Here is a 58,608-nt window from a genome sequence, read left to right on the forward strand (position 1 = left end):
CGCCTCCTCCCTCACTGCTCACCCCCCGTGCTCCTAACACCAAAACGAGACGAGAAATTGGGCTCAAGGAACAGCAAGGGGGCAAGGAAAGGCAGATGACTTCGGTGCCAAACAGGGGGCAGAGGCATTTTGAAAGAAATAGCAAAAGGAGGGTGTGTGCTGCAGAGGAGGAGGCAGCTGGCTTTGGGGAAAAAAAAAAAAAAAAAAAAAAAAGCCTGAACTTTTAAAATTCAGTTTTAAAGTTGCTTTTCTTTATTTTTTCCTATATTATTCTTCTGCGATGGACAAATGTAAGAGGGGAGCAGTGGAACCGCAGCCCTCGCTGGATACTTTGGGAGCCCACTGGTGGTCCTCATGATCCTCTGAGCTTCTGAAGCCGCAGCAGAAGTGCCCAGGTGCCCACCAGCATGGCCCACAGCCAAATGCTGCCTGCTGCACATGATCACGAAAAGCAGCCACTCCATCACCCTCCTCCCTTCTGTACTTTCCAAATAAGCATGCCATCCAAGGACCTGCTTCATTCACAACAGCAGAAACTAGGACTTTTAATGCAGTGGCTGTGTTAATAGCCCAAATCTCCATAAATAACCCTCGTGAACGACCATTTTGCAGCGCTGCCAGGATGTCCTTTGCAACACCCTTAGCCACAGAACATCTCTGCTGCCAAGTGGCTTTTCGGTCCTCAGCCTGTTGCTGGGTAGAAAAGTGGGGACACGCGGGGTGCAGGATGGGGACGTGGGGACAGGGGGTCTGCACCTCGCAGGGTGTCACCTGCATGGGACACATCCTTGTGGCCCCGCCAAGATGGGCAGCAGCAGGAGGCCTTGTCCAAAATTTCTGGTTTTATGGCTTGCCCGAACCCCTATTCTTGAGGCGGGGATGGGGGCGCAGCCCCTTCATCCTGCACAAAGAACCAAAATAATGAGTGTGGTCTCCACAAGGGCAGTGGTCCTTGAAGGGGCATTTCTGGATGGGGCCAGAGGTGTGTGGGTGATGGCACAAGGCGGGGATGAGCTTGGTGGCATGTGTGGCATGTCCCCCACGTGTCCTCCCTGCACATGTCATGGGGAGAAAGCAAAGGCAAAGATGGGGCAGGGAGCAGCCTTGGGGGGCATGTTATGGGGTGCCACGGTAGGGCACGGTGTGGGGTGCCATGGGGATGCCTTTCGCCACCCGGCTCTGGCCCTGCTTGTCAGAGGAGGGAATGGGCCCAGGCGCCGAAAGGTCTGTGACTCCGCTTAGGTCACGCTCATGGTGTTTTTCTGCAAAGGGATCTGCGTAAATAGAAAGAAACCATTCATCTGGGCTGGGAGGACTGGCAGCCTTCGGAGTCGCCCCGTCCGCTGATATCCAGCCACCTTCGTTTTTGATTTCTGCCCTCCTCCCCCCAGCAGCACAGCTCCCAGGGCATCGTCCCCATGAAACGGCCTTTTGTTCCCGGGTGCCCAACGTGCCTCCCCGACTCGCTGCTTCGTTTCAGGGCTGACGCCCTCGCCGCTGGTTTCACCTTCCTGGTAGTGCTTGTCTCAGACCCAGTTTCGGTATCGCTGTTGCTCATCTGCGGCTCGCCGGCCCCGTATTCACCAACCAGAAGCCCAAACCTTTGCACTTGCCCAACCTCTGCTCGCAGAGGGGTGATCAGAGCCAGGGCCACAGCGCTGAGCCACAGGAGACCTGGACGCTGCTCTGGCATTGGGATGCACTGCTGTGATCTCACTCGCTGTGCAGCACGGTTTTGATTGCAGCCAGCCCATCCTCGCCTCTGCAGGGCTGTCTGGTTTTCCAGTTTTTCCTCCTTCATCTAAGGGAAGAGTCTCAGCACTCCAGACTCCAGGATCTCCATGGGCAAAAGGCATTAACAGAAATGCAAAGAAAAATTAAAGATAACCATTTGGGGATTTTTCACCTCCCAGACATATTTATACAAGTGCACACAAGTCTCTCGGTGCTGCTCAGGATGCTGCTAGGTGCACGTTGCCTTTGGTTTTCATTGTGCCAAGAAGATTTCTCCTCTTCTGGTAGCAGCAACAGCTTTCAAGGATGGATGCAACCACTGAGGGAGAGGGAAAATCCAACACAGCTTTTCCCCTGCACTAATGAGAGTGGCAGCTAATTAGATGGCCAATGTCCCACCAGGCCTTTTACCTCTCCTGGGACATCCTGCCTTGGCTAATTACTCCAGCTCGAACCACAGGGAAGTGTTGATAGCAGAAGAAAAGGAGATCACACTAGAACCATTGCACTGCCTTTTGCGGTGAGAAGAATAACATGTTTTTCCGTCAGTCACTCAGATGACTTCGGATGTGCTGTCTGAGCCCTTCCCCGTGATGCCATTATCAGGAGCTCAGCAGTCACATCAGCTTTGTCCTCGATTTGAGCATTTTCCGGTTTTACTTTCTCTGCAGCTTATCGAGCGGTAGTCGCTGTTCTTGATAACTCCCGAGATAACTCCACTTTCTGACTTTTATTTTCACTCCTCGGCACCTTTCGTGAATGGATCTCACGTACTTCGGGAAGCACAAGTCTAAAAAGCCCTGAAAGGGGGGAGCAGGAGGCAGACGGGGTTTAATTCTTCAGTGTATCCTTGCCCATTGAAACCACATAGAGCTCGAAGACCTCCAAAACAAGTCCAGAGGTGGGACGGGAGGACCCAGAACCACAAATTGGGGCTGCAGCCCTGCTTTGGGGCAGATAGCTGTGGCCCTACCAGCCCCAAGACGTGACTGTTCCCCTTCTCTCCCACCCGCAGCCCAGCAGGTTGGTGATGCTTTGCCAGCAGCTGCCCCTGGTGGCTCTGAACACAGCCGAGGAAACGACCTGGCCGGCTCGCCAGCCACGCACCGCACGGCCAAACAGCTCCCGTCACTTTCTTCTGCCTCCCCTCGCTTAGTCATATTGCAGGCGCCGCTCACAAACCACATCCTCCTGTTGCAGGATGACTTGCCCCCGCCGCCCGTGACACGTTTGCCGATCAGATGGCTGCAGGGGAGACGTCGCTGCCCCTCACCCAAGGTGCCAGAGCAACCTCTGCCTTTACACAGCGCTGCCCTTGCACCGCGGCAGGCTGCGGGTCCTTCTCCTGCACCATCTGACCCATCGCTTGCATGGTAGCACATCTTGGCTGCTTAACTTGAAGGGAATCTAAATCCCCTGCTTGGGAACTACAGGGGGGAAATTTGCTTTTCGTAAACTGGCTGGGAAGAGGCAAATTCCCTGCCCAGCAGCAGGAGCGTGCCTGTGAATAGCCCCTGTGTAAACAGGGCTGCGTATGGCTGAACGGCATCGAGCGTGCTCCCCGCCAGCCATCTCCTCCAGAAATTCAATAGGCATTGATATTTATATCCAGCCTGTATGGCTCAGCATGCTTCGGCACACGTATACATTTATTAATACCGCCATACGCTGGGTCTTACTGACCCCCACTGAGCCTTATTTCACCTAAAGGTACGCTCTTTTTCCTGAAACCAGCTAAGCCAAGGGTGAGAGATCTTTCGGCAGAACAAGTAACGTGCTTAAGGCTCCATTCAGCAATGTTTTCCTCATTTCACCTGATCAGAGTGATATTTAAACAGAGGGCTACGTTCTGCCCGGCGCTATGGCGGTGTTAATGATAGGAGACTGCAGCGATTGCAGCGGCGTGGCTCTCCGTGTCGTCCGACACAACAGAGAGCAGGGCTTCAGCACAGCCTTCCCCCAGTAAGAGTCCTGGGGATGGAGCCATGCCAGGGAAGAATCTGACCCATACTGTTTCTGAATTGGTGGAGCCAAATAACACACAAATGTAAGTGGATCTGTAAGCCGTTTATAAGGAAATCCATGATTTCCAGCGATTTATGGAGCCCCACGAGAGGAAAGTTAAGTTTCAAGAGCAATGCAACATAACTAAAAGAAGTTATTTCCCCCTGTAAAAGGACATTTTAATAGAAATGAGGACGAATAAAATTCCTAAAACATGACCTTGCTGTGGAAATACAATCCTTTAATGTTTTCCATCTCAGATCACTCTCCTGTGCGGCACGAAGGGCATCACCTGCTTACAAACCAGCTGCTGCTGTGATCCTGCTGTCCAGCATCTTCCTGAAGCTGCATCAATCAAAATGCTTCTGGAGCAAGGGGAGTTATCCAGGTCTGCGTGCCTGAGGTTCGGCGAGATCAGGCGTAGCCAGCAGTGAGCAGAGCAAAATGCAAAGTTATTCTGCGTGTATTTGCCCAAACAGGAGCCAGGTTCCTCCGTTTCCTGATGCACGGCTGCTGAAGCTGCGGCTGCCAGGGCTCTGCCAGCAGAACGAGGCGAGCTGCTTGCACCCTCCCTTCCCCTTCCCACGGCATCACAAAGGGAGCTCGTGCCCCCTGCAAAGCCGGGCTGGAATAGGGCAGAGCCTCTTCAAAGGCAAACCTGGAAGCAGGAGTTTCCACCGGGCAGCGCACAAGGCTGGAGGAGACAGGGGAGGAGAGGAGCTGGCTGGTGCTGGTGCAGGGCAGCAGCAGAAGCTGTGGCTCCTTTCCTCTCGCTCTGCAGCACCAGATGGCCGAGTCCAGGCTGGTTTCTGCCTTTTTGTACACGACCAGAGGCACTGCCCGGCCTCGCAGGAGGCGGAGGTGCCAAGGTGCGCGGGTTTGGGGCTCGGCGCAGCCGCATCCCCCGGAGCGGTGTTTGTTTGCAGCTGGATTGCAGGATTTGGGACTTCTCCCGTCCAAGAATGCTCTTGGCATCCCGGCGGTGGTGTTCGATGAAAGGAGAAACATGCCATGCAAACGAGCCTTCAACGCGGAGCCGGCGCTGCTGGGGAAGATCCCACGTGCTAAGTGCCTTCGCTCGCAGGCCTAATTGCTTTTAAGTGTGGTACCTTCGGAGCAAACCCCACTTCCACTGACACCCTGCTTCGTCAGGGCGGAACCCTCAGAAAAAATAATGCAACCGGGTAAAGACATTTCAAAATCAAAGCAAGCCAACTTTGTACCAGATGCGAGTCTTTCAGCACTTCGGCTCTTCTTTGTCCAGAAACAAAGAATAAAACTGTGGCATAACTCAGCCTGACCGTCCAACATGCTTATGTGCATATCTCGGGGGCTTCGATGGGAAATGGGCCTAAATTATGTGCCATATCCCCAAAGCTGCTGAGTTTTGTATTTGTTGTGAAAATAATGAAAGTCATAACATTGTCAGTGAATTCAGGAAGCTAATGGCACTGATCAGCTCTATCCTTAACGTGGCATCATGCCGTACCATGTGTTTCATTTGCAAAAGAGGAGCAGACAAGTTCCGTTCCTTGAGAAATTTTATTTTTTTCTCAGCAAGACAAAGACAGTTGTGCAGTTTGCACTGGCCAGGCACTGAATTGAGCCAAAGCAGTGGAAGGAAACAGGCAGCAAGACCTCAATTTCCAGCTCACCACACAACCAGCAGGCATCCATCCGGGTCAGCTCCCTCTTGCGTGCCTTCTTTTTGGCTCCTTGCCTTTCGAACACTTGGCTTCATGGTAGCCTGGCTGCAAAAGGAGAGCTCGAGGTGGTTGCCACCAGCCTAAATTCTTCTCAGGGCTAGGCTGCATGCTCCAGTACCGGGCGATGTAGTTGGGGACCAACAGAGCCCAGACCCACAGCACCTCCGGCTCTGAGATGTCCCAGCTTCAGGCCACATTCAGGGGTACAAAACAAGGCACTCAAGATTAGAGATGTTTGAATCCAAAGCTAATAGTCAGCTGGCATCTTCAGGGAAGTAAAATCTTGGTGGATCTAACAGCTAGTGACACCAAATACTGGGTTTTCCAGTGTTTGCTTGAGGGATTCAGTGCCTGCTCTGACAGCCTGCGCGGCATCACCACAGCTGGAGAGGGGAAAGGCGCTTCTGTCACCAAAGCCAGTCCTGCTGCGGTCATTAAATCTGCTCAGCAGGACCATCCCAATGCTAACGTGAATATTTTACACAGAATTATTTATAGTTCCCCTGAATCAGGGTGTAAGACCACTAACGAGGCTACCTTCACCCCGCTTTTTGGATCTTTTTTCAATTAATACATTTCCGCGCTGCATCGCTCCCAAAAATTGTATGGGCCAAAATACCTCTAAGGTTAACTTGAATACTTCCAAGACTGACTTGATGCAAAACCTATTTTTTCCAGATGATCCCTGTTTACAGTCACACAACGTTGGCCAGTGTGGCCTCAGAAGGCTGAAGTGAAGTAAACAACGTGCTGAAATATATTTAGCGGATTATCATGCAAACCGCAGAAGAACACAAAGAGGGAGAGGAGAAGGGACTTCTCGCTTGGGTGGTGATTTAATGTTTTTTAGAGTTACGTAAGCATCAAAGACATTAGATATGAAAATGGCCTGTTAAGTCAGGGAGCTCAGCTCTCCTGGGCCAGGCCGTAATTGCTTCTTATGATAAACATGATTTGGAGTGCTTTATCTATACGGGCTTTAAAGGCTGCGAGTCAGAAGGTGTGCGCCATCGCCCTCGAGGAAGAATTCCACAGACTATCGCATCTGACTGTCTCGGGTAATTACCCGAGCACTCATTTGGCAAATTAGCATGCGTAATTTTAAGGATGGGAAGTCATTTCATAGTGCCGGGGCACAAACTTCATCTGCTTCCTCTAACAACGTAACACAAATCAAGCGCAAGCGATGCCAAACGGGTGCAGTAAGCCTGATGGTAATGAACGCAGGGCTGTCACTTGCTCGACGTGCTGGGAACGTGCTGCCTTTCCTGGCCTTTGAGAAACCACATCCATTTTCCTATCTGCCCGCGTTTCATATGGCTTTCTTGAATGATTCATGGGCCCATCAAACTGAAGGCTTGTGACATGTGCCAATCACCCGTCTGACGCTCGCACTGCGCTTTATAGCTGCAGTCAGATGGGGAGAGCGGGTAAGGCAGTTAGGTGCTCGTGTGCCCTCTTTTTCTGCTCCTTTTTTTTTTTTTCTGAACAAAATTTGAGGATCTTTTAATTTCATACGGGATTTCCAGTCCTGTAGCAATCCAGTCAGAGCTACTGCATGGCAGCTGCCCCCTCATCTCCTCTCCATCCAAGCTGCTGGAGGTCTGTGAGTTGCAAACACAGTCATTGCGAAAATAGTTCAGTTTCACAGCACGGATCTTGTCAATCCAACCAAGAAGCATCAAGATTTTGCGTTAAGGTGTGGACACAATGGAAGCACTGCACACTTTTACGGCAGGGCGTGATGCTTGCTGGGTGTGATGCTTGCTGGAAGGCAGTGGAGATGCACCGTACAGCTCTCCGCTTTCTCCTTAGGAAGGTCCGGGCAGAAATACGGCAACCGCAGCCGCAGCTGGTATCACAACACAGTGTAGGTGCTCATTCAAAAACCCCCAAAATTCACCCAATTCCTTCAGAAGGTGGAGAAATCCCTGCTTCCTCTGGAAGCGTGTTCCTCCCTTGTGTTGTATCACTGCTTGTTTCCTAAACTTTGCAAAAGTTACAGTCGTGGGTGATAAAAGTCTGTTTAAACCTGCAAGCACCTGTGCAGGTCTCCCTCGGCAGGTCAGCAATCCGTCTGGAGGGCTGTGGTGGTCTCAAGCCAGGGTGCTCCATGCCATCAGGAAATAAAAACACGTCTTTGCAGGCAGCAGGACTTTACAGATGGTGTAAGCTGGGCACATCCATGGCGTTTTACAAATTTTACACATGGACCCAACAATTCATTTCAAAACACTGCACCTGGCCAAAGACTTCGGGTCTCTGGAAAGTTTTGAAATTTTCTCTACGCACCAATTTTCTGGTACTGATCCTGGGTGAGCACTGCACCTGGCCCTGCTAAGTGTGTTTCTCGTTTCCATTAGGGGGTAAAGCAGAAAAACAGGGGAAAACAGAGAGGAAAAAGAAAAGAAAAGAAAAGAAAAGAAAAGAAAAGAAAAGAAAAGAAAAGAAAAGAAAAGAAAAGAAAAGAAAAGAAAAGAAAAGAAAAGAAAAGAAAAGAAAAGAAAAGAAAAGAAAAGAAAAGAAAAGAAAAACAAAAAAAAAAACCAACAACTTCAGAAAAGACATCCAAGAGATTTCTTGGGGGTGCAGGAAAAGATTTCAGTCAGGATCCATTGGCTGTATTGTTCCCAAAAACAATGAAGCGCTTTCAAGGCTTATGTTTCTCCTGACAGCTCTCAGACACTACAGCACTGCGAGGCAAGACCGAGAGGCACAGCGGTACTGAAGTGCTTATGGTCTGAGCAAGAGGTAGTCCACTGAATACTTCATCTGGGCACACACAGCCCCTTCTCTTCCTTGTGCTCCAAACCCGCCTGCTGCTATCCTCCCCAACGTGTTCGTGAGTTTTGAAGCCGGCACGTGGACAGCAAGCGGCTTGAGGTGATCCTGCATGTGGCAAGGAGTCAGCTCTGCTGCTCGTGGCCGTGACTCCGCTCCTCTACCACTTGCTCTAAGACTCCTCATGCAGATACCATTGTGGTGGAGTTCAGCACTGAACAAAACGCCATCTACATCCCGCGTGCTGTTTAATTCCATTTTAGCCTTGCATTCAGACTAGACAGCAGAAACACAACCCGGGTGCAGATTCCTTCGGAAGCTGGGCAGAGGATGCTGCTGTGGGGTTGGTTTTGCTTCTGGTGGAGGAGTTTGCTCTGAGAAACTTTTCGGGAGCTCTCGAAGACAGCCCGAGCTGGGCTCAGTCGATCTCCTTAAGCTGAGGGGATGTGAATCGCTAATTTCATCGCGCCCTTTTTAGCCCTCCAGTTCTGCACAACCAGGAGGTATTCCCGTGGATGCAAGCAGACACCGCAGATCGCAGCTCCCCAGCAGCTATTTTGCCAGGAGAAACCGTGAAAACAACACGCAAAATGCCATAAATCCTCTCAGAAATTCCAGCGGGCTGTAGTGTTGGGTTCCCACAACACGGTGAAATCCCCCTTCCCATAATCTTTCGAGATAGGCACTGTGCAGCGCCCTGTATTTAATGCATCGCCTTTCACTGAGCGGGACTGCCGGCACGAACGCCCCGGTGCGCGTCCTGCAAACCCAAAGGGCCCATGAGAAGGGGAACTGCAGCAATGCCACGATGTACGGGAGGGGTTAGCACCCCAAAAGGGGGTTGTGCCCTAAAAGGGGAGTTGTGCCTCCAAAGGGGTCTGTGCCACAAAAGGGATTTGTGCCCTAAAAGGGGTTTGTGTCCCAAAAGGGGATTTGTGCCCCCAAATGGTTTTGTGTCCCAAAAGGGGGTTGTGCCCCATAAGGGGCTTGGCACCCCAGAAAGGGGGTTTGTGTCTCAAAAGGGGGTCTGTGCCACAAAAGGGGGTCTGTGTAAAGGTTTTTTTTGCCCTAAAAGGGTTGTGTCCCAAAAAGGGGTCATGCCCCAAAAGGGGTTTGGCACCTCAAAAAGGGGGTTGTGCCCCAAAAGGGGGGTTGTGCCTCAAAAGGGATTTGTGCCTCAGAAGGGGGTTTATGCCTCAAAAGGGGTCTGTGCCATGGTAGGGATTTGTGCCCTAAAAGGGGTTTGTGTCCCAAAAGGGGGTTGGTGCCTCAAAAAAGGGTTGGCACCCCAGAAAGGGGGTCTGTGCCACAAAAGGGGGTTGTGCCCATGAAGGAATTTGTGTTCGAAAAGGGGGGTGTGTACCTCAAAAGGGATCTGTGCCATAAAAGGGGAGTCTGTGTAAAGGGATTTGTGCCCTAAGAGGTGTTTGTGCCCCAACAGGGGTTTGGCACCACAAAAAGGGGTTTGTGCCCCAAAAGGGGGGGTTGTGCCCTAAAAGGGGGTTTGTGTCCCAAAAAGGGGTTTGTGTCTCAAAGGGGGTCTGTGCCTCAAAAGGAATTTGTGCCCTAAAAGGAGTTTGTGTCCCAAAAGGGGATTTGTGCCCCAAAACGGTTTTGTGTCCCAGAAGGGGTCTGTGCCACAAAAGGGGTCTGTGTAAAGGGCTTTTTGCCCTAAAAGGGGTGTGTCCCAAAAAGGGGTCATGCCCCAAAAGGGGTTTGGCACCTCAGAAAGGGGTTTGGCACCCCATAAAGGGGTTTGCGCCCCAAAAGGGGGTTGTGCCTCAACAGGGGTCTGCACCCCAGCTACCCCAGCAGACGACGGCTTCTCCTGTCCCCTACTGACACCCTACAGCTCCGTGCAGCAGTGTGGAGCCGGGTAAACCCGTCTGCCCCCACAGACGGACATAGGGACAGGGACACACGGACAGGGTTCCCCCTTCACCCTTCCCCCCCCCCCCAGCCGCCCCCTCACAGCCCCGGGGAGGGGGCGGAGCCTCCCCCTCCTCATTTGCATCCCTCCCTCCCCTCCCTTTTCCGATTGGCTCCCCCCGTCCCCGCCCCCACCCCGTGCCCCTCCCCTTTTCCCCAACGCTGCCCGGAGACGCGGCCTCGCCCCTCCCCTCTCCCCTTCAGGCTGCCCGGAGATGGCAACGGGCCGAATCCTCCTCCTATTGGCCGCCTCCCGGGCTGCTCTTCCCATTGGCCGGCCGGCCGGGAGGAGGGCGGAGCGGCCGGCGCCGATTGGCGGAGAGCGCGGGGGGTGTGCGCGGGGGGCAGCGGCCCCGGCGGCGGGGCGCTGGGGGGCCGCGGCCGGGCGATGGGGGCGGCCGGCGGCTGCGGCTCCTGCTGCTGCTGCTGCTGCTCCTCCTGCTGCTGCTGCTGCTGCTGCTGCTGCTGCTCGCCCTGCGCGCACTGCTCGCGCTGCTCCCGCTGCTGAGCGCCGCGCGTCCGCCCCCGCCCCGCCGCCCCCCGGCAGCATGAAGCGGGGCAGCGCCGCGGCCATGGCGGGTGGCGGAGCCGGGGGGGGAGCCGCCGCCGCCGCCGGGCAGTACCGGGTGTGCGGGAACTGCCGCAAGGTGCCCAGACAGGTAGGGGGGTGTGAGGGGTGGGGGGGGGTTGGGGGAGCTCGTTAGGGTTTGGGGGAGCCTATTAGGGTTTGGGGGACCCCATAAGGATTTGGGGAGCCCATAAGGATTTGGAGGACCCTATTAGGGTTTGGGGGAGCCCCCATAAGGATTTGGGCACTCCACTAGGGTTTGGGGGTGAGACCCCATTAGGATTTGGGGGTGGGACCCCACTGATCTTGGGGGGTGGACCCCACTAAGATATAGGGGGGAGCCCGTTAGGGTTTGGGGGTGATCCCTCTAGGATCTGGGGTTGTGCCCCACTAGGATGTAGGGGGAGAGCCCCTTAGGTGTTGGGGAGGACCCCGCTAGGTCCTGGGGGGGAGACCCCGATAGTCTTTGTGGGGGGACCCCAATAGGATTTGAGGGGAAGACCCCATTAGGGTTTAAGGGGAGACTCCACAAAGCATGGGGGGGACCCTGATAGAGCGCGGGGGAGGACCCCAATAGGCTTTAAGGGAGTGACCCCACTAATCTGTATGGAATGACCCCATTATTCCTTAGGGGGGGACCCCGCTGTTCTTTATGGAATGACCCCACTAGGCTTTGAGAAGGACCCCACTAAGCTTTGGGGCAGAACCCCACCAGTCTCTAGAGTCAGACCCCACTAGGCGTTGGGGGGGGCACCCCACTAGGCATTTGGGGGCACCCCCCTAGGTGAAGGGCCTGGGGAACCCCCCCCAGGCAAGGTCTAGGGGCTCCCCGTGAATGAAGGGGCCCCCAGCTGCCTGTAGGGCTGTCAGGGCCCTTGGGGTGTAGCCGCAGGTGGGCCCTGCCCCACTCTTTACCCCACACCCCATCCTATGGGGTCCCGGTGGCTGTAGGGGCTTGGGGGAGCTGGTTGGGGTCACCCCGCACCCAGCCCTGCTGGGAAAGTTGCTCCTCAGCAGAGCCCTGAGCAGCAGATACTGAAATCCCAGCTGAATAAAAAAATAAAAATACAAAAAAAATAAAATAAAATAGGGGATAAAAAAAGCCCCATGGGTGGTTCTGAAGAGCCCCGCGGAGGGGACCCGCCGCATCGCCACCTCGGCTGCCCATCTGCGGGGCCGGCAGCTCGCTGCGCTGCTTTTTGTTTGTCCAGCGCAAATGAATTAAAATTGCTGAGCTGTGCAAACGCCAGTCCCGGAGCCCGGGATGCGGGCGACGAGGCCGTCCTTTAATCCAGTCCCTGCCGATCCCCTCCTGCGCCGGGTTCCTTCTGCTCACCGCTGAGGGAGCCTCGAAGTCACCGAGCTCAAATATTTGCGCTCTTTGTCCAAAAACTGTTTTTCTTCCTCTGTGGGTCAGGCCAAGTGCCAATCAAAGTTGTTTTTCAAGCCTCTCTTCCCTGCAGTAGGACTGCTTTTTTTTTTTTTTTTAAGGGCTTGGTTTTTGGAAAGGAGGTGTGTGTCTAGAGGCAGGGGGGAGGAGAAACCTTCCATCTCGGGCGGAGGGAGAAGAAGGAGATCTGAAAAAAAAAAAAAAAAAATCGTGTTTCTCGGATATTTTAATGGAAACAAAATCTTATTAAATGTGCATGCTTGGTATGCGCAGTTATTTTTTCCATAAACTCTTGGATCATGTTACAGCTGATACTTGGTGCTGGGCGCTGAGCTCAGCCTGCGAGGATCAGAGCAGCGCAGCAGCAGCGCCGGCCTCTTAACCATTTCCTTCCAGCACCCCGTCCTCGTCCTCGCTGCCTGCAGGGGAACGGGTGCCCCAAAAAGAGAGAAGTTCTCCGGGGTTAAAGCCCGAAACAGCTTCAGACTTGACGGCCGCGCAAATTACCCGGTGCCAAACATGTCTGTGGAGAGAGCAGGGAGGGAGCGGGCTTTGTTCTGCCAAGTAATCAGGACGTTTTGTTGACAAATAAAGTGGTGCTTGGCAGCGCCTCCATATCTAAAATTAAATTTAAATTATTGAGTTTATTTTTTTTTCTTTTTTGAAGCTGTTGTCTCCTCGTGCTGGGTAGGTCCTGTTGTACCGCTTTAATATCAGGGTGGGGGGGCAGGGTTAGGTTTTGCTTGCCTGCTAATAGGAAACTTTCTCAGATTAGATGTGGTTTTTGGCTATCTGGGGGGATGGTGGTTGTATGGTAAAGCAGGGGAGCCTGGCTGGCTCTCTTGAAGGCAACTCAGTGCTGTCCTGGTTTGTCTAAGGTCGGCTGAGCTACTTCTGCTGCAAAATTGTGGAAAGAGAAGAGAAACCTTAGAGCAGCCCACGAAACCCAGCCGATCTCTCGTAGGTGTTGTGTGCGTGCGCTCGGGCATCGTCGCATCTGTTTTTCCGAGGCCGGGCAATAAACAGGAGTGTAAAGCTGCTGGCTCCATCTGCAGTCATTTAAAAGTCGGGCTAATGAAATCACTGTAAATTTTAACCTTCTGCACTTCACCGGCAAGCAAACAAGTAGAAAACGGGGCGGGGGTGGGCAGGCGGGGTGGAAGTGAGACGCGACCTGAGCCTCCGAGTAATAATCTGCAGATAAGTGCTGCCTCATCTGTTCTTTTGATGGCTTTTTTTTTTTTTTTTTTTTTTTTTTAATGCTCATGTGATAATACGCCGGGAGAATGATTGGTCTCCAAACGTGCTGAATCTCTTCTGCCCTCCTCAGTCTTAAGGCTTGAGCTGAAGGCACTCGAACGCCCGCAGCGTCGGCAGCGCTGCTGGCAAATGTTGCAGGGGGCAAAGCAAGGCTGCTGCTCCCTGCCCTGTAACGAAACTGGAAGTAGCCTAGCAGATTTGGGATGCTCACGGGCCAAGGTAAGTTTCTCTTTCAGCAGGGAAACAGGAAAAGCCAGGTGCAGTCGCTCAGGTTTCAGCTAACTCCAGGTTAGCCAAAGTTACTTCATGCTGCAAAAAGCTCTGCTAGGGTAGTGCTAGCGCCTGGCTATGGATCCGGTAGTTAGATATGCCTATGAGGAGGATTTTTCATAACAAAAAATAAATTTTCCAACTGGATTTACTGCTACAGGATGCTTCAGATAGCCAGATAGCAATCGTTGCTGACCAGGAGGGCTGAGATGGAGGTGGCCGTGAGAGCAAAAGCAAGGACCGGCAGCCAGAAATAGGTGAAGCTCTTCTAGGTTCTGCGAGTCAGCCCATGGAAAAGACAACCAAGGCAAATGCTTTGATAAATCTTGAAATAAATGGAAGAGTGAGCAAGGCTAGATCAGTAGTTCAAGTTTCTGGGCCTGATAGGTGTGCTTTTTAACTAAAGTGTAGTGGTTTTTTGGCATAACGGGAGGCAAAAGCGCTTAAAATGCCATGCGAGTGCTGGAGCCAAGTATTGCAGAGAGGTGGCTGAGCGTTGCTGCCATCGCTCGGGCCTGTTCTCCAGATCTAGAGGTGGAAAATCTTCCACTGGGGATGGGAGAGGAAATCCCCTGTGCTAAGGAGCTCAGGGGCACGGACCTGACAGGGGCTGGAGCTCGTCTGCAGTCCCAGGTTCTCGTACCAAAAAGAAATCCCCATCCCGAGCCAGCCAGAAGAGCACACAGAGGAGGGGCTCAGGATTGCTTTGGACAAATAACTGCCTCAGGCAGGCTTTCAGCAGAAAGCAAAGAGTCTTCAGGGGATGGAAAAATCCTGATACGCCAGGAAATGTAGGAGCAGGGAGAGAATTTGCCAGCTATTGCAGCTCAGTTGCAAATTGCAACGCTTATGAAGTAAAAGGGTCTTTTTTTTTCATCTGTAAGAACAGGTCGATAGGATAGAAAAGAAAATAAGTTCAGTTCCAGAAGTAAATACTTGTTTTGTGCTAGATTTCAGTGGGGGACGTAGGGGAGCAATGACAAAAGGGATGGTTTTGAGCATCCCTTTCTGTTGGCCAGGTGGGGTGAAGCCAGCTCAGACAACCCAGCAGGCCTGAGCCCATCTCCGTGCTGGTATCCTGGAAAAACTGTGTGAAATCCCAGATCTGTTCCTGGTTTTTCACAGAGCTATAAAATTGGGGTGATCCTGTGATGGGGCAGTAGCTCTGAATGTGATGGGCAGAATTTCCGTGCTCCTTATTCCCCATGCCAGGATCCTTCTTCAACGCGAGTCTCAATGCTAGACGAGGCACTAAAACAAATGTAGAAGGAAAAGCATACAGATAAATGAAAAATACGGACGATACAACCCAAAGTAGGTCACAGTAAGCTAAGTAGTGGCCTTCTGTGGGTAAGGTCTGTAGTGTCCTCTTCTGAGAGCTTCGTGTTGGGTTTGCTCATTGAATGTTTGAAGTAATGCCACAGGCTGAACTTCTTGCTTCAGAAACAAGTCATCTGAAAGCAAACTTTGGGATTTACTGGCACTAAATGTCCTAATCAGGATCTGGGGGGACGATGGCGTTGGGCCACGCTGAGAGGGGACTTGCAGTGGGTTTTCTGCTGTTCGATACTGACAGATTTTGGGAAGAGCAGCAGCAAGGAGAAGGGGCTCGGTGTGCTGGAGCACCCCCAGCTCCAGTCACCCTGCAGCTGGGAGCAGGGAGGCCGGGAAGGATGGCTCTGAGCTCGACAGGCACAGAGGTGAGCTGGTTTCACAAAAAAGAAGCTAAAAGAGTTTGTTTTTCTAATCCTGCAGAAAAAAAGGCCGAGAGGGGATGTGATTGGTGTCTATAAATACATCAGATGGCAAGAGCCAGTGAGGAGAAATAAGCTGAAGAGCAGATGGATATAAAAGTGTTATAAATACACATTTAGGCTGGAAAATGAAGTGTCCAGAGTGGCGAGGTGCTGGAAGAGTTTGTTCTAGGTCTAGAGCTGTCAAAAATACACTTGACAATACATTTCAAAAAAACTTTTAAGCTAGAAGGAGTCGTGGATGTCCTCAGATGATGCAGCGCTTACAGTGGCGCTGGCCTAGGTGCAGTGAGCTGAGGTCACATCAAAAAAAAAAAAAAAAGAGAAAGAGAAGAGCCACTTTCATTCACTTGATTGCTCTACGTGGGTGAGTAAGAAAGTAGCCCGAAAGTGAACCAAAAATAGTCTAATGGCAGGTCTCGCAGGGCTGCGTAAGCGAAAATGTGTGTCGCCATGAGTCACGGAGCTGCGTGGAGATGCCGGCACCTGTTTTGTGGAAATCAAAAGGCCTCTCCAGGACGTCCCGACTGTTTCAAAGAGAGCCACCCCGGTCCCGTGTGTGCTGAGCGTCTGCAAACTGAAGCAGCTGTGGCCCTGCTGGAAGGGCCCCGCAGGTTTTCCGTGGCGTGTTATCGTGCCACAGTGGGCCTCGGAGGTGTGATCTTGGCCAGGGCAGAGCAGCTCACTGCGTAAAACCAACCAGCATCCTCGGCAGCTCTAGCTGCTCTCTGTCCCATCGCCCTGCAGCTGCCCCCGTTTGCAGTTGCCTGGAGACCTTCAGGTCTCCGGTGGGCCTCTCTCCGAAGGGGTTCTCAGTGGGATTTGCAAACCTCGGCACGGAGAGCTAACTCTGGTTTTATCACGTCTAATTTTAGCCGCTTTCTGTCGTCCGAGGCACTCTGCGTGCTGCCGTGGTTGTCCTCCTGGCCCTTGGAAAGGAGCCGTGGTGAAACCAGCCCAGGTCACTCCAGTGTTGCTCCCGTGTGCGTGGCTGGGGCAGAGCTGGGGAATGCGGCCTCTGAGGGGCCAAAATGTTACCAAGACCCTCGCCCTCGTCAGTTGTTCTTCTTTATCTGGCTTAAAACCAAAGCAAACAACAACAAAACACACTCAGAAAAACACCTTTGAGACCAGGATCCTTTCCTGTGGAATATATGCACCGAAAACCTGGTGATGACTCTGTTTTCTCTCCTTCTTCATCCTTGCAAGTCTTGCAAGTAATTCATATCTTTTTAGAGTCTGACCCTTTTAAGTAATTGTTTTCCTGGCTCCCTGTGTTAATTATTGGCTTTGGTGTCTGGAAGCGGAGAGCGCTATTGCTGTTTTAGCATTTCTGCTGGTATCGAGTGCTCCTGTGCTCCTCCACTTGTATCTTCAGTGGTAATGTAAAACATTTTCCTCATACCTTTCTGGTCTCATGTGCTGAAAATGAGAAGAGAGATTTTCGTTAGACCTGTAATGAGAGTGACATGAGTGAAGCAAACCTCTGGTGGAGGACGATGTTTTGCAATGACAAGCCTGGCAGCAGCCCTGCTCATTTGAAATAGTCACTTTTATTTGAAAAAGAAAAAAAAAAAAAAGAATATGTCTTCTCTGAATTACAGGGAACTAGTGGAGGCAGGAGGGGAAAGAAAGTGGGGAGGAGGACTTTTTCTTCAAAAGAAACCTTGAGGTTTAATGTTCAGAGGGAGCTAGCCAAGCGTGGAGGTTGTCCTCTATTAAGACGTACTGTTGCTGGTAGGAGTGGTGCATTGCATTAGCCAAATCGCAGGCTGTGGTTTGGAGATGTGGATTCTGCGCGCATTTGCTTTAAATTTATGCATATTACTTAATTAGTGCTTCAAATTTCACGTCTCTTTAAATGACGATGTTTTGAAATCTGGAAAAAAAAAAAAAAGGGGGATGGTTCGTTAAGCATCCTTGGTTTTTTGCCTCTCCCACGCTGGCGAGGGAGATGTTGATACTCGCTCGGTTCTGTATTTGAACTTTTTTTTTTTTTTTTCCTGGCTAGGAAGATTTGAGAGAGCAGATATTGGTGTAATTCCCCCCTGGTTTTGCTTAGCTAGGGGAGTTTGTCTGGAGATCTTATTATCAGATTTCCATTTCCAGGGCTGGAGAGTAAGAAGGGATCGCAGGCGCGGTTTGCTTGGCCAGACTGAGCATTGGCTCGAGTCTAAGTGGGTCAGGGGAGGCTGGGGGGAGAGGGGTGCTTGCGGCAAAAAGAGATTCAGGTTGTCAGGAGGGAGACCTTGGTTAATGAGAAATTGCACGTTGTCAGCTTCGGAAGAGCCTGGATGGAAATAATTGACGCTGTTTAATTTCTCTGTTCTTTGCAGGTGTTCCTGTTTGTGTGCAGAGGGCCTTTCCGTTGCTTTCTGTGCAAGCCAGCCTGGTAGTCTGCGTTAGGTAGAAGCTATAGGGAGCATATAATGCAGATCAGCCAAATATTTTGTGAACTGCCCTTACAGGGAGGTAGGGATATGCTCCACAAACAAAATACCCTGTTTATCAGTCAGTCCATTGAAGGCAGTGCAGATACTTCAAGAAACCATGTGGGGTTCTCTGTACGCCACCCTGGGCAAAGCAGTGTTGCTGATAACACGGGGGAGGCCCCGATCAAGGACTATTAATTTCAAATGTCTCCTAACCACTGGCTTTGCACTTTTATTATAGGATACTTCCTGCATATCAGACATGGGATGACTATCAGCTGGGGCAAAGCACCTCTGTAGATGAGAATTCTTATTGCATGTTTAGGATGCTGAGACACTAATGGCTTTGTTCTTGGTATGGACTATATCAACCATCAAAATATTCAGCTATCTTCGCTCTCACATCTCATTTAAATTGAGAGTTAGATGTTTTGGAGCATAGGCTTTTTTCTTCCAGGGCATAGTGCTTGTGACAGATGCGGGCTTGACCAGATGCAAGGTAGGGAGGGGCTGAGCAGGGAGTAAATGATGGTACTCAGGGCCAGAGACAGAAATCGGTGTTCTTAATCTAGAAAAGTGCCATAAATCTTCCCTGAACGTCCCTGGTTATCTGAATTAGAGTAAGATAAATAGATAAGTCCAGTCTCCTGATTAAACATCTATTTTCTTTCTCGTTAATGGCGCTCTCGTATTTCTCTCAAGGTAAGCATCTTGTTTTCACAGAGCAGCAATGGATTTCTAATGGATTCTGGGCTTAGCATCCAACCTAGTGAACTTGGTAACACAGTTTGAGGCTACCTGCCATCCCTTTACCCAGGGCGCTGGGTGGAAAATAATAATTTTAGAGAAATATGAAGTATTCCCAGCTTTGTTTCCTAGGAGTAGGCTGGAACTGAAGGGGATAAATAACCCAGTGTCATACAACAAGTTCCTTGTGGACTTGCTCCATATTGTGTGGTCAGCGCGTGGACCACCCTTAGAGTTGTGGTTTAAGTTTTCAAACGTACACAAGTGTTAGGTTCACATATAGGAAAGCCAGGAAATCCACATTCCTGACAATTATGTGGAACCATAGCTCTCTATTATCTCTTAAGGTGCAGAAGGCAATTGGAGGAAAAGCAAAAGGTGACTTTCAACCCAGGCTTTGATCTATTGAGAGTGAACAATAAGCTCGTAGATACAGTCAGTATATCTCAGTTACTGCACTTCACAATCAAAATAAATAATCGTGTATCTGCTTTAGAGACTATTAAATTTGAACTTAGTTTTGACAGGAAAGCGGAGAGGACTGTAAATTCTTTTAAAAATATCAGTTAACTCTAAAAGATCAATTGAATTCTTCCTGAGAGGAGGGGAATGACTGCAAAGACGTCTTCTCACTTACACATTTAATGTTCATTTGCACGTAAAAATGTTGACTTAGAAGTAACTTGGGAATTAAGGACTTGTGTTGCTGAGCAATTCCACAAATCCAAAGTCAGAGTTTTATCGATGGTATGAAGAAGTGCTAGCTGTCCTGCTGTAAACCATTCTTAGAGCAGTACAGGGTTTCTTCCTCAAAATCATTTTTTATCTGTCTCTGGGCCATTACTGCGTTGGATTTGCTCTTGCTGATACTGACAAAAAGATTGAAAGCCAGCATGTGTTCTCTCTCCTATATGAATTGTGCAGTTAAAATTATTTAATAAGGCACTATCTTAACAGCAGTGAACTTAATTTAATAGCCTGTGCTTGTAAATATGTTTAATATCTCCTGCTTTAGCATGTGGTGAAGGGAATATAGTTATATTATTGGCTAAATATATCTGGAGGTGTTTTGGCCATATGGTTCTAAATCTGTTTTAATGTAATTATCCCTATTAACTTTAAAAAAATAAAAAATAATCCCTCCAAGTTGACTGGCATTCTTCTCAGTAAAGCACCCTCACTGCTGATTAGAGGTGTGGAAATAGTAATTTGTTCTAGCGTTGAGAAATTTGATTAGCCCTCTAATGCAATGGAGCGCCTACACACTGTCTAAATACTCTACCTGACACCAGTTGGATCCCATCCAGGGTGGAAGAGCACTTGAAATGTTGCTTTACTACAATATGTTTTGTGTCTCGAAATCAACTGTGCTGCCTGCGTGCAAATACCCCCTGGCTGTTCAGCAGGCGGAGTGAACCCTGACCCTCCCTGGAAATCAGCATCAGGATTTGATTATCTGCTGAGCCTTCGTTGCCTCGCTGCAACAACTAGGTTAGAACTAGAAAATTAAGGAAACTGTGTGTGTGGAAACACCCATGTTACCGACTGCAAGCTAGACCTGAGCATGGCTGTGCGCGTACGCAGTGCCCGTAGCGTACCGTGAAGATGCTGTAGAAGCGTGCTGCTAGGACTCTACAGCTGCTGCTGTTCTTGTGAAGTAATGAAGTAAAAGCACACTGTAAATGAAGATTAAAGTTATGGAACTACCCCCGTGCTCTCTCCGTTACAATCCAGCTTGTTCTGTTTCCTCCAAAGGCTGGTGGAAACAACCGCTGGGTGCCATGGCAGCTCGGTGTTGTAGCACCCGTGTTTTAGACCCGCTTTAACTCAGCTGGATATGGTTCTTATTCAAGAGCACCACTGCTGGAGAAGTCCGAATGAGGACTCTTCATTAACACCCTGCAGTGGAAACTTGCAGACTTTCATGGTAGGAAACGTGAAAACAACACTTCAGGTGCATGGTCTCCATTAGTCAACAGCAGTTCGTTTGACCGATCAGCTTACAGAAGACAAGCTCTAAGGCATTTGAACTAGAATCGTATATAGCCTTTTGTACTCCTCCTTGTAGCTTTTATTATCTGTTTTCTCCACCATTGTGGACTTTGGTATTTTCAGTTTTTGCAATCTCCACTTTTCAACAAATCAGTTGGAAGGGTGTTGAACCAAAAAAGCTGCAACTGGTTTATGCTGTTGTAATGCTTCAGGAGACTCCAGAATATTTTTTTTCACCTTACATTATTCCAGAAAACCCAAACAAACTGTTCAATTACATTAGTAGTTTAGATTTTGCCCGCAGGACATTACTGGGGGAAAATTGGGCAAGGCAATAACGTCGGGGATCGTGTAAGTAGAACCTGCTTTGAGATAAGTGACTTTTATTCCAGCAATTTAAAACTCGTTGTCTTACTTCAACACGGGTGCTTCAGAAGTAGTTGGAAGAAAGGGTGTGTTGGTTGAAAAGGTCATCTGTAGCGTAATTAAAGGATGAAGGAACCTGCAGCCCACGTTGTGGTTCTTCAGGGGAGACGGAGTTTGTACCTGTTACACAGGAGCAGAGGACAAGTGGGACGAGAGCGGTCGCTGGCCAAGCTGGAGCTGTCTTTGCTCTGAAAAGCAGAACGGGAGTGGAGGTGGAAGGAAGGTGTCCCCCTGTGCCCCTGTTCTTTAGGTCACTTATGCAGCAGATAGTAGATAGAGCTGTAGTTACTCGACCTATTTATCCAACAGAAACTTGCCGTACAAGCAGGAGCAGTTTGACTATCCAGTGCTGTTGCTGCTTTATATGGGACACTCCTTTGGGTTAAGCTGTGCCTCATGAATACTTAGAGGCAGCATCCAGCCATCCATGTGAGTAATTCTTGTTTTAGAAGCTAGGTCAATGGCTTCGGTTCATATTTCACAGAAAACTTGGAATACCCATTGCACAGTCTTCATTTCTGTCCATACAGAGCTAAGCTGGGTGCAGCTAAAGACTGAATCTGTCTCTTAGGAGCTGGGCCTATTCCAATAAAAGGGTTTTAGTTTGGATTTGGTTCCTTCGTACAGAAAAAGGACGAGTAGGCTGGAAGGTAACGGAGGGTGGAAGTAGGCCACGCGTGTTAACCACTCCTGCGTTGCTGTGGGAGAGGTTATCCAGGCAGGGTATAAAATAAGTGCTTTTATTATTTCTGTAGCACTTGCTGGTGATTTTTTGTAGTCGGTTAGTCACTAAAATACAGCCTAAAGTCCTCTTAGTAAAAGTGTGGGCAGTAATCTGAGGAGACGGTGGAGCCCGGCAGCACTGAGGTTGGTGGTAAATCTGAAGCCCTGCCAAGCTGCTGGGCTGCACGGGACATGTGCCTGTATTTACACACATTACATTTTCTACACAAGTTATGAATCTTCATTTTTGAAAACCAGCTTCTCTTTGGCAGGAAAATACCAGCTGTGTACCATAGGTCTTTGCTGCCAGCAGCTCAGCCACGTTAAGGCAGCGTACTTTGGAGATGGTATCTTGGCAGTGCCTCACTTGGGTAAGACTTAGATTAAGATGCAAAATGTTCTTTTAAAAAAAAAATAAAAATAAAAAAAGGAATAAGAGGAAGAAACTGGTTGACTGCAAGTATTGTGGTCATTCCGGCAAGTCAGTGGCTTTCATTTACGCTACCAAGATGAAGCCTTTACTCTATCGGTCTCCTGTCCAAACCTCTCCCAGCCTAATCAAGCACGAAGTGGTTGGTGTGTCAGCTCCTTGCTTATTGTAAAACAATCTCCAGTCTTTCTCCTTAGAGAAATAATTTGTTCTAATTGACAACTATGTTAGGATTTCCTATCAGGTGAAGAACCACAAGGGCTCAGCCATGGTTTCCCATCTGTGGCCCCGGCACCCTTAGGTTTTCTCTGGACTTCTTTTAAGGAGTTTCTGGAAACTTGTGTAAGAAAACTTATTCCAGTAAACTCATATGCATGGTGTAGATAACACCTCCTTCTGAAAAACGCTTAGGAGTCAATTAATGAAAAAATGCTTAAGCCCCTGGCTTAGACAGCAAGGTGCTTGCTCTTGGAAACTGTACCTTTAGGCTAGAGGTAAAGCATGTTAGTCAGGGAGATTTAATTTTTCATCTGGCACGTTCTTTCTGTTTGAGTCATCGACCAAATAAAAATGGCAAAAAACCATGCTTCTCTTAAAGCAGGAGGACATTGTTCATGTTGGACATCCAGAGGGACTATCCTTTTCCAGACAGAGCAGGGAGAACAGCATCAGTGTTCCTTACGTTATTGGAATTGTAACAAAGATGCTCGACAGTCATCAATTGTGCATGAGCATTCAGCTGAGAAAGTTGTGCTGAGGGGGTTTCTCATTGTTACAAAAGCTTTGCAGTGGATTAACTTCTGAAATTCGGTGGGTCATGTTAACATTTCACTGAGTGGAGTTTTAGGGAACCAAGGCCACAAGTTCTCTTTCCTGTAAACTAGAAGCCTTGTGTCAGCCTCATATTTTAATATTTTTCTGTTGGCTTGAATTTTGATGTGAACAGCTCAGCTGAAGATCTTCATGATGAGGTAGCATAGACAATGCCTGCTTATATTCTTCCAGGTACATATCGATCTAAACAAACATCCTTTTCCCATCAATGAGTAGGGAGGGTACATACTTAAGTTGTCTTCACATTTTAACTCTTCAGGGCTTTTTTATTTTTTCAGCTCTAAATGGATATGACTTCTGATAAGGCACGTTCAGAAAAGGGAATAAATATTTCTTTCCTAAAACCAGTATTATTAAAGTGTAAGGTACTCAAAATTACAAAGTAAATGATGCAATACCATCTGTGTTGAATAGATAGCCCAGTAATGTCCTCACCCAAGCAGCTGAGGAGCTGCCTGACCTGGGCTGCGTCCTTTAGACTGGAGTAGCAGGACCTTTTTGTTCTCTGCAACAGGCCAGTATAGCTAAAATGCTTCTCTTTGTTTGGGTGATGCCAATTCATACCTATATTAGAAAAATATGTCTGAGCAAATTCATGGTGACGTCCCCTTGGAGCTGCCTCCCAGTCTCCAAGTATTTGCAACTTGAAAACTTCCTGAGCTGGGGCTGGCTTTTCCATATTTAATAACTGTTCGTGCATTTCTCTTCCATGAGCTCCAACATTTCATTCTTAACACACATAAACTCCAGGTGTCCCCAACATCTTATGACAAGGATTTCCACAGCTTAGTTGCACATTTTGGAAGAGGTTTAGTAGCTTTGTCTGGCCTTGTCACTCGCTACTCAGTTCCTAATCCTTTTATTGGAAGCGTTCCATGCTATGCGTGGACTGTGACAGCCAGGAGGCCGTAAATTAAAATATCTTGACGTGCTTCTGACAGCAAGCTCAACAGTTCAGAGTTGCTTTCCAAGACCCAAGCTACTGTAATCCTGTGTGAAAAAGATGGCAGAGAGCTAGCTGTGGAGGCACTAGCACTGAGCTGAGCACGTCTTCCTCTTTTTTAATGATGTCGATCAGAAGGTTTGTTTTTCTGAATTTTGGCGAGTTACTTCCATAAGTCTTAAGATAGTTCCTGCACAAAGATTTAAAATAACTTGTGTGATCATTTCGTACATGAAATGTGTGGAAAAAGGCAGTTAGAAAAACCATGGTTCTGCCATCTGTGTGACTTTCCTATGTCTCAGAATAGAATTTGGTTTTATATAGTACCTGGTAAGTGAAAGGTGCTTGAAAGCATTTTTCTGCAGCAGCGTATTCTGGGACACCATTTATTTGCTCGGTAGTAGTTTTCATCCAGCTGAAAATACTGCAAGAACACAGGCTTATGGGGAGAAAGCATTAGCAGGGATACATGATGGGCTTATTTTTGGAGAATGGGGCTTCTGCAATTTTCCCATCTCCTTGAGATGCCACAAGGAAGCATTAGTGATATCCCGCAGGTAATGAACGCTGCTCGACAAACACAGCAGCCATCACACTACTGGTGTGGCCAGTGCAGCCTTGTTTCTGCAGATAGTTTATCATATGAGTGGTTGAAGGTGGGAAGGAAATCATCTCAGTGAGGTGGGACAGGGGTCAGAGACCAGCTTCCTCTCCTGCAACTGTGGGGGGATTGAGATTCTAATCAGAGGAGGAAATTGTTGTTATTTTTTCCATTAAAGTGCAAAGATAGGACCTGTTATACTTTCCGTGAGCAGATCTCTAAATGATGTTCTTCTGTCCAAACTGTCTAGCTTCATCAGTTAAATCGAAAGCTGGGCAGCAACTGAATTAACATTTGTCTGGTTTCTCAAGCAGGTTGTGCAGCCAAGCTCCACGTGCCCACCTGCCCGAGGAGCTGCCAGCCAGAGGCTTCTTTATAGCTAGCTTTAACTATTTCTGGAAGAGCTGCAGTTGCTCTAGCGACTGCAGCGCAGACATAACCTTCAGAGTCTTATCCTTGGTAAAAATCTAAATCTTTATATTTCAAGGCATGCAGTGCCTGATTTTTTTTGTCTCTGTGCTTTGTCATAATGAATGTGGCGGCATTGCCAAAGAGGAGAGGTGAGAGAATGCAGCCTCGGTGCCAGCCTCTGTTTAAACACTTCTCCCAGTCTGCTTTTATAGTAGCTTGCAGTTAAGTGCACCTTCCTGCACATCCTTGGTGGGGATGATCTCTGCTGGAATACTGTAGCACTTGAAGATGTTCCAGCACGGATTGCAATGGAAACTGTTAGAGGTTTTCTTTAAAATACATTGTTGGAGCGTTTTGATGTTTACTACCCTTAGATTAATCTTATATTTCAAACAGCATACTTGAAATAGAGTTTAAAAAATACCAGCCACTTCCTTCACAGTAGAAGGACGCTGTTACACATTTACAGTATGGATGAATACCATTCAATTTTGCTTGCTTACAAGGCATGTATTTTCAGACAATACTTCTATTAAAAATTCAGTGGAGCATTCTTTGGAAGCAGTTCTGCCAGGGATACATGATGGATTTACATAACCCTAGGGGTCTTTCTCTCTCTTTTTTTTTTTTTAATATCCCCCAGTTATGCCTCTCCGATTGGCAGTGTGCCCAATAACTGTGTGCGCGTTTACGAACCGAAGTATTTAACCATTTGGTTACTGCACGGTAAAGAGGCCGTGCTATCAGTGCAATTAATGTTTAGGTGTTAATTCAGGCCTGCCAAAGCAGCTGCCATTTATCTGTGCCATCTGCCAGAGGTCAGTTCTACCCCTGGCCATGGTCGCTGCCCGCCCTCCACAAGAAGATGGCGGCCATGTGAGGGACCGGCCCGGCTGTGTAGGCCTCACACAGGCGAGCCATGGCAGCGGGTGATGGGCTGTGCCATGCTGCTTCTGAGACTCCTCATTAGTGGCATCACCAGCCCGCCTGCTAATGAGGCATGTTGACCTGAGGCAGGCTGCTTTGCCGATTCAGAGGCTAAAGACCATGTTCTCCAAGCTCCATAATGGTGCTGTGTCTCGGGATGTCAGACTCAGGCTAATTCTGAAGGTGGCAGTGGGCCAAGGCACAGATAAAACAAGTCCCAGCTTAAAAGGCTGGTGTTTTTCACTGTAACTTTTGCCCTTGATATCTGATGCTATTGAAACAGAAAATGCTCTTCTGCCATGCTTGTAGGATTTTGAGTCATCCCGACAATCACAAGAACATCTTCAGTCCTGAGGGCATTTCCTGGGGACCATACAAACCTCCAGTGTTAGCTTTGGGTGTGCAGGGAGGGCAGGAGGCGAGGTCGCCTTGTCTGCTCCAGGGACTGATAAACAAGAAGCTTTCTTTGTTCCTCGTTGCATTTACTCATTTCTTCTGAAGGCTGAAGTAGACTATTTGTTGTCTCGCAGCAGTACAGGTCTTGCCTGGCGTCAGATCATGTCACCTGACCTCGTATCCCACGGATTCCTGTTCATCTGCACGGGGAAAACAAGCCTTGCTATGGCACAATTCACTTCATCTTGAGCTAGACACCAGCTTTCTGATTTGGTTGTTATCTGGCTAATTCTGATTCGGGTGTCAGTGTTTGGTCAATTATATTTCACCCATGATTTCTGGGGCATGGATAAGAACTTAGGTTTTGAGTTTTGACTTAAATTAGATGGAAGTGATTCTCTAGCAACAAGTAAACAGAAGAAATGGCTGTTTGTCTCTCATCCGTTTCATGTGTTGATAATCAATGTGTAGGCGTGGTTGTTGGCACCTTTAGTTGAGCAAATCTTCTCATGAAGAGTTTTCATTTTTCCGGTCAGGACCCTTACTTTCTCAGGTAGCTGTACTCTGTACTTCAGTTACATCACAGTTAAGTTACAGGTGTGACTTCTACACGATACATGCATATCTGTTCTTGGCTTGGCTTCTTAAATAAATAAGGGTTTTGCAGCAAACACATCAATCAGACTTGCAGTCTTTGCTTGTCTTCTTCCAATTTTAGCTGAATGTTAGTTTCGGTTAGTAGCCACAAATAACTTGGAAACTGTAGGTAGAGAGGGTGATACAACACAAGTGGGATTAGAAGAGGATGTAGATATAGATAGGTTTTCTTCATGAAAAAGGAGAGAGGCTTTTCTGACAGTAACTGTGTGTTCACTTCTGAGTTTTTCTCCTGTAGGTTGAGGGTGCCGGATATCTTTCAAAGACTGAGGATCTGCTCTTGGACTTCTGCTGCTTGGCCATCCATCTTGGGTTGGGTAGAAATTGCTGCCCTTTGGTTTCTAATTAGTGTGGATTGTGTTCTTAATAGCTGGTTGAGGGATGGGAACTCGGGATAGGCTTCCTTTAATTGTGTGAAATCCAAAAGGGCTGTAACCTGTTACCAAAGCAAAAGCTCCACATCAATTGTACTGCACTGGCTCTCTTCCCAGCTCCTTGCACCACTTCATCAGCTGTTAGGCACAAAGATGCTGAATTCTTAACACTAAAAGTGACTTTTAAATATTTTGAAATGCTGTTCCATAAGAAAAAAAAAAAAAAAAAAAAAAGATTTCCTACAGTTTGACTTCCTCTGCAAATTTTCATCTTTATCGCTTAGTTTGCTTTTCTGGAGTTGTACAGTCTGTTAAGAGGAAGAAAGCATTGCAAAACCACTTGAAGTACTGTTAACAAATGACTGTAGGCCAGGACTTTTACTTTGTGAACCTTAACATTTTGACATTGTTTGCTGTGAACATCTCTTGTGTTACTTCTGGACATATGTCCTTGGTTTAACCCATTTTAGGAAGGCTCAGTCCTAAAGATGAGTTCTGTACTGTCAGCAGATAGTGTTGTGTATTATTTAAATTACTCTTCTTCATGTTTTTGCTTTTGGCTTGGTTTCTTTTTTTTTTTTTTTTTTTTCTTTACAGAAATAGTTTTGAGAAAGAGAACAGCAAGTTTATGCTTTTAACGTGCATCCATGTTTTTGAAATTACAACAAAATTTAATTTGAAATGACTTGCAGATCTCTTCTGAAGCTGCAAAGCTTCTGATTTATCACCTTAAAGACTGTAAACAGATTTTATTTCATTAAAAATGATGCATCTATGAATGTTTGCCAATAAATTCCAAAATTTCACAGCATTGGTATATAAGCTTTTTTGTCCTCAGTCAGAATCTCTCAGGAGCCTTGAAATGTGAAGACAAGTAAACTCTGTCCATCTTTCCTTCAAGTCAGCAAGACTGTATGCAGTTTTCAATATTATATTAAGCCTCTATAAATTTATGAGAAGTATTAAAGTTTCCACTTGAAATGAATTGGACGTGTCATAAACTGCTGCCACATTTCTGAACTGTTCTTCTGACAGTTAGGTGGATAAATTAAAATGAAACTTGGCATATGTAGAAATAAACAAGAATGGCTTTGAATGATAGTAGAAGCTAGGACACAGTCAGTGTTCAGATAACTTTTTTTTTGATTTTTTTCTTTTCTTTCTTTCTTTCTTCCATGAGGATAGAATAAGCAGGCAGTCCAGTATAGCCCTGTAATTATGTTAGGTATTGCTAAAAGCCAGAGCGTTTGGCTGTGGTCAGAGCACATGGAGATGGATCCTTCTCCCAGCACACAAGAACCGAAAGTGGAAATGTATTCAGTAAGCAGTAACAGGGGCAGTAGGATCCAGTTTGGAGGTATGGTCTTAACCAGGAGCAGTAAATAATGCTGCCTGTGCCACGTGAACTAAAATGTGTTTGTGTGTGCCAGGCTGAATAGTACGATTCTGCAGCATCAAGTCTGAGATTTAACCAGCGTATTTCCATTTTGAAGAATTGTAAGAAAAATCTGAGCTTGGGCTGAAGTTGGTGCCTTTGGGGTGATTCTGCCACAGATAGGGAGCCCTGAACCCAGTTCCACTCGCACTCTTGGTGTCCAAATGCCTGGTGCAGCTGACAAAGCCCATCAGATAACCTGGTTCACAGGTTTAACCTGAAGTGCACTCTATGAACTGGGCCTTAATGTTCAACGTAGGCATTAAGTACCATTTAGGATGCTTGAGGGTATCTAGGACATCTATAGGGACTAGTTGATACTGTAGAGACATATGGGGAGCTTATGCCCTTCTGGGAAGGTGGTTGGGTGCCAAGCGGGAGGCCGCAGGGAGTCTTTAGTGGCCTTCAACTCTGCTTTTTAATGCTACTGCACCTTGTTCTCACTCTGCTGGAAAAGGAGTTGAGGCTCCTTGCTGAAATGGAGACACCTCGGTGTGGGTGTTCTAATGAAGGACTTGTCTCCAGGTTGTTTCTGCAGATGCAGAATAATGTGTGTCTATGAAGAGAGAGATCACTGAATTTAAATAGCAAAGCTCCTTAGAAATGCTAGATGGTAGCAAAATTGCTTGTAGATTATAATACAAGAGAAGGTTAAAGATCCTTCTATCAAGAAAGAAGGAAATAAGTTTGTGGCTAGGTAAACTACTTGCAGTACATCTTGGACTCTGAGTGACAAATAAAAAATTTGAGCATGAGAAGCGATCAGAAAACTCGTCTTTGTCAAAAATTGAGTTGGTGAACTTCTTCAAGAGCTGGCCAAGAGCTGAAGCATGTTGTTAATACTGTAAATGATTACTTTTTAGAGCAGCACATCTTGGTGCTTGGAAGATGGAGCTATAGTATTACTGGAAGATTAGCAACTAAATTATTTTTCTTTCAGAGAGCAACCCTCTGAATAGTATCTATTGAGATTGAGTAATGAGAATATGTATTCCTCCTTCCTTCAAGACCTCAGAGAGAAAACAAGATAGACTGTTGATTGGACAATGTCAGATTGTCAAAGAAAATATGGACTAAATCTTTATTCTTCAGTTTAAAAAGTCAAGCATGTTGCTTCCCTGAATACCACATTATTATTTTTTTTTTTAGCATATTGTTCCTTTTGGGTTGCAAGCAGAGACAAGTGCAGAACATGGTTACAGGAGTACAACAGAGCAACAGTGACAGTACAGGTTTTTGTTGTAACTGAACGTAACGTTCACAGGATAGAGTAGCTGCAAGAAATTTTAAAAGGGCGGATGTTGGATATCTAATGAAAAGGTTTCTCAGCATGCTAAATTGCAAAGATTTATGTGTGTGTACATAAGTAAGTTTTTATGGAGTGGAGCGGAGCTTAAGAGGCAATTTAGTAAATTGAATTAAAAATACATATGCTTTTGATGATTTTCTGATAGGGAGACAATAAAACATGAATAGGCAAATAATCCTAAACTATGAGCATAATATCCTATGCTGGGAACTTGCAGGTATACAGAAATGATTTACACAAAGTACCAGTAAAATACAAAAAAGAGGGGGAAAAAAATCAAAACCAGGAGGAAAAACCATAAATACAATCAAATGCTTAAAGGGAGTAGACGAAGTCTGCTGAACTTGCAGAGATTTAATTAACCCTTTGCCCTTCTGTGCAGTAGGAAAACTGTAGGGACTTTCCGATTCCAAACGCACGTTCTGTGCAAGGTCAGGGAATGGCCTTGGCAGAGAAACATCTGAGGAAGAAGTGTCATAAAGCAGCAGAAAAGCAAAGTAATAAAGTGGAGGGTGAATGGTATTTACCCTTTGGAAACCTCGGAGAGAAGGCGTGAAGCAGAACAGCAGACAACCTAGGTATTAAGCAGCAGGACAGTGTTTGGAGATGGGAGGGCTTGTAATGACTTTTTTTTAAATAGATGATAATGAGGGTCTAAGAAATAGTTGGGGAAATGTAACCTCAGCATGAGCATGGCTCAAAGTCAGAAATAAAACCCATTTTCCATGTCTGGGGAGGGGAGTATTAGGGAAAATCAGTAAAAATAATAAATAGGAAATACTTATTCATAACCGTTCCCCCAAAGAAATTCCTGCATATTTAGGGGAGAAAAGTTTACTCCTCAGCAGAAACTGATTTTGGGATGCCCTTAGGATTTATATTTGATCTAGTGCTATTTATGATCGTGGTGTCTTTCTTGTGGTTGGGATTTTTGTGGAAGTAGTGACTCTGAGCCCTTCACCAGCCTTCCTGTGCTGCTTGCACTGTTCTGGGACCCAGGAGGACCCAAGTGGCAGCATCGCCACAGCTCACAGAATTTCCTCTTGAGGTACAAAATGTTTCTTTCCAGTGATTTTTTCCCCCCACTCACATCATGATGAGAAGTGCAGGATGAATTATAGTTCATATGCACTACTTCTGCCTGAAGCCTCCATACACCCGAATCGCTCCAGCAGCTTTCTGCTTGTCTGTGCTTTCTGTGTTCATGGATATTAAAAATGTGCTTTCTAAACCAGCTGCTTGATCAGCCCTTCCAGATTACGGCTCCGTTTTCATCTGCTTCAAATAAAATTAGCCTCTTTTTACAGCTTGCTAAAAATAGTCATTTCTTTACAGCCTCAGGACATGGTGACTCATGTGATAGCAAAGAGGAAGAAACTTTTATTTCTCTAAACTTCAGCCTCCAACAGGAAAGCTGCTGCGGGCCGGCCGTGCTCCCAGATCCCACATGTGGCTCAGGGCCTTGCTCTCAGCCAAGGGCCTCCGGCTGTCTTGTCCTCACCGCTGTGTCCTGGTGTCTCCTTGGTTCTTGAGGGAAGGTGTGAGGTCACCACAGTAACTAAAGTCAACCTTTGAGATGACAGAATCACTGAAGGAATGAGGTTGGAAGGGACCTCAGGGCCCATCTGGTTCAACTCTTGCTTAAGCAGGGGCACCCAGAGCAGGCTGCCCAGGACCATGTCCATGAGATTTTGAAGATTTCCAAGGAGGAGACTCCACAGCCTCTCCGAACAACCTGTGCCAGTGCTCCGTCACAGCAGAGAAGTGCTGCCTGGTGGTCAGACGGAGCCTCCCATGTGCCAGTTTGCACCCATTGCCTCTTGTCCCATCACAAGATTCAGCTTCTGGCTCAGGGGTGCTCTGGACACATCCAAGGAGGAAGGTGTTTCTCATTGCTGAGTACAAATTGGCCATTCACGTGGAAAATAGTTCCGCTTCACAATCCTTAGATTCCCAATATTTAGCTCATGACACTGTTCCAAGTACAGTTTAAGGACAGAAAGCAAGTCATGGATAAAAGCTCCTCAGGGCTGACACGTAGGTTTGTCTGTCCGTCGCACCGCAGCGTGACGCTTTGGAGGTTGTACTGTGGCATGAAGTGGGCCCCCTCTGCCAGTAAACCTTCCCTGGCCTACTTCTCTGTTCATCTTTAAAGCACTTTGTTATTCTCTTTCCTAATCAGCACCCCCAGAAATGACTCTTAATGTAAATGGAGTTGGTTACAAACCTTTTGAGATCACTTATTTCTCACTTATTCATACTCCAGCAATGCGTTGATGGAGGAACACGAAGCAGAAATGGCTCGTGGACGTGTGTATGGTATTGCAGTTGCTGAGCAACCTGTTCCTTGGTTCAGTCATTTAGCATAAGAATCCAATTTCAAATAAGATATTTGGGACCCTGCTTGACTTAGTATGCAACAGCCAGCGTAACCTGCAAGGACGAGTTGAGCAGGAAATCGAAGCAGCTTTCTTGGGAAACAAAAAAAAAAGCTTTGTGGGAACTTCTCATCATGAAGGACCGTATATCTAAACCGTTGCTTTCTAATTCCCATGTGTAGCTTTTCATGTTTGAGTCCTTGGGTAGGTCTTAGATCCCTGCTCCATATACAGCATGCCCAGGAGCAGTGGTTTTTATCTACAGTTCGACAAAGACGTTATCTTACTGAGTGCTTGCAAACTTCCCGTCTTTTTATTAATAGCATCCTAAGAACAAGCTCGTTTTAACTTGTTTCAGTAAACCAGAAGCTTTGGCGAGAAGGCAAGATAAACTTCTCTGTTGATGGAAGCGACTGGTATAGACCTCCAGTTACGTACCTGAAGCATTGAGGCAGCCATGTTGAATGGGGAGTGTAGGAGGTGGAGGCCATAGCCCGCTGAAAGTGGGATAATAACGCTGCTTTTTGCCCCAGTCTGGCCTAGATGGGCAGCTGGGCAGAGTGGGGTATAGCTCAGCGAGCACACTGGTGGAAGCAGTGGTCCAGCTCTGCTTTCGATGTGCCCTTATGCCAAAGGCTAAAGGTCTGCAGCTGTCCAAGTCGTCTCCCTCACACAAGCTGTTTCCTCCAGATACTTGGTATGAAACAAAGGCTTTCAAAGTCTAATATCCAAATAACCTTCATAAAACAAGAAGTATACAACATCTGAAGTAATTTGGAAAAGATTTATTTTTCTGAATGATGATAAAGGTAGCTAGCTAGGACTGCTAGCAAAATGGTGCATATAGAACTAGAAGATACCTTCTGAGCCCTGAACAGCTATGTGGAGAAGGGGTCTCATGGGCAGGTATCCAGTCCCTGTACTTTTTTCAGGACTTCAGACTGCATATACGTGATTGATAAGGAGTATGTTGCAGCGCTGTAGGGCTGTGACAGCAGGCAGTGGTCACAGTGAGTTGTCTCCTTGTTTTTATGCAGTGGATTCAGCTCATTTCAGAAAATAAGTGAAAGCACGCATGAGTACATTCTTCATCATTTAACAGCTAATTATTCCAAAGTAACAAATGTAATCGTCAAGAGAGTTTGTTTTGGAACATCTTTCCTGAATAATCACTGCTGGTTTTTGCATGTTTTTTCATAATCTAATTTAAAAAAGGACAGGATGTTTTTAAGACACAGAGCAGTTGTTACGCATTTCTAGCATCTTCATGTTCCTGTGTGGAAATCGGTGGCACGCTCGCTCTCAGACCCACGCTGGTCTTTGTGTACGTGGCCATTACACGTAAGGCTGCCTGGTAGAGTCATTGAGGTATTTAAGGGTCATTTGTTATGGAAAACCTTAGACTTTTATGTTAGGGGCATGAAATATTTGGCATGCAAATCTGATACTGCTGTTGATGGGTAACTTATTAAGAGTCACTTGCGCTGCGTTGTCATTAGTGACCTTAAAAATGCGCAGCGATTGTTTCCAGATACGTGGAATATCGCTGGAAAGAGAAAAAGAAGGAAGGCAAGAAGTCGCTGTTTTAAATTACTGGAAGGGGAATTCAGATGAGATGTTAGGAAAACTTTGTAGTGATCAGAGGAGTTAGTCACTGAGCTGAGAAACCTGGGGAGACAGAGGAACCGCTGTCTCAGGGTCTTCAGGAGCAGGTTAGATGGACGTTGGTCAGAAGTGATGCTGGAAGGGCTCCTCTTCCCTCCAGGTGGGTCCGAGAGCCAGGAAACCTCTCCAGGTCCCTTTTCACCTTCTGTCAGTGGCAACAGTGTGAAATCCTCCTGTCACTTTCCTTAGTTCAATTTCATATCTCTGATAAACCAAAAGTACTCTGGTTCTTGTTACACTACCTGCCTATCATCTACTTAAAATAACATCATCAAAGGACATTTAATAATTTGTATGCTCTGGCCATTTTTCTATCTGTGGTTGGCACATCAAGATGTGTACTGCATGTTTCATTCTTTCCTGGGCTTGGCAGCTGAGACTACGTTTAGTCTTTTTGTCTTTTTCTTCAGAAGGAGTCTTTAACTGGGTCTTGCTGATGCATATATGGGGGGGGAATGGGCTTTTCAAGACTGGATTTGGCACACAAAGTGCTTATGCTCTTCTAAACACTTAGAATCTAATTAGATTCTCATAATGAAAAAACAACTTTTTGATTATAATTTCCCAAGTGTGGGCTTTGTGCACATAATGGTAGTGATAGTTTTTTTTTCTCCCCTCTGCTTTCCGAACTTCAATCTAGTAAACTGCCAGTTTTAGCATAGTGCCACATTTTTGATTGCTGTTGTCCATGTATCTTTAACCCAACCTATAAAATAATCAGGATCAATTTTTTATTTTTTTTTTTTGTCTTGTCCCTTGCCGAAATTCATACAGTTCTTTCGAGCAAAACGCGGGAGGCGCAGCGGCGTGGTGGTGTGATGACTTCACCTGTGCACTGGGCTGTAAAACATGCAGGTGGCCTTGGGAAGAGAACCAAGTCAAGGCCTTTAAGATCTAATCTTGCAAGATAAGGCGAGTTAATGTGTTATTCCTCATGCTGATACAATTATGTGTCTGTTTTGCAGGAAAAAAGAGTCCAAGTCTCTCCACCGTTAACAAGAGGACCAAGTGCCTTTATACCAGAGAACGAAGTAAGTTTTAGCTGAGCTGGTTGTGTGGGAGCTTTTTATTTATTTATTTATTTTAAATGGAAACACTGAAGGACACTTTTACATCTTTCTTGCCCAGTGGTAAATACGTGGATGAGCCCCGTTGTCAGCACAAGTAATGGTTTATCCAGAGCATGCTCCAGTGGCTAAGAACCGTGCTGTCCTTTCAAATGAGTGCTGCCAGTGGTCTTGCTCTCAGTTGTCCACACTCCCTGAGACAGCCGTGAGTGCTGGCTCTGCTCTTTTTGTGGGGGATGATCAGTTCTTACTCCTCATGTCAGGCCTGAGGGGAGACCTACCTGGTACTGCAGCAGCTCTCAGGGCAGTCACTGACCTTCAGTCTGAGTGAACCTAAAAATATGACTAACTTCTTAGACTCTAACTGCAGCTCTTTAAGGGAATTTATGGTCGAAAGGAACGGTTTGACTTTAGACTCGAGATTTCTGTGCATGATTTAATGTTCAACTTAAGCCTTGGTTTGCACCTTGCTACAGTAAATAGAAACTTCCCTTTGCTGTAGTTCTTTTACCCTGATATTAATCTTCCCAGAGTATTATTTATTGATTGATGAATTGTTTAGGATGGCAGACTATAAAACCAGGGTCTTTTTTGTTTTGCTTTTAAGTAGTTACTACTACGGGCAGATAAGTCACGTGCTAGAAGGGCCAAAAAGAAATTTCTGAAAGATAAGATATCTGTTCTTTGAGTCTCTCTCTGTTTATACACTGAAGACTTGAAACTAAAACCAAAGAGTCACTTTAAAGCCTGGCATCAAGAACCATAATGAAGCAAAAAAAGATGTCAAAATGAGCCTTGTAGACTTGAGAAAGGGAGAGCAGAATGAGTTGCAGCCAGCCAAACTTGCGAGAAGGACTTCACTTGTGTATAAAACATGAACATGAGATGCTGAACCTCATAATGACTTGATTTTTCTCATTAAGACAATAATTGCACGAACAGGAGAAAAATGAAGGTAATTAAAGCGTTAACATATAACATTTTGAGAGGATTCTTAATGAATTCATTTCACAACCAATGCACTTAGAAAAAAGTGCTAGCTAACAGTGCATAAGGAAAGCACTGGGCCTTCAGCAGGAGTAACCTCAGCAGTTACCAGTGATGGAACCTCCACCTGTAGGAATAAAACAGGCAGTGTCACAAACAAATGTTAAATATTGTTTGTTAAGCAAACAGCTACTTCTGTCCCCTTATTCCTTGGCATTAAGGAATGTAGTGCATAGGAAGGATGTAGCCAGAGATTGGTCACACATTAAGTGTCTCACAAATCTTGCTAAGAACACTGCTGTTATCAAAGCCTGCTTTATTTTCATAATGAAGAGAATATGGACAGAGTAACAACAAATTAATTGTAAAGCATCCTGTTAAAAGTGCCGTAAGGCTTTACAAGAAGAATAAAAAAGTGTTTTTGTAAATCCATGGATGGTAATAAATCAGGAGGAAGTACATACACAGTATGAAAAGGATAGTATAGGTGGAGATAAATCTCAGAAGCAATAATGCTGCATATTGCTGTGCCTCACATAGCAACAGTGCAGCCCTACAGGATTATATTTCAATTCTGCCAGCAGAATTTCTTCTCAGTGGGACTAAAAAGTGGAATGTTCCCAAGAAACTACTAAATGAGACAGACGTATCTTGAATACCTGGAAAATAAGCTTGCTTAAAAATACAGGGGACTCCTTAGAGTGGAATGATGGATATGTAATAGTGAGTGAGATTGAATGATCTATAATGTATGAATATCGTTCTGATGGTAAAAACGTTCCTAAAGAAAACTGAAGAGGCATCATTTTTGGTACAAAACAAAGAAAAGCTGTAAGAGTGAAGAGCAACACATGTAAAATTTATGAGGCTGCCTGACTGTGTCTTCTCTTTCTCTCTGGGCCCACAAATTAAAACAGGGAACCGCGGTGGTGAGAAATGAAAAGGTAGTTCATGTTGTTCATGTTTCTTTGCATATAGACGAGATTTGATGGAAAAAGATATGAAACACTGTATGTTCATCAGCCTGTCATAAAGAAGGAAAACATACTTTAAATAAAATAGCTCAGCAAGAGTTGTGTCTTCCTGGTTTTAGGCACTTTCTATCTTCACGTGCAGTGAACTAGCTGAAATGGTTTCCCATTCCACAGTGTTTGCTGGTCTGATACTGTGCAGTTTCAGAATAGCTGTTTTAGCCTTTTGCTTGTAGCTTCAATGGCGAGCATGTTTAGAATGGCTGCTCTTGGTGATAAACACTGAGTAATAGCACTAATTCTGTGTCGGGGCTTGCAATTCAAGAGCTGCTTACTTGTACTGCTTCATTTCATCTTGTGCCCAAGATTTGGATCGGCTGGAATAATTAATGAACAGCTTTTGTTTAAAGAAAGCGTTAAATTCCTATTCTAAATAATACTTGAATGTTATGGACAAATTAGCATTTGATCTCCTCTTCAATTTTACAAACACAGAAGGAGTAGATTGCCAGACTGTTTCTATAATTTGGTTACATAACTCCGTTCCTCTCCATTAACTCTGAAATTGTTTTTAGGGCTGAATGCTCGGGTGATGTGTGTCTATACAGGCTGACATCCGTAAAGACTCTACTTTCCATTTAGATTTTGCATCCTTACAGATCTCACACAAATCTGACTTGAAGCATCTGAGGGTTCTTATCCTTTTCAGAAAGCTTTACAGAAAAAAATGTTTTTGTTTTTAGAAACATATTAAAATAACAGAGGTACAGTGTAAAGTGTTCTTCAGTTCCCTGTATACAAATAGCATCTGTATGTGCATATTCACATGCAAACAGGCACGTATATTTACATACATACATCCGGATCTCCAGAATTAGCTGCAAGTTTTTTTTACGCAAGCAAACCTTTCATAGTGCAATATGTTTCTCTTCAGGGCTAAAGCTGGCCAAAATCTCATTTTCTGCTGAATTTGTCCACCTTATTTTTAAGGTTATGCAAGCAAATGGTTTGGATGAACGTACTAATCTTCTTGTGGAAGAATACTCCACATCTGGTCGCCTGGACAACATCACGCAAGTCATGAGCATCCACACTCAGTACCTGGAGTCTTTCCTCCGCAGCCAGTTCTATATGTTGCGCATGGACGGGCCCCTTCCTTTGCCCTATAGGCACTACATCGCTATAATGGTATGTACCAGCAGGCTGTGCATTTTCTCCTTTAAACTTGACTCTCTTATTAGGGGAAAAAAAAAAAAAAAAAGGAAGAAGGAAGAATTCAGAAAGAAGAGACCAGTGTGATATTTTGACAGGGTGTGAATTTTTCTGGTTGGTTTTTATCAGAATGAAGCATGCCTTGCTACAAGGTGTTCAGTGAGAAGGGCGATTCACTTCTCACATGCCCATGAAAATGAGGTTTTACAGAGAGCTGTTAAAACTCTGTCACCTTCTGGGCATTTAACCATCAGCACACAGCAGCAGGGTGAGATGCAACGGTCTGGAGTCACATCAAATTCCAGGTGGGCACATGGAAAACGGATTTTACCATGAGGATGCTCAGACTTTGCAACAAGGACCAGGAGAGGTTGTGTGATCTCCAAGGATGGACGTTTTGTCTGGACAAGGCTCTGAGCAAACTGATCTAAGTGCGAGATGAAGTTGGACCAGACATCCTCTAGAGATGCCTTCCAACCTCAATTAGATTCTGTGCTTCAGAGTAATCCACTTACACTTACTAGAGAACCCTCCCTCCAGCGTAGAGCTTTACAATATAAAACATGGCCTTTTGCAACTAAATTTATTTTTTTGTGTGTGTTAATATCCTGCTTCCACCTGCAACAAAACCAGATTACATGCTAATGTGCTGACCTTTTCCCTTTGTGTTCAATTATTTTAGGCAGCTGCCAGACACCAGTGTTCCTACCTAATAAATATGCACGTTGATGAGTTTCTGAAGACTGGCGGGATTGCAGAGTGGCTGAACGGTTTAGAATACATTCCCCAAAGACTGAAAAATCTGAACGAAATAAATAAGCTCCTTGCACACCGGCCCTGGCTGATCACAAAAGAGCACATTCAGGTACCTGTTAAATCATGCCTTCTAATAGCAGTAAATGTCCAGTAATGAGAACTACTGTAGTGTCCAGTTAGGCTTCGTTACCTTGAGTTAAAAAATTCAGGGAAGTACTAGAGCATTGAATAAGCCAATAAATTCTTCTTTGTGACAAAGGCAACAAGATTTATTTTTTAGGAATGGCATTGGCTATGATAACCCCAAGAGAAAAGAGGTAATACATCAGGTTTCTCTTTTTTTATCTAGTGAGAGTGTGTGCAAGAGGAATACGGTGTTATTGGAGGAAAGAAATTGATCCCTTTTTAAAGTATATAGCAGTCTTATACAAAAGCTGGGGCCAAAATAAATTTTATATTTACACTTTTCTTATTCTCATTTCAGAAACTTGTCAAGACTGGGGAAAATAATTGGTCTCTTCCTGAACTGGTGCATGCTGTTGTCCTGTTGGCACATTATCATGCCTTGGCAAGTTTTGTATTTGGTAGTGGCATTAATCCAGAGAGAGATCCGGATACATCTAATGGAGTCAGACTTATAGCAGTCAACAACTTCTGTGTCTGTGATCTTGCCAATGACAACAACATAGAAAATGCATCCCTCACAAGTAGCAACTTTGGGGTTAGTGTTGCAAGAAGATTCTTTTGCTTGCCTCTGTTTTGCATTAGAAAGCTTTCTTCCATTCTTTCCTGTTTAAATTTCAGGGTAGCTTGAAAGTTTTTGTCTACTTTACTGGAATGCTTGAGTCTGGTAACTCTTACGTTAGCTCTAACAGCTTGCCGTGTAATCCATTTCAAAACCACAGCGAAATGGAGGATGATAGTCAGAGTAATGTGATTTTAATAGCTAATCTCACAACCCATTGAGCAAGACTAAAACTTTGCTTCCAATTGAAAGCTTAAAGTCCCAGTGTCTGCAGATAGTGTATCACTGACTGGAGCATTGTGTCATCCGTGTCCTTATCGTGTGGAATGACAGAAGAAATGGGGAAAAAAAACAGAGGTCACGATATGCATTTTGACTTCTAGGCCTCCAATCACAAAACAGGTCAATTTTGAAGCTTTTCCATGTAGATGAGAGGAAATGTCTGAAATAAGATGGCTTTGTTCCTCATGCGGGTGTTCTGGTCTTGAATCAACCAACAGAGGACTTTGATTACTGGCTAATTAACTTAAATGTGGACTTTTTTCTGAAAGCGCCTTTGAAGGAAGGTCCTTGAATTAATCCCGATTGCTGACTTAGCCTCATCTTCTTTGATGGAAGATAGGGATTATGAGCAGAGTCACTGATACATTTGTAAAAATTAGCAGGCAGCTTACAGGCTGAGTGTGTGATCCATCAGCTCAGTTCCTGCATCCGAGGTTTCTGGGCTGCAGGACACACTAGCTAAAATCACTGGGATGTCTCATTCTGCATCAGTAGTGGGCAGAGGGCTGCTGCAGACCGCGTGCTGCTTGTTAGTGAGTGATACACAATTAAACATTTATATCTGTGAGCAGAAGATTGAAATCAAAAGGAAATGATGGAAAAGGAAGACCAAACAATTTACCTTATGAAAAATCTGAATGACAAATAGAGATCACATAGCCCAAACTTTGGTGCATTTCTAGCAAAGAGGCCTGTTTTCTGCATAAAAGCAAGAAAAAAAGTCTGCATAATGGTTGTTTTGAGTACAGAACATGAAAATAAGAAAAAAGAAAAAGAAAATCCTGGTTTTCTGTCTCAGGTTGTATTCCTGTATTGCAGTGTTGTGCTGTATCTCCTCAGTAAGGTCCTTAGCAGTACCAGTATACTGAATAAAGGCACCTTCAAGTTAAAAATTGTTTCCTGATACACATGGGGCACGTAGACAGATTTTCCCAAGCAGTCTTTATGGTGGAACATACGCTTTTAGCGGTTTGCACCTTCAAACACCACCCCTTTTTGCTGTTTATCTTGCTGCAGTAGCGTAGCGTGATAGATGAGAGTAACACCACCTCCCTTCTTCTGACTTTCTGACAGCTGTTTGTCTGTGCTCTCTGTGACAAAACGCATTCTGGCTTCAATTCTTATGTTTGCTGCTGTCTTTTTTTCTTTTTGAGAACACTCATTGTTGAGCATGAAATCTGAAGATGACACATGTTGTCTATCTTCTAATTTTGCAGAATGTCATGGTGTTTTTGCAGATTGCAGATTCTTTAAGCGAGCTGGAGGCCTTAATGGAGAGGATGAAGAGGCTGCAAGAAGATAAAGAGGATGAAGAAGCCTCTCAGGAAGAAATGGACACTCGCTTTGAGAAGGAAAAGAAGGAGAGCCTGCTAGTAATTAGTGGAGGTATTTGTGCTTTGCCAGCTCTGTTTTGTTTGTGCTTTTCAAGAACTAAACACTGAGTCCAGTTCAATGACTACAACTCCTGTCCATTTTTTTATTCTCTCTCTTGGCTTAAAAAGGGTGACCTGCTTCACCTCCTTAACATTTCTTGATTGGCAAATACCAACATCCATTTCGTTACTTGAAATTTAGCTTTTCTGTGTTAAAAAAAAAAAAAAGCCTTTAGGCTTCTTTAAAGAGTTGTGTGTAAATTCCTCTCTTTGTGTGCTCTATATATTCAAATTAATTCATCCATGCCTGGAAAGGATATCAACGAATTGACGACTTGCTGTTTTGAGCGATCCTACCGCTGTGCTTTTCCATTACCTGTACTATGTCAGAGATTTCTTAGCATTCAGTTTATCTGTAAGTAGTATTCAAAATTCTGAGCTGAAAGATTCTTTTCCAGTGTTTTTCATACACCCTGAAGGCCTTCATCGCTAAAAAACATGCAACTAAATGTTTCGTACAGCCAGCAGGTTGTTCTTTTTTCCAAAGAAACTGTTTCAACCAATATTGTTAATCCAATCAGAATCTCAGATCATCTCCTCACATTAGAGGTTACCTGAAGCTTATAGTTTTTATCTTTGTAAGAAATGACCCATAAAATGCCACGCATCGCATGAACACTCTTCTTTGTGAATTTAGGGCATCAGTATGTGTTACTAGTAGCTTCAGAGAAAATCTGGTAAGAAAGTTGAAGCTACACGCTACTGGGTAATCGATTCTCGTTATTCAGACTATGAGCCAGATCAAACGTGTTTAAAGGCATTTAAGTTTTTGTGCACTGAGCCCAAAAGGGAGGAAGAACATACTGTGAATCAGCAAAGGTTGTTTTGTGGCTTTCCACATCTATGCAAAATCTCTGAAAGGAAACACATCCAGCAACAACACTGTTGGATTTTTTTTTAAATGGGCATTGTCCATTTTCAGTCTGTTTTAATTTGGTCAGGCAGTCTCAGTGGTGTAGATAAACCAACGCTCATTGCAGTTCCATTATCAAATCAGGGCTTCCGTAAGTCTGCAACGTCAAGCTTACAGGCACGAGGTGTTGTTTGGGCCAGGAGCGTTTCGTTGATGTGGTTGCTGATTGCCTTGTTGACTTTCCTCCTTTTTTTTTTTTTTTCCTTTTGCTGAGTTTGAGCCGAGGAGTCTGTGTGCGTTGTGCCTTTACCCTGCCATGAAATCCAGGGGAGAGGAGCGTGTGCGTGCAGGTTGTTCATTCTGCACTGAGGACTCACTGTAGCAGATGCTGTGCAAGCTTCTTCCTACGCCGTTATGTTTTGATTGTTTAATGAGGCAAAGAGGAGATAAAGCACTTCTGCAATTCTTAGATGAACTGACTTTTTAAGGTGCTAACAGTGGACATCTGGCCACTGCTCTGTCAATGCATGTGGAAGCAAGCCAGGATTTTAACATCAGGGTCAAATGCAGTCAGCTATGCAGTGGTCAACTTCTGCAAAGGTGGTTACACAATCGAGCCACCTGTTTATTCAGGAGGGAAAGATTGATTCCTGATAGAAAACCTGCACTTGCTTAGTGACATGTTTTGGAGCTCTTTGAAGATGCTTGGTTACTAGAGCTCCTGGCGAAATTTCAGCCTGATGTTCTGTAGACCTCTTTGCTTTCCTGTAATGTGTAGTTGATATTTACAAGCGGAGCAGAGCGTTGCTTTCTCGTTGCTCATATTCTGGGTTACAGAACAGAGCTGGTGTAATTCTGGACACCGTACCTGTTCAGCATGACAATCGTGTTGTCAAGGGTACGGTTTTTCTATTTCTTATCCTAGCATAATAACTTTACTAACAAGATTCATCTTGCCTGATTCAGGAGATGACTCTATGATATCTAGCCTTCTTCAGGAGTCAACAGAGAGAGGAGCACACCTCCAGAAATGCAGCCCATTTTGCAGAAATATCTTAGCTGTCTGGTGTAGGCTGACATTTAATTGGCTTGATGAAAAGGATGGATCCCATACAAGTAGATTGGGATTGATTTTTTTCCTTCCTTCATACCTTTCTTTTCCTTTGCACATTTTTTTTTAGTTGCTCTCTAGTCCATCAGTAACAGCAGCAGTTGGAAGTCAGTACTAATTCCTGCCTAAACCAAAGCATTTTGCTGTGTTTTTTCTTTTCCACAGCATTTGACGATGAAATAGTTTCCACAGATGTCTCCCGCTATATTGAAGATCCTGGGTTTGGGTACAAAGACTTCGCAAGGCGAGGAGAAGACCATCTGCCAACATTCAGAGCTCAGGTAGCATCTCTTTAAAGTGCATCACTCAAAGAGTGTATGTATATGTCATTACAGGACAGAGTGTAAAGTAGTTGTAGTGGGACGTGTTGCATGTGCTTTTCCTTGCTATGGTCCATTAAATAGCTTGCAAGCTTCTATAAATTTACCAGAGATGAGTCTTTTACTGTTCATAAATCTCAAACAAGGGGGGTTTTAGCTTTCAGTCTCATTCTAAGTATTACCAGGAGTAATATTTGAAAACTGCAAAGCTTATCAATCAATATGGAATAAAAGTGAAAGAAAAAAAATGATTTTTTTTCTATCCCTCCAAATGTGAAAAAAAAAAAAAAACAAACTATTGGAAGAACACCTTATTCCTGCCATTTTTATCAAGTGTTCTCTGTCCTGTGGTTATCAATAAATAGATGCTTACATGTCTGTGAGAGCAGCTTAGTGAGTCATTCCTGTGGACACACCATATCACTGGACTTTGAATGTCTGGAAAGAAAAGGAGTTCTTAAATATGATTACTGCAACACTGAAGTTTTTGGTTCTTCATGAGTATATATATATATATATTTTAGAGCTGCTGAAAGAAATGTCCTTTTGTTTATACATTGTCATACATCCTGGCATCTTCATCCATAACCGGCGTCACAAACCTCTTCGTAGTATGTACCAGCAGGGACGCTCTGGGTAATTCTGTTCCAGGTTATAGAGTAGATCAGTCAGCAGTTACAGATAAATTGTAAGCAATGGAAGAAATCTTAAACCAAAACTGAGAACTTCAAGTAAAACACACTAGGTTCAGGAGAACTCAATGATCAGGGGGTGTATCTAAGGCTGAAAAATACAGAATCTGTGATCACTTTCAGGAAATGTATTTATCTATATAGCAGCCATTGCTGATCTGGATAATTTACTCTGTGGTCTTTATATGAGCCTGAGGTAGGTAGCTATTGCCAAAAAGAGAAAGGCAGAGACAGAGCCTGTAAATCAATGCCGCTTAACTACTTTAGGAGCAGCAGGCTCCCATGGAAAAAAGCTCAACAGAAGTTGAAATTGGAACTAAAATGTCTCTGCTCTTAAATAAACAGAACAGCTTCTGGCCTCCATTCAAAGGAGTCACCTTAGTAATTTAACTTTATTAGCATGTCCTGCTCTCGAGCAGTGAGATGTATATACCCCCAGCCCCCAAACGCTCTGCTATTAATGCTACTTCAATTGAAGTAGCATCCCAAAACTCTGCCATAAATTCAGTCCTTAGTCTCTTGAAGCAAGATTATCGTTTGTCTCTGTGGGTTTAAATTCAGCAATAGGAAAAGGCACATTCTGCTGTGCATTTCACGCACAGCAGAATGTCTTTCAGCCTTTCTGGTTTTCCTTTTTCATGGTTGGTACGAATCAACTATGTTGTTAGTAAACACTGCTTTCCCCATCCTGGGGCTTCCATTTTCAGAGGCTTTTATAATGCCCCCTGGGTGTCCTGGACACTTTGCAGGGCTGGTAGATCCGGCATATCTCACAGGCTTTTTAAGGTAGTTTGGACCAGCTGCTGAGAGCCAAATGTGATGTTGTGGGGTATTTCAGATGTCACCAAATTCCTCTTTTATGCAGCTGTCCTTGATAATATTCCCCACAGTCCTAAGCAGTTGGGTTCAGTCCAATAGATGAGCTCTACAACATGTGGGTAGGAGCCCCTTGCACACTGGTACTTCTTGAAAACAGCCTTACGCAGAAAAGGATGTGGAGATCATAGAATCACAGAATGGTTTGGGTTGGAAGAGACCATAAAGGTCATCCAGTTCCACCCCCCTGCCATGGGCAGGGACACCTCCCACCAGACCAGGTTGCCCAAAGCCCCGTTCAGCCTGGCCTTGAACACCTCCAGGGGTGGGGCGTCCACAAAAAAACAAACAGACAAACATGAGATGATGCCCTCAGTTGTAGTAAGGGTATGTGGCTGAGAGATTGGCAAGAATCTGGGCAACTAATGTGTTCTGTTATAACCACAGCACGGGGAGTGGTTGTGTGCTGCTCTGGAGCAGGGTCATTCTCCCCCAGTGTTGATGCCATGCGACTGATTTGCAAAGATTTCCCATTGCTGATGTGAGCAGGCATCTTTTCACCTTTGCAGTCCAGGTGCTTGTTTAAGACCAAAGCATCCTGGGTTTTAGTACTTTGAGGACTTTTCAGCACTTTACCCCATGTACGTCCTGGGTGAAAGCACATATTCCACCTCTGCTTAAAGTGAAGCATCGAAGCCTCCAAGAGGAATACATCTGGAAACTTACAAGTCCATCCCACTCAGAATGACTCTGGTCAAATCAGCAGAGCAAAAAGTGGAAAATTGCCTCAGCACTTCAGAACAAGCTTGTTGTTTTTTTCTCATGTAGGCTCATGATGTAATGTTGTGATGTGACATTCATTGCCAGGAAACCTGGGGGAATGGAGAGGGTGATATAAGTGAAGGATTCAACATACAAATTCTTTGAGGAGAACAAAGTTACAGCTAGTAGACAACAAAAACTATTGAGCTATAGACAGGATCAAGTAGGAACTTCACTTCACTTGTGTATTTCTGTATTTCTTTCCTCTCCTGCAGGACTATACATGGGAAAACCATGGCTTTTCCCTTGTAAACAGGCTTTATTCTGATATTGGGCATCTCCTCGATGAGAAGTTTCGGATGGTGTATAACCTCACGTATAACACTATGGCCACACATGAAGATGTTGATACAACTACTCTTAGAAGAGCTTTATTTAACTATGTCCACTGTATGTACGGAATCAGGTACGGGAGAAAACCCCCTGGTTAAGGAGTGCATTTAAAACTGTGGAAACAGCAAATGAAAAATTAACTATGATGTGAGAAGTTAGACTTAGACTTAGACCCCGATAGCTCAGTTTGAGAGTCAGAGTGGTGGTTTTTTGCTGTTGCATTAGCACAGCTTTCACTTCCAGTGAAGAAAATGAGTATGAATCAGAATGGAAGTTGTTAGAGAAATGTCTTCTCTGAAGCAAACCTGTATTCTCTGTTCAGAAAAACCAGCATCCCAATACCAAACCTTTCCTCTGTTAGCAGGTTTTATTCCAGCTTGTGTAACAAATGCTTAAGAAATTAATGCTACAAAAGACCTTGCTTTTAAAAACTTACATCCAACTGAGTGATTGCCTGTGTTCTTCAGGTATGATGACTATGATTATGGAGAAGTTAATCAGCTACTTGAACGCAGCCTGAAGGTTTACATAAAGACAGTGACCTGCTACCCGGAGAGAACTACCAAGCGCATGTACGATAGCTACTGGCGTCAGTTCAAGCACTCGGAGAAGGTGCGTGTTTCATAGCCAGACTGGCTTCACACAGAGCCACGTGTGGTTTAAAAATGAAAATATTGTGACTCCTAAAAACGGCTGTATCTGTCAAATTGTTTTTAACAAGAGCAGAACAAGCCAGGTTAATTTAATTCATTAAATATAAATCTTACAAAAATACTTCTTAGTGTATTGGAAATACCGATTCTTCTCTTTTTTATTTTGAGTATTTATTCTTCTCTTTTTTATTTTGATTTTTTTTATTATGACTTCTCCATAAAATTGAACTGACAGCTGTAAAAGAACAATGGGTAAACTTGGGAGTACAGAAGCAGTTAACCATGCCAATACTTTGGATCTGTGGATCAAAAAAGAGCTTATTCCATTCTTCATGGTGTTTTTCATCAATAAAAATGTCAGCGTATCTTCAGATAGCTAAGTTAAATGCTTCCTGACAAGGGTTCAGTGCTTATGTGCCTGCTAGCCTGTCTGGTATATGAACTATTCCTTATTCTGTGCTCCTGTGTAGTGGTCACAGGTGGTAGTAAACAAAACAAAATGTAACTCATGAAGAATTAGTACCATTAGGATACAGAAGTGGTTTGTTGGGACTTCTGAGATGGACGATTGCTTAAAGCAGGTGAGCTCCTTGCAGTCCTAGGACATTGTCTGGTGTTGGCATACTAGACAGGTTTCCCAAAACAAACAGGAGTCTTGCAGCAGGGTACAGGGAGAAAGTACATGTTTTCATGCCACATTACTTTACTAAAGGTGACAGGTGTTAACATAAATGAATAAATGTTGTTGCGTTACGAGGTAAATTAAATGTCTGATTTAATTTTTAACAGGTTCACGTAAATCTACTTCTAATGGAAGCTCGTATGCAAGCAGAACTTCTGTATGCCCTTCGTGCCATAACTCGTCACTTAACCTGAAGCAGTCACTGGGAGGGAGTAAAGGAATTTTTACCGAGTATGTAAAGACCTTTTGAAATAGATACACACCAGAAGCTGTTTGTGATGTAGCATCAGGTTATTCAAATTCTCTAGTGTCAAAGTTTAGCCGTGTTTCTCGACGGCTGTAATGTGCAATGACGTGTTTTATTTTCTTGATGCTTAACATTACTAATGATAACAAAAGTAACACTGAGGAGCACTACTCTGCATTGTTTCCGGTTGGATTTCTGCACAGTGGTCAGAATCCTAAAACTCTTTTTATGATATTCAATTCTAGCGCTTTGTTCTTTAAGCACCGGAGTGAAGTGCTTAGAGACTTCTTTTCCAAGCAATCATTTTTCAGATTAGTGGAGTCCACCAGAAGATCGGCTCTGCCTGTTCCGAGAACGTACCACCACGTCCTGGCTCTGACAGAGACGCACACGCTGTGTTGCATTGAATTGCCCACTGGATTCTTCTGTGTCTCCTGGAGACTGCTTGCCAGTCACTGTCTTACTACAGCAATTGAAGGTGATGTGAAATGTGGATGCAAACATTGACCACACTTTAATGTGAAATTAATCGTGACAAATTCTACAGCATGCTACTGAAGTGCAAAATTCATCTGCTTTATCGTGCCTCTTCCCAAGAGAAGAGCCCTCACAAATTGCCGTTTCCGCTACACTTACCGTGTCTCAATCATGCATAATCCTCTTTTACTGACAGTCACCCTCAGTTGTCGTTACAATATCCGTGCTCATCACATGTTGCAATTCGTTTAGTTGGCACCTATAAAGTTGATACACAGGCTGACCAAAAATAGGGTTGTGGGTTTTTTTGCACTCTCTTCTTTCTCGATGTTTTAAGTAAGGAAAGTAAAGGCAGGCTAGCATATCTGTTCTTTCATATTGGATGTGTAGAAATCTATTTCCCATAACTTCTTCATAGCATGAAGTCTTAATATTCAAAGTTTAAACGTTTCTATGCATTAGTGTGGGTGAACAAAAGAAAAGTGCAATATTTAAAAAGAAAGCAAGCTTTTTTCCCTATCATGTCACTGCTAAAGTGTCCTTTCTATATAGCCATAAAGAAATTTTAAAACCAAATTTCTTTATTGTCTAAGGCCTAGCAGTTTTGTTTTAGTTTTTATGGCTTAAGACAACCTGATACTGAGATGCCAAAGCATCCCCAAAACAAAGCATTCTTGGACAACTGGTAATATTGGGGAAGGGAAGAAATAAGCTGCCAAAAATGTCACACTTTTGTGCTGTTTTCTGTTGCTTTTGACTAATTTTAAGAGCACAAAATGTTGATATTTATAGCTTTATTTTGTATTGCATTTAATGAACCAGTGAAGTGCCTAAAGAGATGCTTAAACTTACCCAGTAGGATGCAAGTTGTCACTGCTTAAACTGTTGTCTGTTGGTTTGGACCTTTCGTAGTGCTTTGAGGAGGGTGACCTTTGTTTCTGTCGCATACGTGCAGAAGTAACTGGATGGGTTTCTTTTTAATATTCCATTGGATTGTAGAAGATAATACAGGATTTTTTTCCACTGATGATTTCAGAATAGTTTTTGGAAAATGGTAATATTACCAGTCATACTTTTAACACTTTCCATTGACAAAACCATGGACCACTATGCTTTCAAGTTAGTTTTCTTCCCTTTTCCTGATACTTTGCTGTGACTCCACGTGTTGGATTTTTCGCTTAATCTGTCTGTTCCAGATTGGAAAGCTAAATGATTGTACACTTCTCTGCACTTTCAGACTGCAGATTCTGCATGTGAAAAACTTTTGAGGAAAAATCAGTAAATTTTTTTATTTTAATTTAATGGAATGTTGGCTACTTGGAAAAGTACCCTCTGGACAGCATCTGACTGTCTTCTGGAGAGAGCACTGGGTAAAACATCAGATTTATTTATTTTCAATAGCTAACTGCAAAGATTTCTCAGAAGTGTTGAGACACTGATATGTATGAACTTAGATTGACTTTCTAAGTTGTTAGAGTTCTTTTTCCTCCCTGTTGTAAATGTAGTGGCCGTACCGACTGGCTTTTGTGCATAAAACAGTTCTGCTGAGAGGACTTCTCATGCAATACCTTTGCTTTTTTTTTTGAGTGGTGGGAACCGTACAGTACTACTTTAAATTCCTTTGCTTTGAGAAGCCAAGTGGTTTTCAAGAAGCACAGTTGAGCTCTGGAAAGGAGGTGAAACTAGATTTGGGTAACTAATAGGACCGCTTAGTTTCCCTTCAGAAATGCAAAGACTCTTAGAGTAGCTTGAGTTTTATGTTTGGAAACATGAGTGCCTTTACTTCTTTCCTTATGAAATATACTTGCCAGCTCAAATGCCTTCAGAGCAAAGTACATGAGCAGATTTGAAATATAGAAACCATAAATGGATTGCTTCATAAAATTTGTAGTAAATCGGTAATTTTTTTTTTAAGTGCCATATCAAGTCACATATGGCCTGCAGGACATTCCACCGTAGGAAATGTCATTGTGCAAGTAGTTTGCTATTACTTTTTTTTTCCTTTAATATTAAATGCAAACTTGAAACTTTTGGAGATATTTTCCATGTGGCATTTTTTTTTCAGAGTACTGCATTTACAGTGTAACGATTTATAGCCTAGTTTTTATACTCAAATATATGATTTTTACTAGATGTTTGTTCAGAATAGGTCTTTCAAGTCATACAGCTATACCATATGCTTTATGCACGCTTTAGGCTCACACTGTGCCAAATTGTAACGTGCAAGTGTTCTTGGAATTTTTACATTTTTAAAGCACTCATGAATGTGAATCTTCACCCTTTGATCATTAATATTATCCTGAAGAGTACCGGAATCATTGGAAGTGTAGATACTCTCCCTGTTTTCCTTTATTGGAATTGATATTTACCAGCATCAATGTTAGTCCACAAAATCCCAGCTGTGACCAACACACAAACAAAGTGTGCAGTCTCCTGTCTACTGAGGAGAAAGCTTGTTAGGTACAAATTAATGAGCTAGCACAGGAAATGCTGTAAGTAGGGAGCAGCTTTGAGCAGGGACAGCTTCTTATCACTGCAGAATCACTGTAAAATGTGTGTTCTGGTAGCGTATCTTCTCGCTGTATGGAAATCACTCCGTTTTTTTTGGTGATGAAGAGAAGTGGAAAAGATACCAGTTGGAGAAAGCATTTGCATTTCCCAGAATATGAGCCTGCAGCTGATCATCACAGGAGTGTCATCACGTTGGAACAGAAACCAGTTTAAACTAAGGTAGAATCTGTACACATAGCTACCAAAACTAGCGTTGAGGTATCCTATGAGAATTTTGGTAAGCTGTAGATGACTGAACTGAAACATATACACTTTGTCCCAAAAACTTGATTAAAATGAGAAGGATGTACTTTCAGCTTTAAGAACTAGTAAATTGCCACATCAGTTCTTCCTATGCATTAAAGAAATCTTAAAGCACAGGAAAATCCGTGATTATAAACAATTATAAACCTGGTAGGTCTCTGTATAAATTTAGAGCAGATTAGAACAGAACAAAAAGGAAAACATTTTGCTTCTCTCTTACTCGAGTGCAGAAGGTCAAAGCACCAGATTCTTCAATAGTATTTTTGTTCGTAGCAATGCTGATAAATGCTTTCATGGGATTTGGGAAAAGCAGTTAGTTGCCTGAATTTCAATGGGAATTTAAGCAGCTAGGCATTCAGCAAAACCCTGCAAGGTGCCCACTTGCATTTTTGAGTCAGATTTTTAAAGATACTTAATCACCTAAATTCAATAGCATAAAAGCAGTTTCCATAGAGATTAAAGGAATAATATGTAGCAGATCTGTGTGATTTGCAGCGATTGTTAGTGAAATGGGTTGGTGGGGGGACTTAATATAGACTCAGAGAAATCTTTTCAAAAGAGGTTAAACTGTAAGCTGCTGCTCTTGCAGAACAGGTTCTCGGTGTTTCTCATGCGTGTGTGTTTTCCATGCACATTGACATGCACTTCAGGCGCCTCTTCCAGAGTTCAGGCTCCCTTTTAGAAGAGCTGGATTATTTAACCTCTGCTTGCAGAAAAGATTTATTGGGATTAGCAAGTGGATGGCTTGTGCCAGGACGCAAGTTTTGGCCAGACGGATATATTCCAAGTCTTCTTGATTAAAACTGATTTTTTTTTCAGATTTTTTCCTTAAGCATTCAGATCCTTCTCCCATAAATAAGAGGTGATGTTGCACAAAAAAAAAAAAAAAAAAGGAGGGGGGAGAGTTCATAGTAAATGAACTTTCCCAGAGCTGCTCTGAATATAAAGCTGCTAGAATTGGCGTGCCATTAACTATCATTCCAAAAGCTGGACAAAAATGTCAGTTTTCCCCATCTGAACTTCAGATTTATTCTCCCTAATGTCCCTGGCACGTATGATTGTCTAAAGAGATGCACCCACCAGCTTTTTCACGTTAATGAAGAAATTATAAACGAAGCTTTTTATCTCCAATTGAGAACGAATTTGACATCTCATACCTACTTCATGGATCATGGGTGCGGGAGATGAAAGCAGCACGAGGAAACTTGTGGGGCATCTTGAACAGTGTTAATTTATCTCTTGGAGCAAGTTTTCTTGCCACGCAGTCACGCAGCTGCTCTCTAAACACACATCAGGCCTCTCTTGCAGGCATTTAACCCTTTTGCTGCTCACTGGGGGCTAAAACTGTCATTTTCCAGCCCGCCACCCCACATCACACACTGCCCGTTGTCCCAGCTCACAGCCCCAGCAGTCTTGCAGAGGCAGCCCCTTCACCATAACCTCCTAAAACAGCGCTAAGTTCCTAGGCCACCATTCCTTCCTGAGCTCAGAGAACCTTTCTCCTGCTCAGAAACGCTTAATTCCGGCATTGGGTTCTTTCTGGGCAGGAAAATGCTAAATCTGGTGTAAAGTTTGACGCTTAGTACTTACTTAAAACATTTAGGTAGCATTTGCGAGTAGCGTGTCATGTTCCATCGCTGGAATTACAGTCCTAATCCAGTGGATCCACTAACAAAATGCTTTCTTTGGCAACACTCCCCTTGCTTGAGCCTTTTAGCTGTGCAGGCTTCTTACAGGGAATTGTAGCAGGGAATTTCGAAGAGCCTCAAGTGCAGAGTGGGTGGGAGAAGGGCAGGAGCCCACGGGGTCATTTTTTTGGGGCTACTCCTCGGCTTCCCCGTAGTCAGACAGCCTTCCGAACAAATGGGTTTGGTTTTTCATGTATTCGAGGGATAACTCCAAAGGCAGACTTCGTGGTTGCTCGAGACGTAGACACCTTGGGGTGTTCAGCAGAGCTCGTGGAAAGCAGGGATCTGAATTCTGCCCTTGCTCTCGGCCGCAGTTAGAGCCAGTATTTAAGACGCCAGTGAATATACGGCAAGGGGGCAGCAGCTTGTGCTGTAAGCAGCAGCAGCAGACAAGGGGCTGTCTCGAGGCCGGCTGGAGAAGCTGCACTGCTGTGTCCCAAAGGTCCTCGTGCACGTCTGTGCGTAGGGGAGGCGGTAGGGAACACCTGCACCCAACATCTCCTCAAAGACGAAACCCCAGGCCGCTCTGGAAAGCTCCCCTTCTCCTTCTCCGGGGATGGAGGAGGGAAAGGGAGCCTTCCCCTTATGGCTGTGTGCAGCGTGCTGCTATTGAAGCACGTTGTCTCCTCCACCAGCTCTTAGAAGGGGATTTTTGGGTTCCTCATTCACCACTCCATGCTCATGCAGTGCCACCAGACACAGCCCAGCCTTCCTTCTCGCTTCCCTCCCCGTCCACCCGCCAGCGCCCGAGGCAAAGAAATGTTCCTGTAGGGAAACAAAAAATAACCAGGCTGCAGCCCTCGGACTCTGCGGCCGCCGATGGTTCACGACTATTGACCGGAACTGGATATAAACGGTAGCTTAAAAAATAGATAAAAATATAGGAATTTTGTAAACTTGAAATCTCTCGGTTTTACCCTTTTGCTGGAAAGCTACGTAATGAATGTATACGCTTTATCTCTCTGACATAACTGAAAATCAGACTGCCAACTTCTTGTTTTGTATTAGCCTTTTTTTTTTTTTAAGGAAAAAAAAAGAAAAAAAAAAGTTTGTGAGCAATATATGTAGCATGCTGTGAAACGTCTGTTTTGATCTTTATAGTTACTCTTTGATTCATCAGTATTAACACCAGTTCTTTTTTGTGTTCCCCTTGGTACTTTGTATGCAGTGTAATCAGAAGCTGTGATGGGCTCTGCAGTCCCGTGCTTTGTTACTGTAACTCCTTGATTTCTATGAAGCACCTGACTGGGGGCCACCGTGGGCAGGCAGTGCGGCCGTACACGACTGCCACTTTTCAATCTCTTGTACTATGTATAGTTTTAAGTAGAATAAGCTTTTTAACAGAATATTGATGCAGTTTATGATTCACACAGGCTGCAAGCGTCTGGTGAGTGAGAGTCTTTGTATTTATAGTTGTTGGGTTTTTTTGTTTTTATTTTTTCCTTTTTTTTTTTTTTTTTTTGGTTTTGTTTTTAATTCGTAAAGTAGCAAACTTGATGAACCTAGCCACTTTAAACCGCTCTTGCTGAACAGCCCCTGCTGTAGATGAAATACCACTGTAGGTACGGGGAGGAGGGCTGGCGGCGCGGGCGGCCCTGACACGTCCACCTCCAGCCCGGGCCCTGGTGTGAAATGTTGTGACCTCCTCGGCTCCATGCGGGCGTGCTGCCCTCCCACACACACACACACACACGGGTGCACACGCAGAGACACCAGCTTCACCCAAGCCCTGCTGTGAGGAGGGACAGGCAGCGGATGGTGGGCACGGTGTGTCGGCAGCCCGTGGCTTCCAGGCCTCCCTCCCGTACCCAGATCAGCCTGATGTGACGTCCACGAAGCCTGGCTCATTTTTAGGCTTCTCCAAAGACGGTCGTGGGTCTGAGCCTCCCATCGGGACGTGCCCACCGCCCCAGGCTTGCAGCTCTCACCCTCTGGAGAGGGAATAAATGGGACCACGGCCCAGTGCGGCCCGGCCGCCGCCACCTTTGTCCCCTTTGCTGCAGGGGCATTTCGGGACAGAGGAGGAGGCACAGCTCCGATCCTGCTGCTCCCTCCTGCTGTCCCCTGTGGCTCTGCTTGTCCCCTGTGGCACAAGGACAGCTCGCCCGTGGTGTCCTTTGGGCCACCGCCTTGGGACAGCTCGCAGGGTCCGTGCTTTCGCAGGAGGTTTGCCTGCAGCAAGGCAGCTGCTAGGAGTTACCTGTGGGTGTCCACAGCAGCTTTCACCATTTTTTTTTCTGTTGATGGTTGATTGGTATTTTTTTTATTTTTTTTATTTTTTTTTGCAGAGAACAGACTGACCTAGTGGGATGGATCTTTTCATTTTGTGTGTGACTTTTTTTTCCTTTCCTAGTTTTTAAGTTACCCGACTTGAATTTATCTGAACAGATGCAGAAGGAACTTTTTTTTTTTTTTTTGTGAGTTAAGAGACAAAAAAACGCATTTTTAAACAAAGGAATCGTGTATTAACATTTTAACAGCAATTCATAAATCTGCACTTTTTATGAGGTTTTGAAAAATCTATTTATAGGTACGGAACAATGGGGTTTGTTTAAAACTGTATCGCATTTATACTTGCTGAAATTACTTTCATTGTTATCAGTAGGAATTTCATTGGTTAAATAAAACTGATAAAACATGGCTTGTGTTGGGTCCGTTATTTACCACGTGCAGCTGTGTTTTGGGAAGAGCTCCGGTCCTGAAGTGTCCTTCTCATCCGTGCACTTGTGCTGGTCTTTAGTCCAGGTCTGTATTGCAAGCACAGGACCTGAAAAATCTTTGGCATTTGCTGAAGATGATGTCCTTTTAATATGTAGTTGTCAGTGATCAAGGCTGGGGCGATGGACAATGATGTGGGTGCTGAGGGTGACAGCAATGCAAAGCTCACACTGCAGCCAAATTATAGCACTATTCCACCCTCCCACCAGCCAAGTCCTGCCACAGACATGGGTACAGGCAGCATCTTGCTGAAGGGCCACCAAGGGGTTTTCCTGGGTGAGATGCTGATCCCCTTTTCAGAAAGACAAAACTGCTTAGTACAAGCTGTGGAGATTTTTGGGTATCTCTGGTTTATCGCTGTGGGGTCTCCTCCTTGCAGGTCTTCAAAACCTCCTGGACAAGAGCCTGGCCCCATCCCCTGTGCTCCCTCCTTCAGGTGTTGGCACACTGCTGAGATCCCCCTGGGCCTCCTCTTCCCCACCCTGAGCAGCCCCAGCTCTCTCAGCCTCTCCTCGCAGCAGAGGTGCTCCAGGCCCTTCATCACCTCGGTGGCCCTCTGCTGGGCGCTCACCAGTACGTCCAGGCCTCCCTCGTACTGGGAAGGCCAGAACCAACACAGGACTCGAGGTGAGGCCTCATCGGTGCCGAGCAGAGGGGAAGCATCACCTCTCTTGCCCTGCTGGCAGTTTGCAGCCAGGTCACATCCGTAAGATTGGATGGGCTCAATTTCAGCTTTTACTGGGGTTTCCTAGGCCTCCTCCCAGCACGGCCTTGGGTTCTTCACTCTGAGGCACTGGGAGGAACTGGTGACCTGCCCCGGCTCCTTTGTAGGGCAGCTAATGGGCTGAGGTGCAGCCACCAGCCCGTGACTTGACTTCAAAATGCAGCCCAACTGGAAGGCCAGGTGTGAGCACACTCGTTTATTTATTCCCCCCAACAACTTTTAATTTGATCGTGGCTGAGCAACCAGGCGAGATGCTTGCAGAGCAGAGCGGAGGCCCTACAGACGCAAGGCAGGATTGGGGTTGTTATAAATGGCCTCATCCATCAGGATAACTAGCTCGTGTAAATACGCCTGGTTTTGTGCTTTTCAATGTATAAAATAAGAAAATCACAGGATATATGTATTTCCTGCATAGCTAAAAGCTGCCCGTGCGTGCTTTTTGTGCTCTGGCTTTCATCAGGCCTCCCGAGCAAAGCTTGGACATCCCTGACCTGCAGGAAGCTGCTGCTCCAAAAGGGAAAAAGCCCTCCGTCCCCTCCCGGCTGGGGTGGCGAGTAGAAAATTAAAATAAAATAAATAAAATAAAATAAAATAAAATAAAATAAAATAAAATAAAATAAAATAAAATAAAATAAAATATATAAAATAAAATAAAATATATAAAATATATAAGATATAAAATAAAATAAAATAAAATAAAATAAAATAAAATAAAATAAAATAAAATAAAATAAAATAAAATAAAATAATTTTAGCTGAAACTGAAGTGTTTTAGTAGTCATCGGGTTTTGATTTGACCATTTGTTCCCCAGTTTCTGTCGCAAGGAGTGGCCCCGTAGAAAAGGGCCAGCTCCAGCCCTGGCCACCTGTGCCACGCTGTCCTCAGGGCCTGGTGCCTCTCGTGACCCACCAAAACCTCCAGCAGAAGAGCTGGGCTGGGGACATGACACTGTCTGAGCACAGACGTGTAATTTGCCTTGCTACATGACCTGACTAATCTCTCGTGGCTCCTCGGCGACCCGGGAGAGCCAGCAGCCTCCAGCAGAGGGTGAGCTCTGCGCTGAATCACCTGGGGGAGCCCGATCCGCCTCCACCCCGCACGTCATGGGAAATGTGGTTGGGCTGCAGCACTCACCTCACAGAAGATTAAACTCCTGCTCACACCTCAATACAGAACCACAGAATTGAAGGGGTTGGAAGAGGCCTCCAGAGACCAACGGGTCCAGCCCCCCTGCCAAAGCAGGTTCCTCAGAGCAGGGTGCCCAGGTAGATGTCCAGATGGGCCTTGAATATCTCCAGAGAAGGAGACCCCACAGCCTCCCTGGGCAGCCTGTCCCAGTGCTCCGTCACCCTCACCGTGAAGAAATTCTTTGCATGTTGGTACAGAACTGCCTGGGCTCCATCTTGTGGCCACTGCCCCTTGTCCTGTCCCCACAAACCAACACAAATAAATCAGCCCAATCCCTCTGTCTGCCACACCTCGGGTATTTGTACACACTGAGGAGATCCCCTTTCAGTCTTCTCTTCTCCAGGCTGACCAGCCCCAGGTCTCTCAGCCTTTCCTCATAGGGGAGATGCTCCAGGCCCTGTATCATCTTTGTGGCCCTCTGCTGGACTCTTTCCCTGTCTTTCTTGTACCGGGGAGCCCAGAACTGGACACAGCACTCCAGGGGAGGCCTGACCAGGGCAGAGTAGAGGGGGAGGATCAATACAGCACAGTGATGTTGAAAAAATCCATTGAAAACATTTTTATTAGATTTAAACTAAACCCCATTGTTTTATGTATATATACTGAAAAAGAAAAACAGAGCAAGAAAAGTGTAATTTTTTTGCAGAAAGGGGCTTTTCTGTAAGAACAGAAGAAGCTCAGATGGAGGAATTCCTGCCAGCTCTAATTAACAGACCTGGGTGCAAATTACCACTGCCATGGAGGAGCAGAACCCCACTGCCATGCCCCAGGGTGCCAAGCTCAGTGCCCAGCATCTGCATCTGCCCACAGCTGATGGGGAAAGAGAAAAACTTCGAACACTGAGGGAAATAAAGGACAGACACCAGGTTCTCAGACACATCCCAACCCACACAAGCCAGGCCAAAGTGACCTTCCCTCCTGTACCCTGTGGGGTCTGCAG

At 45.2% G+C, this 58,608-nt stretch overlaps 1 protein-coding gene across 1 annotated transcript; it reads left to right on the forward strand.

Moving 5' to 3' along the window:
- Window positions 1-10,693: 10,693 nt before the first annotated feature.
- Window positions 10,694-55,677, forward strand: SESN3 (sestrin 3). Its single transcript, XM_032180609.1, has 10 exons — window positions 10,694-10,813; window positions 35,042-35,107; window positions 38,092-38,289; window positions 38,996-39,178; window positions 39,554-39,790; window positions 41,335-41,482; window positions 43,659-43,774; window positions 46,359-46,549; window positions 46,944-47,088; window positions 47,919-55,677. Exons 1-10 carry the CDS (start codon window positions 10,703-10,705, stop codon window positions 48,003-48,005), a joined length of 1,482 nt encoding a protein of 493 aa, XP_032036500.1. The 5' UTR covers window positions 10,694-10,702; the 3' UTR covers window positions 48,006-55,677.
- Window positions 55,678-58,608: the final 2,931 nt, after the last annotated feature.

This window comes from Aythya fuligula, chromosome 1, assembly GCF_009819795.1.
Source record: "Aythya fuligula isolate bAytFul2 chromosome 1, bAytFul2.pri, whole genome shotgun sequence".
In the NCBI taxonomy this organism is placed as follows: Eukaryota; Metazoa; Chordata; class Aves; order Anseriformes; family Anatidae; genus Aythya; species Aythya fuligula.

Bases quoted from the DNA above. Each gene is read 5' to 3' on its own strand.
- SESN3 (XM_032180609.1), top strand. From the start codon at position 10,703: ATGAAGCGGGGCAGCGCCGCGGCCATGGCGGGTGGCGGAGCCGGGGGG. The intron at 39,179-39,553 runs GTACCTGTTAAA...TTCTCATTTCAG, and splicing joins TCACAAAAGAGCACATTCAG to AAACTTGTCAAGACTGGGGA. The intron at 47,089-47,918 runs GTGCGTGTTTCA...AATTTTTAACAG, and splicing joins AGTTCAAGCACTCGGAGAAG to GTTCACGTAAATCTACTTCT.